This window comes from Prionailurus bengalensis, chromosome A2 (assembly GCF_016509475.1).
Source record: "Prionailurus bengalensis isolate Pbe53 chromosome A2, Fcat_Pben_1.1_paternal_pri, whole genome shotgun sequence".
Classification (NCBI taxonomy): domain Eukaryota; kingdom Metazoa; phylum Chordata; class Mammalia; order Carnivora; family Felidae; genus Prionailurus; species Prionailurus bengalensis.
The window spans coordinates 9717549-9778496 of NC_057348.1; the positions used below are offsets into that span (position 1 = coordinate 9717549).

Genomic DNA, 60948 nt, shown 5'->3' on the forward strand with positions numbered 1-60948 from the left:
AAGTTTGGCTTTGGGACCCTGTGTTCATCTGCTAGGGCAGCTATAACAAAGTATCACAGACTGGGGGGCTTAAACAGCAGAATCTTTTTCCTCACAGTTTCGGAGGCTGGAAGTCCATGATCAAGGTGCCATCGGGGTGAAAGTCTAGCGAGGGGTCCCGTCTTGGGTTGCGGATGGCTGCCTTCTCACTGGGTGCTCACGTGACCTTTCTTCAGCGCAAACGTGAAGAGAGCGAACTCCCTGGTTTCTCCTTCTCTTCGTGTAAGGACACTAATCGTCCCTGACCAGGGCCCCACCTTTAATACCTCATTTAATCTTAATTGCCTCTTAAAGACCCTGTCTCCAAATATAGTCACGTTGGGGATAGGGCTTCCACAGACGAATTTTGTGGGGACACAGTCCATAACAGACTCCTAAACCCAATAGCATGCGGCCACCCAGGATGGGGGGACGGGGTGAGATAAACTCCCAGGTTCTCTGGCCCTCCATATGAGCAGGCTGGCTCCAGTGGCCATGAGCGACCCCTGAAGGTCACAGGTGTGAGAAGGTAGCAGGTAAGCTTGAAGCAGGAGGTCGAGCACACAGAGCTGGGGTCAAGTACTTCCTGCTGAGAAAGTAGGAATGAGAAACGAAAAACACCTTATCAATCTCTTTTGATGGGGGAAGTACGTTTTAATTGGGTGTCGGCAGATGTCTGTCACTCCATGCCAGGCTGCAGAAGTTTTCTGCTAGAGTCGAAAATTTCCAGACTTAGTCTCCCATCTCCTCTCACAGCCCGGGCAATTTGACCAAAAGAGTTCTCGGATTTTTTTTTTTTTTTCTTCACAAAATCCATAATGGTGACCACAGGGCTTTGACTTCCCCCTCGTTGAGATGGTCCCAAAGTACTGCCAAGACCTGGGTGACCTCCCGGGTTGGTCCCCCCGCTTGATCGCCGGGAGCGAGCAAAAATACAAGAAGCTTCTACCCAAAGCCTACTTGAGCATTCAAGTTGCCTTGAAAGCCAGCCAACTTCTTTTTTTTTTTTAATTTTTTTCAACGTTTATTTATTTTTGTGACAGAGACAGAGCATGAACGGGGGAGGGTCAGAGAGAGAGGGAGACACAGGATCCGAAACAGGCTCCAGGCTCTGAGCTGTCAGCCCAGACCCTGACGCGGGGCTCGAACTCACGGACCGCGAGATCGTGACCTGGCTGAAGTTGGACGCTTAACCGACTGCGCCACCCAGGCGCCCCAAAAGCCAGCCAACTTCTGCGCAATAACAAAGAATCCATTTTCTGCTTCTCTTTCTTGACCAACCCCCAGGAAGAAGCAGTGATTCAAGACTTGGGCTCCGTGGACGTCAGGGGCTGGCACCGGGTGATGAGACTCCTGTCGGCAGGCTGGCAGCCTTTGACAACGGTGGGTGCCTACAGAGAGGCTGTGACTCAGGAGGGCAGGCACCAGTCCATCATCCCCCAGAGCAGCCAAGCCAGGTGTGGTGCCAACTACAGCAGGTGCTCCTGAGCTGGGAAAAAAAAAAAAACAAAAAACAAAAAACAAAAAAAAAAAAAACCTACAGTTTTCTTCCAGTTGAAGTTGTGTTTAGCGAAGAAATTGTTCAGCCTTTTACAGATACCGACAGCCTTGACATTTTCCAAGTGGGGTCAGAAAATGGAAATTCTTGGATGGTGTCAGTGGGTGGGCACATAATGGGTGTGCATTTGGTTCTGCACTCAGAAACGTCTGCGGGTGCCTCCAGTGGCATGCTGGGGGGATGTGGGGGGCTGCCAACCCCTCCTCGACCCACTTCAAAATATAAAAGGAACGGTTTAGCGATTCCGAGCTGAGAGCAAAGGTAGTTCTTTAGTTTTCTCTCCCCGCTTCGAGTCACAAATCAACTCAACCATTTCTAGGACACAGAGTTCTACCGGGGGTTCTAGTCTCCGTGCTACGGGAGACATCAAGACAACGTCTTGTGTTGGGGTGATGCCAACTCTTTGTAGAGTTTTTGCCTTTCCAAATTGTGCTTTCTTCATATACGCGCGCACACACACACTCACACGACTAAGTTCAGGCTGGATAGACTTAACATACTCAGTCTACTTTGAGAGTATCTTAATCGGAATTCCCCCAGAAGTCAACCCTGAGACAAGGATTTGAGGATAAGTCGGTGTTCAGGAAGTAGCCCCCAGGAAGCATCAGTAGGGAACAGGGAGGTCAGGTGAAGAGAGAAAGTACCCAGTAAAGCACCCAGTAAGGATGCATTGGTGAGCAAGGTATCGTGTGACCAGTTACCCACGTGGGTAACTGGAGATTAATCCCCCTGGGGAAGTCTGGGAGCCAGTGGAGAACTTGCCCCCGAGAGTACGCCCATCTGTGGGGTGAGGGATGCTGGGGTATTGATCCTTTGCCTTCTGTCGGTGATTACTTCAAAGGCTGCTCCCAGGGGACTTTGATGCCCCAGCATTGCCGGCTGCCACAGGGCCAAAACGGACCCTGGCTGCAAGAGAAAGCCCCTGGGCAGAGACATTCTGGTCATTGTTCACTAGGATGTTGAAGAAGAGGGAAGCATGTGACCTTGAGCTTCTGGGGATGAGAATCTTGCCATAGAAGCCACAGTAAGCTTTTGTGGCCCATCAATCGTGTGATGCGTGTAAAACTGACAGGTTCCATGAACCAGGCAGGGTAAGTTACAGGAGAAAAGCACCCCCCCCCCTTTTTAAACTGTGGTACAGGGGCGCCTGGGTGGCCCAGTCAGTTAAGCGTCCGACTTTGGCTGCAGTCATGATCTCGCGGTCTGTGAGTTCGAGCCCCGCGTCAGGCTCTGTGCGGACAGCTCAGAGCCTGGAGCCTGCTTTGCATTCTGTGTCTCCCTCTCTCTCTCTCTCTCTCTGCCCCTCCCCTGCTCACACTGTGTGTGTGTGCGTGTGCGTGTGTGTGCGTCAAAAACAAACAAACATTAAATAAGTAAATAAATAAACAAGTAAGTAAATAAATAAATAAAAATAAAACTGCGGCCCAAATGCATAAGATTTGCCATCGTAACCATTTTTAAGTGTACATTTCAGGGCATTAAGTGCATTCACACTGTGGCGCAACCATCCGCGTCTCCAGAACTCTTTTCATCTTGCAAAACCGAAACTCTGTCCCCATTGAACACCGACTCCCTAGCCCCTCCCCCAGCCCCTGGCTCCCCCCCAGCCTACTTCCTGTCTCCGTGAATGTGACTCCTCCGGGGACCTCATAGAAGTGGGTTCGTGCAGTCCTTTTGTGACCGTCTTATTTCACTCGGCGCGGTGTTTCCACGGTTCGGCCCTCTTGTAGCAGCTTTCGGGACTTCGGTTCTCTTTAGGCTGATTAAAATTCTGCCGTATGTGCAGACCCCGTTTTGTGTAGACCCCGTTTTGTGTAGACCCCGTTTTGTGTATCCGCTCCTCGGCTGACGCTGACACTTGGGCTGTTTCCATTTCTTAGCAGTTACGATCAACCCTGCTGTGAAGATTTTTTGGAGGCGAAAAAGACCCCCCCACTGTTGGATTCTGAAGTCCATCACTGCCAAGGCCATGCCTCCCATGAGCTGCTTCCTGCCAGTTACTGAGTAGAACAGGGACATTAAGGCAGGCCAGGTCCTGGGAGACGCAGGACTCCTCTGGGACAAGAAAATGAGCTTGATGGCCCGGCCAGATCCCTCAGAGCTGCCCTGCCACCTAATCTGCTCCCCTCCCCCTCCCCTCCCTCCCTTACTCTCCCTGGGGTACATCGCTAATGGCCCTCCATCACCATCCCCAACAATCTGTCACATGGCTAAGCGCATCTTGACCTCCGCGCCTTGGATGTCCCAGATCCGCCAGGGAAACCATTTGCCGAACGCTCCACTGACTTCCCGTGAGCAAAACAATCCTCCTTCGGATGCCATGAAACCACAATTCCCAGGTCATGATTCAGAAACCAGGAAGCTGGACCAAAACTTCTCTTGACACGCACAAAGCTAGGCCCCGGGCATTGGAATATTCTGCTGGGGAATAAAAATGAGAAACCAAGGTCTCGCCAGCCATCCTTGCTAGTGCTAACCCCTAGAAGCAGCAAAGAGCTGGCCTCCAACTCACCGCACCTTCCGAACCTACTGAGCTTCCAGCTGGTCGGACCGAATTCATCTCCAGCATTCTAGCTGCAAAAGGGACGCTTTGAAGGGCCACGTTTTGCGGCCCAGGCTCTGCGTCACAAGAAACTGCGTCAGAAGGACAGTGGGACGGAGGCCGGGTACACATCCGTCTACACTGAACGCCAGACAAAACCTTTTAGGACACTTGTTCTTTGACATTTTCCAACTTGCGTGGATTTTCCTATAAACAAAAGTAGCTGTCCCACCGTCCTAACGACGGGGGCGTCTTCGTCCGGATGGCCTCAAGGGCAACCCTGCGGATTAAGCATCTCAGCGGATTAAGCATCTGAGCGCACGTGTGGTTTACGGCGGAGGGGAGCCCAGGAAGCGGGGTGAAGGAGCGGAGAAGCCAGATACAGAAGGGAAGCCAGTTAAAGGTGGGACAGTGAGCACTGTATTGGTTAGCTACTGCTGTGTAACAAGTGATCCAAAACCTAGCAATTTAGAACAGCACACGTTAGGGGCAGCTGGGTGGCTCGGTCGGTTAAGCATCTGATTTTGGCCCAGGTCATGATCTCGCGGTTTGTGAATTTGAGCCCCGTGTCAGGCTCTGTGCTGGCAGTGTAATGTAGCAGGATTCTCGCGTAGAAAGCCAGTGACACTGAGGCTTTCCTTTCCAGGAAGCAACTTTATTCCTGCTGGCGCCGCTCAGGTGGGTTCCGACCAAAGAACTGAGCCCCGAGCCCCGAACACCACGTGGTGTGGTTTTTTATTTATGTTTCACTTGTTTGTCTCCCATATATGGGAACACACAAAGGCGTAGTCTGATTAAGTGGTCTCGTGTTACAAGGTCGTTGAGGGCTGAGGTCGCATAAGCTTATAGCCAGGTTGCCTTGAGGGTTTTTGTTTTTGTTTTTCCTTAGGGAGGGGACCCTGCCACAACAGCTCAGGGCCTGGAGCCTGTTTCTGATCTTGTGTCTCCCTCTGTCTCTGCCCCTCCCCCACTTGCACTCTGTGTCTTTCTCTGTCAAAAATAAACATTTAAAAATTTTTAAAAAAAGAGAGAGCTCTGTGGGATTTCTTTTGTAAGGTTACTAATCCCATTGAGGTGGGCTCTACCCTCCAGACCTGATTACACCCCCAAAGTCTCACCTCCAAATGCCATCCCATCGGGGGTTAGGATCTCCACGTATGAACTCTGGAGGGATGCAAACATTCAGACCGTAACACCCACACGGGCTGAGAACAACGGCCTTAATCAGCGTAGTGGGTTGAATGACAGTCTTCCAAAGGAGATGTCCGTGCCCTAAACCCCAGAACCGGCAAATGTGACCTCTTCTGGAAAAAAAGAGTCTTTCGGGATGTAATCAAGGATCTCGAGATGAGACCATCCTGGATTGCAGGTGCACCCTGGTTCCAGTGATTGCCGTCCTCAGAGGAGGTAACACACAGAGACCTGCGCAGAGAAGGAGGCTGTGGGATGGCAGAGGCGGAGATTGGAGTGATACGGCCCCACGCCAAGAAACGCCCAGGGTCTTTGGAAACCACCGGAAGCCAGGACAGAGAGGCACGGGGTGAATTCTCCCTCGGAGCGTCCAGAGGGAACCAAACTTGCCAACACCTTGATTTTGGACTCCTGACCCCCAGAACGTACACGTTTCTGTTTGTGAAGCCACTGTCTGTGATCAGCTGTCACAAAAGCCTTAGGAAACCAACACAGGCTGCAGGCAGTGGTTGCTGTAAACGGGGAGTGCTTACCCGTGACCTCTGAGGCGGTCCAAGGTCACAGGATCGCCAGTAATGCCTGCTACAGCAGGTTGCAACTTTTTTTTTTCCTATCTCTGTAAACCTGTTATAAATGCTACCAAGAAATCACCAAGGCGACGGGGCTTCATTCCCTGCGGAGAGCTGACATTGGCTGTATTTCTGACTGTACAGCATCTAACCTTCTACCTTCCCATTAGCACCCCTTTTTCCCTTGGCGGGGCGCGAGGGTGAAATCCCCCGCGGGGAGGAGTCTTCCCACAAGGGCTGTTTCCAACACCAATGTCCTGGGGCAGGCATGGGATCCACCCCGGCCCCGGCTCATTGCTTTGACTCCAGGATCACTTGGGAATGCCTGACGGACAGGGGCAGGGTAGCACGTGGCCAGCACTGTGTTCCATGCGACCTTGGCTCTGACGCCTCTTGCTGGCCCCCAAGGAGGCAGGCTCATCCAACACAGACGTGCCGAGGATAAGCTTCCTACAAACCCTTTAATCCAGCCTGAATGTGCACAGGCATCCCGTGACAATACACAAGTGACCGGGAGAAGGGGGGCACCGAGCCCTGCTGGGAGCTTCCCACCGTGCTCCCAGAGCTGGGGACACCCGCTGTGCCCGGCTTCTGTTTCAGGGGCTGCCGTCTCCAGGTAACTGGGAAACTTGGAGGAAACTTCTAGATGCTGATAGCAACACCGCTTCTCAGCCCTTCTCTCTCAGTGGGGATTCTCGATTCCTGGGTCTGGAGGCTTCTGCCAAGGGATGCAATTGTCTTCTCTCGGGGTCCCCCCCAGAAGTAGACGCTGGCCCGAGGACTCACGCGCAAATCGCTCATTTGGGAGATGACCCCAGGAGATTCCGGAAGGGGACGGGGGACGTGAGACAGAAAGGGAAGGGCAGCCCAGAATGGGTGCAGTGATAAACAGGCTTCCCGCATGGGCAGCTGGGGCTCAGCTCTGCTGGGGAACGCCGAGGTCCACACCGGCTCACAGCCATTGCACCTGTCGCAGAGGGAGCTGGGGTCCCGGCACCCGCTGCTATCGGTCACTGGCTGAGCGCTGCTGGTGGTGGCACGGGTGGGACGTGGCTGTTCCTCCACGGGCACTTCCGGCCTGTGACAACTTTAGAGAAGGCCCCTGGGCGGGAAGATGCAGACACTGTCAGCCCAGAGCCCGACGCGGGGCTCGAACCCACTGACTGCGAGATCACGACCTGAGCCCAAGTCGGGCGCTTAGCGGACTGAGCCACCCAGGCGCCCCGCTTCTGGTCGATTTCTGAGCACCTCTGGTGTTATTTCTGTACAACCCACCCTTTGCATTTAAGACCCACCGAATCCACCTCTGCTGAACGCAGACGAAAACGCGGGCTGCTTGCTCCCCCTTGCCGCCCCACGTGTCCATGTTCACAGTCCCTGTTTAAGTGCCGCCACCCTGGCCCAGCCCCCACCATCTCCCTTTCGGTCCAGTACAAATCACCTCTTCTCTGGTCTCTGGGCTTCCAACACCACCCTCCCCCCCCCCCAACAGCGCCCCCACCCCCCCCCCGGCCCCGCCTCTTCCTGCCACAGCAGCCAGAGGGACACTCCATGGCTCCCACCTCCTCAAAGCAAAAGCTAAAGGCCTCCCCACCACCTACAAAGCCCTGCACACTCGGCCCCTTCACATCCCTGCCATCATCTCCCACTGCTCCCCTCGTCCACTCTGATCCAGCCTCAGGGTCTTTGCACATACTGCTCCTCTACCTGGAACGTCCTTTCCTAGCTATTCACGGGGCTGGCTTCCTTACTTCCTTCAAATCTTTCCTTGTCACTGAGGCCACACCAAGCCATCCCACCTAAAATCACACGAACCCTGTTTTTAAACGTAGGTTTTCTGGTGAGGCCAACAGATCAGGAGATGGGACCACCACAGAAGAAGGTGGTTTGTTATTCTCGGTTCCCATGAGGAGGGGGTACGCCATGCCGTGCAAGGGCACAGGGGAAGCACCAGGGTCAGGCAGGAGGCGGGGAGAGTAAAGGGACACACGGGCAGGTGTTCCTGCAGAAAGGAACAGTTGAGGCAGGATGGGTAGGCTCAGAATTGACTAGTCTGAATAATTGCAGTGGGTTCTGGAGCATAAGAACCGTCCCGAGGGGCGCCTGGGTGGCTCAGTCGGTTGAGCGACTGACTTCGGCTCAGGTCATGATCTCGCGGTCCGTGAGTTCGAGCCCCGCGTCAGGCTCTGCGCTGACAGCTCGGAGCCTGGAGCCTGCTTCGGATTCTGTGTCTCCCTCTCTCTCTGCCCCTCCCCTGCTCACTCTCTGTCTGTCTGTCTCTCTCTCTCAAAGAATAAATAAATATTAAAAATTAAAAAAAGGGGCGCCTGGGTGGCTCAGTCGGTTGAGCGTCCGACTTCAGCTCGGGTCACAATCTCGCGGTCCGTGAGTTCGAGCCCCGCGTCGGGCTCTGGGCTGATGGCTCAGAGCCTGGAGCCTGCTTCCATTCTGTGTCTCCCCCTCTCTCTGCCCCTCCCCCATTCATGCTCTGTCTCTCTCTGTCTCAAAAATAAATAAAACGTTAAAAAAAAAAAAAATTTTTTTTTTAAATTAAAAAAAAAAAAAAAGCACTGCCCCTCCTTGTCTGATATCTGGCCTCGGGGTTAATAAGGCAGGTGGAGGGGCGCCCGGGGGGCTCAGTGGGGTGGCACCCAACTCTTGATTTTGGCTCAGGTCATGATCTTGCAGGTCGTGAGTTCAAGCTCCACGTCGGGCTCCACACGACAGCACAGAGCCCGCTTGGGAGTCTCTCTCGCTTCCTCTCTCTCTGCCCCTCCCCCACTGGTGCGCGCACGCTCGCTCGCTCTCAAAATGAATCAATAAACGTTAAGTTTATTTTAGTGGCCTCTCTGATTGGACCCTGGAGCACTGAATTTTCTTGCAAGCCCCGTAGAGCAGGAAATCTGCCTGGCGTTCAGAATCCAGGATGGAGGGAAACCATATCATGTGACCATCAACTTCTCAGACTTGAGCCATTCACAGGAGTGGGCATCTCTGGGCAGTGGGTGAGTCCCCTCGTCCTGAGCTAGTGGAAGGGGATACTTCTCCCTGGAGGTGACTCTTGGTCACATTTTTCCTTCACCCCCTCTTCTGTCCTAAAAATAGCCAGAATGCTGGGAGCTGTTGAGGCTGCACGGAGCTATTTTTAACAGATCCAGGAGTTGTGGCCAGGCTGGGCTTAGCTACAGCAAAGGGATATCAGTGGGTGGTCTCACCTCGGAGAGGTTTTTGAGCATCCCTATAATGCGCAAGTTCCGATTTCTGACTTAGCAGATGATGAAAATTGAAAGTTATTCGGGAAGAAGCAGAGGAGTGAGTGAAGTGCAATCATTCATTCATTCATTCGTTCAGCGTCAGGCTCTGTTCTGGGCAACTGGGAAAACAGGAGACAACAAAGACAAAAAGAAACCTGTTCCCGGGAAATAAACAGGAAGAGCTTAGAATATCTGCTTGTGTCAGAAAGCAAGGAAGGGACTTTCAAAAACTAAAGAATTTTGTCAAAAGAACACACAAACTAGGGGCGCCTGGGTGGCGCAGTCGGTTAAGCGTCCGACTTCAGCCAGGTCACGATCTCGCGGTCCGGGAGTTCGAGCCCCGTGTCAGGCTCTGGGCTGATGGCTCAGAGCCTGGAGCCTGTTTCCGATTCTGTGTCTCCCTCTCTCTCTGCCCCTCCCCCGTTCATGCTCTGTCTCTCTCTGTCCCAAAAATAAATAAACATTGAAAAAAAATTAAAAAAAAAAAAAAGAACACACGAACTAGATTGAAGGGATTCTCGCTTGTCAAAATTCCGATAACATTCTGCTGTTAGCCAAAAGTCAGTGTCCTACAAACCTGGCTTGGAGATGTGAAATGCAATTTCTTCCCGTTCCAATTAAGGCAGTTAAATAAACAGACTGGTTCACATAACAAAAAAATAGCCAAATACCAGGGATTTTTTTTCAAGTTTATTTATTTATTTTGAGGAAGAGCGAGGGAGCAGGGGAGGGGCCGAGAGAGAGGGAGAGAGAGCATCCCAAGCAGGCTCCGTGCTGTCAGCGCAGAGCCCGACGTGGGGCTCAAACCCACAGACCATGAGATCATGACCTGAGCCGAAATCAAGAGTCGGATGCTTAACTGACGGAGCCACCTAGGTGCCCGCCACCCTGTTCTATATGCCTCAGGATCGCACTTGATCCTAGCCACAAACACAGCAAGGTGGACGCCAACTACTCAGTGTCTCACAGAAGAAGAAACGGAGCTTTCGGACTCTTTAAAGCACATTGTAGCAAAGGAGGGAGGAGAAAGTATTTTAGTCGTAGTCGTTTCCTCTTTCCGAACGTGAATAAGCCTATCAATTAGAATTCAGCTCTGTTGCATTGATGGGAAAGCTCAAGTAACAAGAGAGGCGTGCTTTTCTCGCATGTAGGTTTACGGTGGTAGGCAGTTCACAGCTGGAAGGGCACCTTTCTGTTTTCTCCTCCTTGGCTTTCATCCTCAAGGATGTGTCTCGTAGCCACAAGATGCATGCCACAGCCCCAGCCATCGTATCCATGTTCTGGCACTATTAAGAGGGAAAGGGCTAGGGGCACATCTCCCAACTGAGTCCTCCCTGTTAAAGAGTTACTAGAAACTCCCCTCGGTAACTTCCACGTATATTTCATTGGGCCACGGCTATCTGCATTAAAGGTTAGGAAGTGTACGTTTTGGGTTTTTGGTTTTGGGGTTTTTGTTTTTGTTTTTTTTAGCTGAGCACCTTGTCATCCCCAGCAAATACCGGTATGGGGGTGAGGGGGTTTCTGTTGGAACAAAGAATAGAAAAGACGGGGACTGAGGATGTAGTAAGCAGTGTCTGTACATTTAAGCCTGCTGCCTTTTCCTTCCGGTTTTTATTTCTTGCACAGGGATTCTAGCACCAGCCTGTCTTCCAGCTGCCCAAACTGGGGGCTTTTGCTTGCCACCAAACCCCACTTTGCCACACAGAAGCCACGGAATGAATGCCCTGGCCAGCAGCTCTCAACCAGTAACTGACCGAGTCGGTGGGTGAATGCCCAGCTCTCTGAGGCCGTGCCCTATGCTGGTTACCAGGCGTCCCCAGCAGGATTAAGCCTCAGCTGCTCCACAGAAAATTACTTGAAACACACCCTTCGTTGTTTTCCTTTCCTTCACACCCGCCTCCCCCTCACCAGAGTGGGGAGGGGGTGTCACCTCCAAAATAACCTACTTCACATCCTTGTCTTGGCATCTCCTTTAGGAGAAACTCAGGCTGGGGCGCCTGGGTGGCTCAGTCAATTAAGCGTCCGATTCTCGATCCTCAATGTCGGCTCAGGTTGTGATCTCATGGTTCATGAGTTGGAGCCCCACATTGGGCTCTGTGCTGACAGCGGGGAGCCTGCTTGGGATTCTCTGTCTCCCTTTCTCTCCGCTCCTCCCCAACTCACGCTCTAAATTTCCCTCTCTCTCTCTCTCTCTCTCTCTCAAAATAAGCATTTAAAATAAAAAAAGGAGGAACTCAAGCTGAAAAAAAAAAAAAAAGAAAGGCGTGTAAAAAGAAGAACATCCACAATCCCATTACACTAATATTTCAACTTGTTTTTCAGACAAACTTTCTTTCAGTCACTGCATTCAGTCTGCTACATTCCTCAGTGTGCTCTGGCAGTTTCTGTGATGCTGGGGGTGAAGAGTGGCTCTGGTGATTAAGTCATTGCCGAAAAGGACCAGCTCTAGAACCCCCACCTGCCTACGCTTTTAACCTTTTGATTTTGAAATAATCACAGATGCCCAGGGAATTGCAAAGAAAGGTACAGGAAGGTTCTGTGCACCCTTCACCAAGCCTCTCCCAAAGGTAACATCATGCATGACTGTCATTCAGCCTCAAACCAGAAATTGACATGAGTGCAATTCTCCAATTTGCGGAACTCATTCAGATCTCGTCAGTTACAGATGCATTGGTGAATGTGTGTGTGTCCCCACGTGTGTGTGTCTTGCGTGTGTCTGGGGGGTGTGCTTAGCGCTCTGCAATTTTGTCACGCAGAGCTTTATGTAACCACCACCACAAGTGAGGAATTTAACTGGAACGTCACAAGACTCTGTCTTGCTTCTCTCAAGCCGCTAATCTGCTGTCCGTCTCTGTAATTGTATCACAAATGTTATATAAATGGAGTCATGCAATCTGTATCCCTCTGCGATTGGCTTTTTTTCACTCCACTTAATGTCCTTGCCTGGCTTCAGCCTGGTCAACCACAGCATCGTGAGAAATAACAATGGTGATCGCTCTAAGCCACTACGTTTGGGGACATTTTGTTACTCAGCTGTAGATAAATGGGTAGTGTGGGAGAGAAACAAACCTTATTGTTTTTCAAGTCCCTAAAATTTAGCCCATCCTACCCTCGCTGGGTTCACCCTCCGCTAAAGCTGGGGTTTCAAATATCTGAGCAGAACATCGGCCTTAAATAAATGTGATTTACTTGGTCCTGTGAGAGATTCAGGGTCTGCCTGCTATGGACGGTCAAGAGCACTGGCGTCTCTAAATGTCTGCTTTTCAAAAAGGGGACGTGTTCTGACCCCTTTTATCACCCTGGAGATACCCAAACACAATTCTCTTGCCATATTCAAGGTACTAAGAGGCAAGTGCGTGTTTAGTGGAAAGAACAAGCCTTGTTCAAAGCTCACCCCTACGTTCTCCTACATTTCCCAGACTCCCTTGCAGTAGGGACAGCCCACGTGACTCATTCTAGCCAATAGATGATCACGACTGGGGCGGAGGCAGTAGAGAGCAGGTGCATCCCTCCAGAGATGGCAGGGTGAGCCTTGGGAGAGGTGGTGCTGCTGAGCAGTGGAGGAAGGTTGGCTGGCTGAGTCCCTGCTCCGCGGCTAGCCCTGCTGACCAGCTTTACAGAAAGGAGAAGCAATCTTGTCCTGGGGGCAGCCGCTAAAGTTTCCAATTTGCTTGTTATCGCCGCCGAATGGAGCCTGACGCTGACTCGCGAGCCTACTTTCTGGGCAAAGGAAGACTTCTCGAGGACATTTTACAGACATTACCTTTCATTTTCCCCACAGCTACAATGTGTGTAATTCCTTTTGCAAGAGAAACTCACAGAACTTAGTGAAGAACCAAGATCAATGGGCAGCGGTTTGCTGATCCCATTGTTTTCATGAGAGAGGAAAAAATCATTTATTACACAGGGACTCTCAAGGAGTCTCTTCATTTTTTTTTAAGTTTTTTTTTAACCTTTTATTTATTTTTGAGAGAGAGAGAGAGCACGCACAAGTGGGGGAAGCGCAGAGGGAGGGAGACACAGAATCCAAAGCAGGCTCCAGGCCCCTAGCTGTCAGCACAGAGCCTGACGCGGGGCTCGAACCCACGAACCGTGAGATCATGACCTAAGCTGAAGTTGGACGCTTAACCACCCAGGCGCCCCAAGAAGTCTCTTGAAAGGGACTCTCTAGGAGTCCTCTCCCAGGAGTGATGCACATAAGTCATTTCACCATTCTGGGCCTCAGTTTCCCCATTTGGGAGGCCGAATGGAAAAGTCTCTGCAAACCACTGTCTCATCAAAAAAAAAAAAAAATCTCTTGATTGTAATTTCTGTCTGGATAATTTGAGAAAGGAGAGCAGAAAGGAAGTTTGGAAATAATAATAACAGTTTGGAAATCATTTCCCCTCATATGGCAATCCCTAAAGATCACAGAAAGGTTATAGTGTGAATGGAGCGAGGATTCTAAAACTTCTCCACTCCTAAGGAACCTGATGTCCTAAATTTAAACTTGGCAGAGTTTTTGGCAACCCCCTCCTGCCTCTTTCTGCCAACAAACTCTCTGAAATTAACAAATGGCCTGTTTGCTTTTATGTTTGGTCTGTCCTCAGTACCGGAAAGGTTCTGCGTGCACAAAACTGATTATATCCAAATTTACTTGGAGTTTTTCTTCTCCTGTCTGCTGTTGTGTCCTCAGTTTGAAAGGTCACATTCATCAAATTAGAATAAGAGAGGTTCATCATGCAAACATTTCTTGTAAATGCCTAAGTGCCTGGGGCAGGATAAGGAGGAAAAAAAAAAAAAAACTTTGCCAACAGAAAACTAATTATAATAACAGCTCAGGCACAGTCCTTGAGTTGTACATATATTAAATTCAGCAGCATTGGAGTTTAACTGCCTGATCGTCTCTGTGTACATGATTTCATTTGCCCAAACCATTCCAATAAATGTGTGGTGTATAAAAATGCAGCTATTACTCTAAACTGTAAAATGTTGGGGTGCCCGGCTGGCTCAGTCAGTAGAGTATGCGACTCTTGATCCGGGGGTTGTAGGGTCAAGCCCCATGTTGGGTGTAAAACCTACTAAACATTTTTTTTTTTTAAATGTGAAAGGTGGCGTTCTAGAATCATCCAAACAGGGGTGCCTGGTTGGTTCAGTCAGTTACGTGTCTGACTTCGGCTCAGGTCATGACCTCGTGGTTGTTGAGTTGGAGCTTTGCGTTGGGCTCTGTGCTGACAGCTTAGAGCCTGGAGCCGGCTTCAGCTTCTTTGTCGCTCTCTCTCTCTGCTCCTCCCCTGTTTGCACTCTGTAAAAATAAAATAATCCAGGGGCGCCTGGGTGGCTCAGTCGGTGAAGCATCCGACTTCGGCTCAGGTCACGATCTCACGGTCCGTGAGTTTGAGCCCCGCGTCGGGCTCTGGGCTGACGGCTCGGAGCCTGGAGCCTGCTTCGGATTCTGTGTCTCCCTCTCTCTCTGCCCCTCCCCTAATCCCACTTTGTCTCTCTCTCTCAAAAATAAATAGACGTTAAAGGGGCGCCTGGGTGGCTCAGTCGGTTAAGCGTCCGACTTTGGCTCAGGTCATGATCTCGAGGTTCGTGGGTTCGAGCCCCGCATCGGGCTCTGGGCTGATGGCTCAGAGCCTGGAGCCTGCTTCTGGTTCTGTGTCTCCCTCTCTCTCTGCCCCTCCGCCATTCATGCTCTGTTTCTCTTTGTCTCAAAAATAAATAAAAGTTTAAAAAAATTTTTTTTAAATAATAAAATAAAATAATCCAAACAGAGGCACCTGGGTGCCAAGCGTCCGACTCTCGGTTTTGGCTCAGGTCATGATCTCATGGTCTGTGAGATCAAGCCCCCTATCAAGCTCTGCCCTGACAGTGCAGAGCCTGCTTGGGACTCTCTCTCTCTCTCTCTCTCTCTCTCTCTGTCCCTCTCTCTCAAAATAAATAAACATTAAAAAATGAAGAAGAAGAAAAGTTCTGGCTCGCTCCCAGGTTTCGGCACCAAAAAAACAAATAAATAAAACTAAATTAAAAAATAAAAAATAGGAAAAAAAGAAATGTTAACTGGGGAGTCAAGGCGAAGGATTTGTGGATGTTTATTGTACTGTTCTTGTCATTTTCCTATAGGTCTACACATTTTCAAAGTAAAATGTTGACAAAAGAAGTCACGCAGTCTACTTACCCCCCAAATTTTTATTATTTCAGGTGTGGCACCTGGCGATCAAAATACCCCCTTGTGAGAACCTAATACAGGAAACAGCAGGGAGCACCTGGGTGGCTCAGTCGGCTGAGTGGTTGAGCATCCAACTTCAGCTCCGGTCATGATCTCACGGCTCAGGAGTTCGAGCCCCGCGTCGGGCTCTGTGCTGACAGCTCAGAGCCTGGAGCCTGCTTCGGATTCTCTGTCTCCCCGTCTCTGCCCCTCCCCCCCCTTGAAAATAAATCAACAGTAAAACTTAAAGAAGGAAAAAACAGAGGAAAATCTGAGACTCTTAAAAGCGATTTGGTTTTACCACGACACATTAGCCACAGTCGATCTGCATTTTCCACCTCTCCTTGCGAGCATCTATTCAACAACATTGCGTCCGCCAGAACGGAGAGCTGGTTTCCTCCTCCGAAAGCAAGAACTCCTTCAAGAATTGCATCAGCCACTTTGGAGCCAGGGAACCTTAGCCTAATTGTGATTCTTGGAATGTGGGTTGTTCAAATAGTTTGGAGCTGGCGAGAAATTAAATCGAGGTAAAACAGGATGTCCGCGCGAAGGCATCTGCCAGAAAACTAGGGCCCCCCCCCACCGCCACCCCGACAAGACACGAGACCCGTAGAAAGGTCTCTGCCCCCGTGAGAACAGACTGAGTGGAGGGAGTGGCTGGGTGGGGAGGCGATGTTGCCAAAATCCCAAAATAGAGCTGTTCAAGATGCCCTTTCACAGCACGTCAGACAAATGCCGGGAGGGGACGGTGACATCGTGGAGGGATTGAATGTCAAGCGGAGACTGAGAAAATGGGAGAGCGCAGAAGCTGTGCATGAAAACATGCCCTTTCATCACTTGCCGTATCTGGGTCAAAACACCCAGCTGGCGAACCAAGGCATTTTCTCAGCTGTCTGGGAAGCTACGCGAACTTCTCCGAGCCTTTCGGGTTACCGAGAGAGTCGGGCTTCCTATTATCAATTGCTTTGTTTGGTATACATTCGTAGGGTGCTGATGTTCCGGGTGCTACGCTAGGCTTTGGAAAACACAGTGGATTCTCCCGGTTCCTGCCCCTGGAGGCTTACAGCCGCCCAGCGAGGGAGAGACAACTAGTGACCCGTGCGGCGGATTGAATTCTGTGTCCTGCTTCACCCCTTACTCCCCCCACCCTGCCCACACCCTGCATCATGGACTTTGTTGTTACTCACTAGAGGCAGAAGCCCCTGCCCCTTGTGTTTTAAAATGTGGCAGGTTTTTAAAAAATCGTTTTAATGTTTATTTTTGAGAGAGAGAGAGACAGAGTGTGAGTCGGGGAGGGACAGAGAGAGAGGGAGACACAGCACCCCAAGCAGACCCCAGGCTCTGAGCTGTCAGCACAGAGCCCCACACGGGTGTCAAACCCACGAACCATGAGATCATGACCTGAGCCGAAGGCGGACGCTTGACCGACCGAGCCACCCAGGCGCCCCATATTACATATATTTTTAAAGCTTATTTATTTTGAGAGAGAGGGAGAACATGAGTGCACGTTGCATGGGGGAGGGGCAGAGAGGGAGAGAGAATCCCAAGCAGGTTCCCCTCTGTCAGCACAGAGCCTGACGTGGGGCTCGAACCCACAAACCGTGAGATCGTGACCCAAGCCGAAATCTAGAGTCGGCCACTTAACTGAAGGAGCCACCCAGGTGCCCCTAAAATACAGCATATTAAGAGAAAGCTTACCGTATAGTAAGGCCCATAGACCAGAAGACGATTTCCACTGACAACACAGTTTCTTACTCAAAGTTTCCAAGAACCGAGGTCACACCTGCCATGCAGGGCCACCTGGGGAAGCACCAGGGTCTGCCTGGAGGCAGAGGAAAGGGGAGTGTGGGCCGGAGCTTTTATTGTGGTTTTCCTGGGAAGAAACAGGTAAGGCAAGGTAAGCAGGTTTGGGATGGGCTGGTTTGAATAATTTCAGCAGGCTGTGGGGCACAGGGGCTGCTCCTGCTTCTCTGATCCTGAGCCATGGGATGGTTAGAGTGGGCAGTCAGGGACCCAGCATGCGAGAGCCCAGGAGACGGGGTGGCTGGGGTAGCGAGCTCTGGGCTGGTTGGTTTCATATGAAAGGCACACTTGGGTGCAGATTGCTTACTGTCTCCTGGAACTGGTGAGCCCTGGGGGGGGCAGGCCCTCCAGGGCCATCAAGGCCCCAGATGTCAAAGCATCACCGTCCAGGGGCCCCTGGGTGGATCGACTCAGGTCATGATCTCATGGTTCGTGCGTTCGAGCCCCGCCTCGAGCTCTGTGCTAAGCCTTCAGAGCCTGCTTGGGATTCTCTCTCTCTCCTTCTCTCCCCTCCCCTTCCCGCTTGCTCTCTCTCTCTCTCTCTCAAAATAAATAAATTTTTTAAAAATCACAACACAGAAAACAAAAGACAGGTTTTTTTTTTTAACGTTTATTTATTTTTGAGACAGAGAGAGACAGAGCATGAACGGGGGAGGGTCAGAGACAGGGAGACACAGAATCCAAAGCAGACTCCGGGCTCCGAGCTGTCAGCACAGAGCCTGACGCAGGGCTCGAACTCACTGGCCGCGAGATCGTGACCTGAGCCGAAGTCGGGATGCTTAACCGACTGAGCCACCCAGGTGCCCCACAAAAGACATAGTTGTTTTTTTTTTTTAACGTTTATTTATTTTTGAGACAGAGAGAGACAAGCATGAACGGGGGGAGGGTCAGAGAGAGAGGGAGACACAGAATCAGAAGCAGGCTCCAGGCTCTGAGCTGTCAGCACAGAGCCCGATGCGGGGCTCGAACTCACGGAGCGCGAGATCATGACCTGAGCCGAAGTCGGACGCTTAACCGACTGAGCCACCCAGGTGCCCCAAGACATAGTTAATACACCCTGACCAGCTTTGGTCAATGAAATGTAAAAGAAGTGAGGTGCCTGGGGCTCCGACGGTTGAGCGTCCAGACTTCAGCTCAGGTCATGATCTCCTGGTCCATGAGTTCAAACCCTGCATCGGGCCCTGCACTGGCAGCAAGAAGCCTGCTTGGGATTCTGTCTCCCTCCCTCACTGCCCCTCCCCTGCTTGTTTTCTCTCTCTCTCTCTCTCTCTCTCTCAAAATAAAAAGAAATAAATTAAAAAAAAATCACTGTGCCAATTTCAGCCTAGACCCCTAGAGACCTCATGTGTTTCCACCTGCCCGCGTCTCCATCATCAGAGAGGGAGAGCACCCACCTCCAGGCACGGCTACTCCTTCGGCCGAGACCCCAGAATAAACACACACAGGGTACCGCTGATTCCAACCGACAGAGAGAAGTTCGAGCGTGAATCAAAGCCACCCAGCTGCCCTCCACCTGTAGCAGCCAAGCCCCAGCCCCCCAAAAATGGAGTGGGGCTGGGGGATCCGCTTGTTCTTTGCCTGTCTCTGCCTGACCGTTAGAGCTGGGACACCTGCCCTCAGTGTCCCTGGCTCCCAAGCCTTCGGACCCAGACTGGACCACACATCAGCTCTCCGGCTCTCTGGCCCCCAAACTGCACCACCTGCGAGCTCCTGGGTCTCGGGAGCTTCTCAGCCTCCACAGTCATCAGTTCCGTTTCTCCAGGGAACTGTGACAAATACGAGGGCCCTCCCCATCCAGACTGGCTGCATCTCAGCTAATAGTTAGATCCGCAAAGACCTTGATTCTAGCTAAGGTCCCATCCCGAGGTTCCAGGTGGATGTGACTTTTGAGGGGATGCTGGTCAAGCCGGCACAGAGAGTGAGTTGAGAAGGTGAGGCCGGCACTTTTTGGCACCCGTGTCCCGTCCTCTTGGCCCACCTCCGATTTCAGAGATGGCAGAACATGACCGGGGAAGTTCCGTGCATACACCCCTCCGCCCACCTCACGTCTACCCCGCGGTAACCCATGTTTCGGCCTCAAAGCTTCCTGAAGCCTCAAAAGACTACTCTCCGTGTAGGTGCAGCCAGAAGTACAGAAGGGGCTCAAGTCTCCAGGAGGGAACTCTGAGCCTGGAGAGAAGGAGTCGGGGACTGAAACTCTACCCCATCCCCCAGAGGGCCACCGGGGAGCCTGCCCTCACCAGGTACCCCCCCCCAGGTTCCCTCCCTCCCTGCCTTCCTCTCTCAACTCCTATGCGCCTGCTTCCTGAAACCTACTTGCCAGATAAACTGTCAGAAAACAAAAGAGGCGCCTGGGTGGCTCAGTCTTTTGAGGGTCCGACCTCAACTCAGGTCATGATCTCACGGTTCGTGAGTTCGAGCCCCGCGTCGGGCTCTGTGCTGACAGCTCGGAGCCCGGAGCCTGCTTTGGATTCTCTGTCTTGGCCCCTCCCCTGCTCATATTCTGTCTCTCTCCCTCTCTCAAAAATAAATAAACTTCAAAAAAGTAAAAATAGGGGTGCCTGGGTGGCGCAGTCGGTTAAGCGTCCAACTTCAGCCAGGTCACGATCTCGCGGTCTGTGAGTTCGAGCCCCGCGTCAGGCTCTGGGCTGATGGCCCAGAGCCTGGAGCCTGTTTCCGATTCTGTGTCTCCCTCTCTCTCTGCCCCTTCCCTGTTCATGCTCTGTCTCTCTTTGTCTCAAAAATAAATAAACGTTAAAAAAAAAACTGCCAAAACAAAAATTTTCCATTAAAAAAATACACTTAGGGGCTCCTGGGTGGCTCAGTCTTTTGAGTGTCCGACCTCGACTCAGGTCATGATCTCACGGTTCGTGAGTTCGAGCCCCGCGTCGGGCTCTGTGCTGACAGCTCGGAGCCCGGAGCCTGCTTTGGATTCTGTGTCTCCCTCTCTCTCTCTGCCCCTCCCCCGTTCATGCTCTGTCTCTCTCTCTCTCTCTCTCTCAAAAATAAATAAACATTTAAAAAATTAAAAAAAAAAGTAAGACACAATAGGAGTGAACACTTTAGGTTCGTTTATTTTTTTTATTTTTTACTTTAATACCAGTAGAGTTCACATACGCTGTTCTATTGGTTTCGGGAGTACCATATAGGGATTCAACACTTCCATATAATACTCAGTGCTCATCATGCTAAGTGTGCTCCTAATCCCTTTCACCTATTTCGCCCAGCCCCCACTCACCTGCCCTCTCGCAAACCTCTGTTTGCTCTCTATAGTTGAGTCTACTTTTCGGTTTGTCTCTCTCTCTCTTTTTTTTTTTTTTCCTTTATTCGTTTGTTGTGTTTTTGTTTTTGTTCTTGTTTTTGTTTTTAAGTAGGCTTCACGACCAGCACAGAGTGCAACGCGGGACTTGAACTCACCACCCTGAGAGCAGGACCTGAGCTGAGATCAAGCGTCGGATGGATGCTTAACTGAATGAGCCACCCGGCGCCCCTGTTTTGTTCCTTGAATTCCACATATGACTGAAATCGTATGGTATCTGTCATTTTGCTTAGCATTATACTCTCTAGATCCAGCCATGTGGTTGCAAATGGCAAGATTTCATTCTGGTTTTTTTTTTTCAGCTGAAAAATATTCCGTTATGTATATATAGACCCGGCTTCTTGTCTACCCATTTATCTATCAGTGGACTCTTGGGCTGCTTCCGCAATTTGGCTATTGTGAATAATGTTGCAATAAACACAGGGTGCATGTATCTGTCTGAATTAGTGTTTTTGTATTCTTTGGGTAAGTGCTCAGTAGTGCGATTACTTGATCTCAGGGCAGTTCTATGATTAATTATTTGAGGAACCTCTATACTGTGGAAGAGAACACTTTTAATTTTTTTTTTTTTTGATGTTTATTCGTTTTTGAAAGACAGAGAGAGATAGAGCACAAGCAGGGGGTGGGGCGGTGAGAAAGGGGGACGCAGAATCTAAAGCAGGCTCCGGGCTCTGAGCTGGCAGCACAGAGCCCGACACGGGGCTCGAACTCACGAGCCGCGAGATCGTGACCTGAGCCGAAGTCGGATGCTCAACCGACTGAGCCACCCAGGCGCTCCATGAAGAGAACACTTTTAAAGGCAAAGCGTGATCATAACATCAAAAGTTGCAGACGGATCACAAATAATGGTCACGATGAGACAAGCGAAAAAACTGGGGTGGCGGGGGGGAGGGGCTTGAGGGGAAAGAAAGCCACTTCAAATCCCTAACTCATCCCAGGGAAAAAGGAGAAGTGTTTAGTTCTATTCTAAAAATAGTGCGTTCATTCAAATTTGTAGAGAGAGCAAATAAATGTGCCCCCTTGTATTTCTACCTGTCTTTTCTGTTCCTCTAGCATGTGGGTAGAGGTATTGGAGATAATGAAGAGAACAGAGTTGCTAAGGAGACACGAAAAATCATGAGAAACCTTCATGATATGAATTCATACCTAGAGGCCAGCCTGTCCCACCTGTACTCATTTTAAGACAGAGAATAAAAATACAGTTTCTCTGCTAAAGAAAAAAAAAAAAAAATCCAGGCACATTGTGCTAAGTAAAATAAGCTAGACACAAAAGGACAAATGTTGTATGGTGTCACTTACATGAAGTCCCTGCAGAAGTCAAGTTCATACACACAGAGAGGAGAGTGGCGGGTGCCAGGGGCAGGGGGTGGGGGGAGGGGAGTTAGCGTTTCACAGGGACAGAGCTTTAGCCTGGGAGGATGGAAAATTCTGGATGGGGATGGTGGTGACGGTTGCACGACAAAGCGAGTGTTCTTAATGCCACTGAGCTATATGGTTTAAGTGGCTTATTCTGTGTTATGTATCTTTTACCACAAAGTTTAAAAATCCAGGTAGAAAGGAATCATTCTTTCAGGCAAGGACCATCGGTAGGTGCTAAAGTTAGTGGCCAAAGTTTAATGAGAGATGGGATATTGGCAGAATCTCAAAGTACCTCTCCCTCTCCACGGGCTGTTAATATATTACAAACTTCACAGTTGGAGAACCCTAGCAGGTGCCACCTTAACCGAGATCCTTCAGCCAATACTGGGATTCAACCAGTCTGTCCATTAGATATGAGTATCTCATCAATATTAATTTCCTGATTTTGGCTATCATGCTATAGTTTTTTTTTTTTAATTTTTTTAACGTTTATTTATTTTTGAGACAAAGAGAAACAGAGCATGAACGGGAGAGGGACAGAGAGAGAGGGAGACACAGAATCGGAAGCAGGCTCCAGGCCCCGAGCCATCATCAGCCCAGAGCCCGACGCGGGGCTCGAACTCACGGACCGCGAGATGGTGACCTGAGCTGAAGTCGGACGCTTAACCGACTGAGCCACCCAGGCGCCCCAATCATCTCTAGTTTTATAAGAGGTTACCATCTGGGAAATCGAGGTGAATGATATATAGGAATTCTTTGTGCTATTTTTTTTTTAATCTTATTGAGGGGAAACTCACATAACACTAACCAGTTCAAAGTCCACAATTCAAGGGGCGTCTCTCTCTAGTTCCAGAACGTTTCCATGCACCCATTAAGCAGTCACTCCCCATACCCCCCCACTCCACCCCCCCACACCCCCCCCCCCCCCCCCCGCCCCTGGCAACCACTATCTACATTCTGTCTCTATGGATTTTCCTATTCTGGTTTCGGGTAAATAGAATGCTAGAGTACATGGCCTTCTGTGTCTGACTTCTTTCACCCACCATGATGTTTTCAAGATTTGTTCACATTGTAGCCAGTGTCAGGGCTTAGCTCCTTGTTAGGGTGGAATCCGTGTGATCTCCCACAGTTTGCTCATCCGTTGATGGAAATTTCCACCGTTCAGCTATTGTGAATAATGCTGCTATGAACATTTGTCTGGGGACGCCTGAGTGGCTCAGTCGGTTGAGCGTCCAACTCTTGATTTCGGCTCAGGTCCTTAACTCATGGTTCATGGGATCGAGCCCCATGTGGGGCTCCGCGCTAACAGCACGGAGCTTGGGATTCTCTCTCTCTCCCTCTCTCTGCCCCTCCCCTACTTGTTCTCTCTCTCTCAAAATAAATAAATAAACTTAAAAAAAAAGAGGGGGGTCCTGAAGCAAAGTCTAAAACTCTGGCTGCCATGACAGATCTCCTGTACCCTCCTGTGGGCACCGTGTGCTAAAGCCCCCATCACAGCTCTGAGTCACCCTGGTGAGAACCGCAGGGGCTCCGAGCCTTTTCAGGAGCCAGCAAGCGGTGACATTCCAGGCAGCAGGAAGGCGAGCAAGCTGAGAGGACACAGCAGCCGCCTGAGACTCAATCGTTGCTTGAAGCCCAGGACTTACAGCACAATGCAGTTTCCATGAGTGGTTTGGAGAGCCTCCTGGGGGCTGCAGGGATCCCGTGTTTTGATCCTGTGGTGGTTACATGGGTATATACATATGTAAAAACCCACCGAGATGTAGGAGTTAAGATTTTTGCATTTATGGATCTAAGTTTTAGCACCTGCAAGCTTTCTCTATGCTTGCAATTCTTCCCACCTCCAGCTAACTGCCCCTCCTCAGTCTCCAAGGCTCTCTGTCCACATTTCCAGTTTGCCATAATTATATCCACCCAGAGCCGGCAAGCGTTTTTCCCTAAAGGGCCAGGGAGTAAATATTTTCAGCTTCGGGGGCCAGATGGTCTCGGTCGCAATGATTCAGCTCTGCCCTTGTAGTGTGAAAGTAACCCGATGCTACATAAGCAAATGGGTATGGCTGTGTTCCAATAAAACTTTATCCACAAGCACAGGTGGGGGGGCCAGATTTGGCCCTGGGGTTATAGTTTGCCTGCCTTTGGTATACACCACGTTTTAATTGCTTCACCTGTCTCCTCTATCAACGTAACTACCTTGAAGGCAAGGGCAAGTTTTTCCATCCCTGCGTCTTCACCATCTGCTCCAACGCCTGCACAAAAATAAATGACTGTCCGTAAACAAATCGATGGGTGATTTAATTAATTATTTGCTCAGCTTGCCCCTAAGCGAGAAGTGCCAGAACAGCAATGTTGAGTAGTAGAAGGGCCCCATTAAGACGCAACCCCTCGGTGCGCCTGGGTGGCTCAGTCGGTTGAGCCACCGACTTCAGCTCAGGTCATGATCTCGCGGTCCGTGAGGGCTGTGAGTTCGAGCCCCGCGTCGGGTTCTGTGCTGACAGCTCGGAGCCTGGAGCCTGTTTCGGATTCTGTGTCTCCCTCTCTCTGACCCTCCCCTGTTCATGCTCTGTCTCTCTGTGTCTCAAAAATAAATAAATGTTAAAAAAAAAAAAAAAGACGCAACCCCAACGCCATGCATACCCCCTTCCGGGTCGCCCCGTAACCACAGGCGTTCTGGCTATTACATTCAACACATGTTGACCGAGTACAGGGTTTTCTTTTGGGGTGAGGAAAATGTTCTAGAACTAGAGCGAGGTGATATTTGCACAACGCTGTGAATGTCCTAAGTGCCACTGAATTGTTTATCTGAAACTGGTTAACTTTGTGTTTTGTGTGTTCCGCTTCCATTTAAAAAAAAAAAAAGTGAGCTACAAATTTGAAAACTTTTAACTTTGCTAAAAAGGAAAAACAAAGGCTCCCTCTGGCTGCTGTGTGGAGAATAGACGATCCTACCAGGCCGGAGCAGAGGCTGGAGGCACCCAGGTCCCGGGGCTTCAATCCTTTCACTTCTGTTAGTGCTGTTACAGCTGAATTATTTCCTGAGGGACACGGAATGTTTGGCCTGGGCGTTGCTGCGACTACTTGGGTTCCCTGATCTTGGGGATGGCCAAGAAATAAAGGTGCTGCCAGCGGGCAAGCTGGTGGGGTCCACGGTTTGATGATCTCAGACAGCCCTGGCTGATGTTGGAACGTCATAGCACTGGCCAACCCCCAGGGGGCGCTGGGTATATACCGCCTTCAGCTTGACCATACCATGAGCTGACGGGCTGGTGTATCATTATGTCTGTTGCAGCAGACCCTCCGGTGGCCCGTGTCCCCTCCCCTCAGCCCGCCCCACCCCCGCTTTCACCATAGGGGGACAGTTCCGGCAAGTAACCTCTTGTTGACAATATCACATGTCAAGCCTGTACCACACATACATGCATGCAGTTCCTCCCATGTTTGCCAACGCCCCAGGGCAGCCCAAAAGTGTGGGGCTAACGAATGGGAGTGTAATGGGGCGGCGGGGTGGCTCAGTTGGTCAACCGTCCGACTCTTGGCGTCGGCTCAGGTCATGATCTCACGGTTCGTGAGTTCGAGCCCCGCGTCCGGCTCCGCGCTGACGGTGCGGAGCCTGCTTGAGATCCTCTCTTCCTCTCTCTCCGCCTCTCCCCTGCTCGCTTGCGCTCTCTCAAAACTAAATAAATAAACTTATATTAAAAAAAAAAAGAATGTGAGTATAATGACCACAGACAACATCAACATAACACATGTCCCTTAATAAGACATATTCAAACTAGATGTGTCTCCCCAAATTGTATGTGTTGAAAACTAACCCCCAGTGTGATGACAGTCAGAGGCGAGGCCTCTAGGAAGTGATTAGGTCAGGAGCATGGAGCCCTTGTACATGGGATTTGGGCCCTTATAAAAAAAGATGAAAAAGTAGGTGATGGGTTCCAGAGGCTGGGGAGGGGGCAGGAATGGGGAGTTTGTGTTTAACGGGGACAGAGTTTTAGTCTGGGAAAATGAAAAGAGTCCTGGGGCACCTGGGCGGCTCAGTCAGTTAAGCGTCCGACTTCGGCTCAGGTCATGATCTCATGGTTCGTGGGTTCAAGCCCCGCGTCGGGCTCTGTGCTGACAGCTTGGAGCCTGCTTCGGATTCCGTGTCTCCCTCTCTCTCTGCCCCTCCCCATTTGTGCTCTGTCTCTCTCTGTCTCTCAAAAATAAATGTAAAAAAAAAAAAAATTTTTTTTTTAAAGAGTCCTGGAGGTGGATGGCAGGGATGGTTTGCACGACAGTATGGTTCTATTTAATTCTAGTGAACTGGACCCTTAAACGTTGCTAAAATGGTCAATTTTATGTTAGGTCGATTGTGGTCATATTTCTGCAAGCAGTTGTGTAAAAAAACACAACAACAACAACATCATAACCTCAATATAATTGTGAGAAAACATCAGGAGGGACACTCTCCAAAATACCTGGCCAGAACACGACAGAAATGTTAAGATCCCGGAAGACAAGCGAAGCCTGAGGGAACTTCACAGACCGGCAGAGACAAACAGATGTGACAACTAAGTGAAACGTGGATGGTTTCCCGGATCAGATAAAGGACCCGGTGGGAAACCTGGCGAATCCTTTAGAAGGTCCCTACTTTAGGGGCGCCTGGGTGGCTCAGTCGGTTAAGGGTCCGACTTCAGCTCAGGTCGCAATCTCACGGTCCGTGAGTTCGAGCCACGCGTCGGGCTCTGGGCTGATGACTCAGAGCCTGGAGCCTACTTCTGATTCTGTGTCTCCCTCTCTCTCTGACCCTCCCCCGTTCATGCTCTGTCTCTCTCTGTCTCAAAAATAAATAAACGTTAAAAAAAAAAAAAAGAAGGTCCCTACTTTAGGGGCGCCTGGGTGGCTCGGTTGGCTGAGCATCCAGCTCTTGATTTCAGCTCAGGTCATGATCCCAGGGTTCAGGAGATGGAACCTGCTTGGGATTCTCCACCACCACCACCCCCCCGCCCCCTCCCCTGCTCTCTCTCTAAAATAATAAATAAATAAATAAATACTCCAGGTTTCAACCCTCAGCCAATGGAGACTGTGATCCAGTGGCTAAATATTCATGCCTCCAGCTTTCGAATGGACGCTGTTGGGAGAAATCTTTATCCTGTGACCCCGGTGATACACCTTCTCTTGGCTTTTCCTCCTTCTTGGTCAGTCTCCCAGCTCTCTCCTGCTCCCTGGGGTCACTGCCGACAAGGGCCACTGCCTACCCGAACTATAGTGAGGTTGCTCTGAGCTCTCTTCCCGCCCAGGCCTCATCAGCCTTGGCAGGCTGAGCCCCGTGTAGTAAGAATTCCCCCACCTCTTGAATAAAGTCTTCCTTGAATAGAGCCTGTTTCACACTGCCCCTTGCACCTTTGCTTTGGCACCTCCCAAATAAACAGCCTGAACCCAAGTCCTTGTCTCAAGGGGACCCAAGCTAAGAGAATCCCTATGTAACAGATGAGGAAAACAAGGCACAGAGTAGTTAAGGAGCTCTGCTAAGGTCACACAGCCAGGGAATGGAAGAGATAAAGCGCCAACCGCATGGCCCAGCACAGAAGGTGCCCTCCTGATGATAGCACTATCCCAACCCTGAGCGTTAAAGGATTCTCCTTTTTTTTTTTTTTTAATTTTTTTAATGTTTATTTAGTTTTGAGAGAAAGAGAGACAGAGTGTGAGCGGGGAAGGGCAGAGAGAGAAGGAGACACAGAGTCCAAAGCAGGCTTCAGGCTCTGAGCCATCAGCACAGAGCCCGATGTGGGGCTCGAACCCATAAAACGTGGGATCATGACCTAGGCCGAAGTCGGCTGCCCAACTGACTGAGCCACCCAGGCTCCCCGAGGATTCTCCATTTTAGATTTCACTAACTTAGTCCCAGATTTACATCCCCATAATTCCCTAATACAAACCGAAACAACACTCCCCTGCCAACTTATCTGAATAATGTGGGTAAGGCAGAGAAAGTGACAGCTGGAAACCACTCTAATTTTCCTTACACATAACTGAGGTTGATTCGCGTTGTCTTCTCCAAGACCTTCCCCCCCCAAAAAAAAACCCCCGAGTAATCTGGTTGGTGCTATAGGATGCCAACTTTGTCGCATCTCTCTCTTACAACTTCTGCAATTCTCCCCCGAAAGCAACCCGCAGAAGCTGTCGGTGGCAAAGCTGGAGTAGTAAACGAGGGAGAGGAGAAAGTTCGCTTTCTTTTTTTTTTTTTTTTAATTTTTTTTTCAACGTTTATTTATTTTTGGGACAGAGCATGAACGGGGGAGGGGCAGAGAGAGAGGGAGACACAGAACCGGAAACAGGCTCCAGGCTCCGAGCCATCAGCCCGGAGCCCGACGCGGGGCTCGAACTCACGGACCGCGAGATCGTGACCTGGCTGAAGTCGAATGCTTAACCGACTGCGCCACCCAGGCGCCCCAAAAACAAAGATGTTTTTACTGTAGCTAAAGGTCGGGGGGAAATCACAAGGTCTGAGCAATGTGCTGGAGTTTCACATATGTTTCTCCCCCTGACCCTCATCACACCCTGTGAAAAGTGGGTTATGTAAGCCATTTGGCAGATTGGAACAACTGAGGCTGAGAAAAACTGAGGCTGAGATTAGAAACACTTGGTCAGGATGGCACAGGCAGTAAGTGGCACGGGCAAGATTGGAATCCCTGCTTCTGCACCATGCGATGATGACCCAGTCCTTATCCTCAAGGTGCTTACAATTGCTAACTGTCTCCCAGAACCCATTCTCTGTGGGTTCCTTTTAGTAATAGAACCTCCCAGGGGGCGCCTGGGTGGCGCAGCCGGTTAAGCGCCCGACTTCAGCTCAGGTCACGATCTTGCGGTCTGGGAGTTCGAGCCCCGCGTCAGGCTCTGGGCTGATGGCTCAGAGCCTGGAGCCTGTTTCCGGTTCTGTGTCTCCCTCTCTCTCTGCCCCTCCCGCGTTCATGCTCTGCCTCTCTCTGTCCCAAAAATAAATAAACGTTGAAAAAAAAATTAAAAAAAAAAAAAAGTAATAGAACCTCCTGAATTTTAGGGGGGGGGGGGGAAACGCATGGCTCCCCAGCTGGAAACTACATTTCCCAGGAACCCTTGCTGCCAGGTGTGGCTGTGTGATCACGTTTGAGTCAATGGGATCCAAGCAAACAGGAGAGAAACTTGGAGGTCATCTCCTTAAACACAAGCTACCTGCCCTAGGCTTCCTCCTCCCCCTTTCTGCTGGCCGCAACTTGGAAATGGAGGCAGGCAAGCTCTTACCAGGTGGGTGAGGACAACCCTAGGGGAACAACAAGATGAAAGGAATCTAGGGTTCCAGATGACCCCTTGGAGCCCAGAAAGAGAATTAATGCCCAGCCCTACATGATTTTCTTTGCACCATGTTTCATTTCAATCACACGTTTGGGTCCACATGAAATCTGTGACATGAATTAAAGGGAATTACATTTAAATAATTAAAGCTTGTTATAAGCATCCCATAAAGCCCAAAGCCATTCAACTGGTTACTGTTTAATTATGTGCAGGAAGGCACATAGGAAACTTCGGAACCTGGTGCAAATAGAAAAAGGCACCAAAGTATGGAAAGAGCCCAAATGTCCATCGAGGGATGAATGGATGAAGAAGATGGGGCATAGATATACAATGTTCTCTTAAATATAGAGAACAAACAGAGGGTTGTTGGAGGGGGGATGGGCTAAATGGGTAAGAGGCTTAAGGAACCTACTCCTGAAATCATTGTTGCACCATGAGCTAACTTGGATGTAAATTATACAAAATAAATAAATTATAGGGGGAAAAAAAGGCATCCACTCCGACAGACAAACTAGAAGGTACCCTGTCTCCAGCTTGGGGAACACAGCTAAGCTAGATTTCAGCCCCTGAAATCCTGAGGGATGCCGGTGCCCTCAGCCAGGCATAACAGCACAGCCAACCACACACAGCGGTTTATGTCTAAATGCAAAAAGGGGGGAGGGTCTTGTAGCTAAATAATTTTTTTTAATTTTTTAACATTTATTTATTTTTGAGAGAGAGAGAGACAGGATGCGAGCAGAGGAAGGGCAGAGAGAGACGGAGACACAGAATGTGAAGCAGACTCCAGGCTCCCGGCTGTCAGCACAGAGTCCTATGTGGGGCTGGAACCCACAAACCAGGAGATCATGATCTGAGCCAAAGTCTGAGGCCCAACTGACTGAGCCACCCAGGCGCCCCTAAATAAATTTTACATAAAGTGAATAGTTGTCAGTGCACTGAGGACGTTTTCTATTTAAAGAAATCCTGCTCTGAAGTCCTTTGGAGAGACTGCTGTCCTAATGGAATTAGTCACCACTGAGTCATTTCTGCAAAATTCAGATTCGTGATTCGGTCTAAGCCAAGATCTGGCCGGAGAAGTCAGATAAATTATAGATGCCATTAATAAATTATAGAGTACTTAAAGGCAAAAGAGGAAAGAAAAAATGACACGTGAAGGTAAGCGGGATTGACACCGGGAGTGTGGTCTCCACCCGCACCCAATCGTGGCCAGGATCCGCCCGCCGTTGGTTGTCATTTAATTAACTGTTAAGTGCTCCTGGGGATAGGAAATCAGCTTTTGTCCAGTTGGAAGGGAATGAACGAAGGGACGAGGAACAACCCGCAGAAGCTTCACCGAGTTTAGGCAAAAGACCAAACGTTAAAGAACAAGCAACGGGGACTCCGCGCGTTCTCGCCCGGTCCGGGTTGCCCGGACAACCGCACCGGCGTCCGGGCTGAGCCCCTGGCGCGCGCGCCTGCGCCTGCGCAGACCCCTAGTTCTTCGCCTGGCTGCTCTGTTCCGCCGCCGAGGTCCTCGCGGAGCCGGGAAGCGGGGTCGCAGGAGCCCTGGAGGCAGAAGCACGTCTGAGCGCCCCCTTGGTGCCGAGAGCCCTTCGGGGAGCCCTGGAGAGGACCCCCGCCTTTCCAGGCCAGCCCCTTCCTTCAAAGCTTGAGACCGTGGTCCAGTTCTGTGCTCCCAGCCTCGGTTTCCCCGTTTGTAGTATGTGGGTTCACAGCCCCTGTCTCAGCACCCGAAGAAGATCTAGAAAACTGGGAACAAGGTGGGCTCCGTGGGGAGTGCTTTGCGAGCCCTTTGTGGCGGGAGTGGTGGGGGGAGGGACCCTCTTCAACCAGCCCGAGGAGGTGGGTGTTAACATTTTCTCCATTTTACAGGGAAGGAAACTGAGGCCCAGAAAAGGGAAGTGACCCGCCCAAGGGGTTCAGCTAGTGCCTGGGCAGGACCAGGAGGGGAAGATGCCCACCTTGGGGTAACCCTCACTGGAGAATCTGGGGGTGGGGTGAGACCTCTCTCTCTCTCTCTCTCTCTCTCAAAGTGTTAAAAAATTAAATTCTTTTACCATTGTTCTGTGCCCCAAAGTATATGCTATACCAATTTTCTAATGATATGGAAATTCTTAACAATAGCCAGATTTTCTGGAAACTAGCTGCCCAATTGGAGTTTATGAAACCATAGATGATTGTCATGGACAGTTCAACTGAGTGGACCAAGCATTGGGCAAGAATCAGGAAACCTGGGGTCTGTCCCCATTTCTGTCATTACAGGCTCTATGGCTTTGTCTCTCAACCTCCCTGGACTCACTTTCCCCCTCTGCCAGGTGAAGATACTGAGATGATTTTTTTTTTAATGTTTATTTTTGAGAGACAGATAGCATAAGCCGGGGGGGGGGGGGGCGGGGGACGGCAGAAACAGAGAGGGAGACACAGAATGCAAAGCAGGCTGCAGGCTTTGAGCTCAACGCGGGGCTTGAACCCACGAACTGGGAGATCGTGACCTGAGCCGAAGTCAGACACTTAACCAACTGAGCCACCCAGGTGCCCCTGAGATGATTTCTAAGGGCCTGGAAACGCTCATATTCTGACAAGACCCCTCTCCCCACCTCGCCCTGCCCCTTGGAGTTATTGAAGCCTCCCGCCTCCCTCCGAGGGGTTCTCTTCACCTCCAAACGTCTTTTGTTAACATCTCTCAGCCCCCCCCCCCCGTCCCCCCCCCCCCCCCCCCCCCCCCCCGGCCTGGTCCCTCAGACACATCTTTCAGAGTCCGTTTTTCCAGGCTGTTGTTACCACTCAGACAAATGCATTATTATCCCTGATTCTAACAAGTAAATTATGGTGATGTTTAACAAAGCAGTGTCAGGGGCTTGTTTGTGGCAAATTACAGTGTTTAAGCACAAGATGCCCCGATGTTTCCGTGAGGAAAAATAAAATGAAGCTTAAAACTGGCCTTTTAAAATGCTCCCTGATGCGGTGCTGAACTGTAGAAATGTCCCAAGCATCTTCAGAAATTATTCTGACCTCGCTGGTGTTCAGACAAAAAGCCATAGATCATCCCTTTAATTCATTCTCCTCAGCACCCACCTGCCTTTCTGTGTATGTTGCAGTTGCCGGGTTGGGGTAACGGGTCAGAAGACTGTCTATCCTCTCCTCAAAGAACAGGAACTGGAAATAAGGAATTGAGATCCTGTTCAAAGGGAGTAAGTAGTCCGCCCAGAACAATCCAACCTGAACCCATTAGAATGTAAGCTCGAGAGGGAAAAAAAAAAAAAAAAAAAAGACGGTTTTGCGTATGGCTGCATCCCCAGTGCTTAGAGCAAGGTTAGACACCTAGTAACACTCAGTAACTACGTGTCCAACTAATGAATGAACAAGGAGTCCCTGACATATTTGGGTAAGTAACGACTAAAGGCGATCTAAACATTTTAAAAAAGTTTTTTAATATGTATTTTTTTTTTAATTTTTTTTTCAACGTTTATTTTATTTTTGGGACAGAGAGATACAGAGCATGAACAGGGGAGGGGCAGAGAGAGAGGGAGACTCAGAATCGGAAACAGGCTCCAGGCTCCGAGCCATCAGCCCAGAGCCCGACGCGGGGCTCGAACTCACGGACCGCGAGATCGTGACCTGGCCGAAGTCGGATGCTTAACCAACTGCGCCACCCAGGCGCCCCTATATGTATTTATTTTTGAGAGAGAGAGACAGGGAGACAGAGTGCGAGTGGAGGTGAGCAGAGATAGAGAGGGAGACACAGAATCCGAAACAGGCTCCAGGCTCCAAGCTGGCAGCACAGAGCCCGACGCGGGGCTCAAACCCACGAACGGCGAGATCATGACCTGAGCCAAAGTCGGACGCTGAACCCACCGAGCCACTCAGGCGCCCCAAGGCGATCTAAACATTTTGCTTGAAGTTTGAGATTATGTTCTAGAAAGTATCAGTGTACTTGACATCTCCCTCTCTTTTCGCCCCTTCCCCTCATTTCACACCTTTTTCTGTGTCTTGCCCCCCCTCCCTCCCCCCCCCCCCCCCCAGGACTCTCATTTGACAAAGCATCTCCTTCCTCACTGGGTCTGTGCACAGCAGCTTTCTGGAGGGTGACATTTACATGTGCTGCTGGGGGCAGGACAAGGGATTTATTACATGGGGTGGGGGCAGTCCTGTGGTGCCTAAACCTGATTCCTGCACCACCACCACCCCCACCCCCCCCCACCCCGCCATGTTGCACTTGTTTGGAAGCATCACCTTAAGGCAGATGATTCAGAGCAGGTGGACACAATGAAGAAACATCATTTGGAAATGGAGCTTCACAAGCAAACTTTGTGCTGAGGCTTGCTGTCCCAAAGGTCTGAGTTCGGTTTCCTACTTAGCCTCTTCATGTTTTTATTGGAATCCATCACAGAAGCAACAAAGGAACAGACTTCCTCTTAAGAAGTTTTCAATAGTTGGGCGGCGCCTGGGTGGCTCAGTCGATTAAGCGATTAAGCATCTGACTCGATTTTGGCTCAGGTCACGATCGATCTCCCAGTTCGTGAGACTGAGCCCCCCCATCGGGCTCTGCACTGGCATCGCAGAGCCTGCATGGGATTCCCTCTCTGTCTCTGTCTCTCTCTCTCTGCCCCTCCCCTGCTCACACTCTCTCTCAAAATAAATAAATAAGCAACAAAAAAATTGTCAATTGTGTTCATGGCTTTTGGACAACTACTTCTTTTTATTTTTATTTATTTTTTTTTCAATTTTTTTTTCAACGTTTATTTATTTTTGGGGGGACAGAGAGAGACAGAGCATGAACGGGGGAGGGGCAGAGACAGAGGGAGACACAGAATCGGAAACAGGCTCCAGGCTCTGAGCCATCAGCCCAGAGCCCGACGCGGGGCTCGAACTCCCGGACCGCGAGATCGTGACCTGGCTGAAGTCGGATGCTTAACCGACTGCGCCACCCAGGCACCCTTGGACAACTACTTCTTAAGGAGAAGAGCCGTCTGTAGTAAAAATCTACTTGGCCCAGGAGGTGATACAAGTGGGGGGACTCCACTCAATTCCTTTCATATGTCATTTGTCTACACACAACGGTTATATCAAGCCTAAGTCCCCAATATTTTCAAAAGATTTTAGTGAGGCGCCTGGGTCAGCTAAGTCCGACTCTTGATTTCCGCTCGGATCGTGATCTCCAGGTTGATGGGATCGAGCCCTGCATATGACAACTCAGAGCCTGCTTGGGATTTTCTCTCTCCCCCTCTGCCCCTCCCCCTCTCAAAATAAATAAACTTAAAAAAAAGTTTAAAAATTAAAAGATTTTAGTTTGTCCTAATCATGGTCTTAAAGATGATATTCTGGATACAATTCTTTTCTTTGAGGCCATTTCTCCTACAGACCATATTTACTAGCATAAACTGATAGACTCAACCTTGAGGTGCCCTCAGATCCAGAAGTCCAAAAGTTAAAAGTACTGATCTTATTTCAGCTTTGATAAACCTCAATTAATTTATTATTGTTTTTAATGTTTGTTTATTTTTGAGAGAGAGAGGCAGAGCGTGAGCAGGGGAGGGGCAGAGAGAGAGGGAGACACAGAATCCAAAGCAGGCTCCAGGCTCCTAGCTGTCAGCACAGAGCCCCACGCAGGGCTTGAACCCACAAACCGTGAGATCATGACCTCGCTGAGGTTGGATGCTTAACTGAGCCAGCCAGGCGCCCCAATATCAGTTAATTTATACAGTGGGATGAAGGGAGGGGGGAGCCTATTTGTTAAGCCAAAGACTTCCAGTTCAACATCCTCAGAATCTAGACAAAGGACCAGGCATCATACTAACTGCCTTCTTGATGTTATCCCACGAAACCTCTCCAACCAAGTAGGGATCATTATCTCTATCTTTGGATAGTGAGACTGAGCCACACAGTAGTTAACAACTTGCCCCAGGTCCCCAAACTAAGAGGTCCTCTGTGGCCCTTGAGGGTAAGGCCAATTGCAGGGAAACAGGTCTCAGCTTTTTATGTCAAGAACTTCCTGATGCTTAGAGCCTGCCCCTTGCACCCAAAGCTGCACTATGATGCCAGAATGCCCTTCCCAGCCCACAGCATTCTCTTTTCTTATTCAGAATGCTTTACAAGTACATCTGTGGGCATTTATTGCATTATTTCCCCTGGGTGGAGCCAAGATATCCCACTTTACACAAACAGAGATGAGATGATTCACTGAGGGTCCCCAGAGCTAGAATTCAGGTCCCTCCCTGCCACCCTGCCCAGACTGGCTAATTACCCTCCTCTCCCTAAGTCGGTTCCCTTGGCCCCACAGGCACTGGCCTGCATTTGACATCTTTATAGAACTGGCCTGCATTTGACATCTCAGGCTGATGTCTGGATTCCATCACCTGCCTTATGTGTGAGTGATGAGAGGCTCTATATGTCCCTTGAAAGCCAAGGATCCTCATACGTCCCCTCCTCTAAATATTACAAGTGGCATTTTGTGGTTTTTCCATCACTCTCTTCAGTCAGGGACAGGACTAGGATTCAAGCAAAATCTAGACGTGATAAGCAAGACTGGGGTTGGGCACAGTTCCACAGCTCCATCTTGTCCATCAGGATCTGTGACCATTACTCTGCCCTGTCCCCCCTTCTTCTGCCTCGTTCCTTTTCATCCAGCTTGGGAGTCACCCCTCCTAGCGATCTTGCCTCACTCCTGCCCCCTCCCAAACCACCACTCTTGTCAAAGATTCCTCTGAGTTCCTGTAGCCCTTAGGCTTAACGTGTACAATCCGAAACAGCATAGCTCAGGAATCAGAGGAACAAGTTGTAGCATCAGCAGAATGCTGATCCAATTTTTGCAGCAGAATGAGATCCAATCTTCCACCCCCCACTAGCTGTGTGACTTTAGGCCAGTTACTTAACCCCTCTGGGCCTGTCCCCTCATCTGCAAACTGGGAATGATGGAGTATCCATTTCCTAGGGGCAGCATTCCCTGAGATGACACATGTAAGTGAGCAGTGAGCCCTGGTGAATGGTGCCTGGCAAGTTATGAGCACTCAATATGCAGCACCATGATCACGTGAGAACTGACTTGTGTGGGCTTTAGAACAGGGCTTGGCATTGAACAATGTAGTATTAGTATTGTCGTCATTTCTCACACTGTCCTGAATAAATTGCCAGTGGAAGTGGCTGCCTCATCAGAGGAAAGGGTGTGTCGTTTGCTTCTGAATCGCATACAGCAGGCACCTAATAAATGGCTGTTGAATGACAAAGAAACAGATTCTGTTGGGCCCTACAGGGCATAAAAGTAAACTCAAAAGCCACTCTCCGAGACAAGGGCTGGTCCACTTCTGCAAAGGTAGTAAACTGTTTTAGACTGTGTGGGTCACACACTCTGTTGCAACCATTCAACTCTGCTCTTGGAGTGGGAAAACAGCCATGGACACGTGGGTAAATGAATGGGCACGGCTGTCTCCCAATAATATTTTATTTACGGGCACTTCATATTATTTTGAACTTCATATTATTTTCGCAATTCATAAAAGGTAAATTTTTTTTTTTCCACAACCATTTAAAAATGAATAAAGATTTCTTAGATCGCTAGCCTTTCAAATGCAGAGAGCAGGTTCGATTTGACCCGCGGGCTGCAGTCGGCCAACCCTCGCCCTACCTCTTCCCCTAACAAGACAGAGCTCCCAGGAAAGCGGGCCTCGGATTGGGCCAGGCAGAGTGGGTGGGGCCTGGGGGGGGGCTTCGTGTCGTCGCGCATTGGGAAGGGAAAACCCGGATTGGTCCACTCCGTTTGGCAGCCGGCCAATCAAATCAGGGCGGCCCTGCCGCTTTGCCCCGCCTCGCGCTAGCGTCTGCGTTACGCGGGGAGTGCGCCACGCCCCCTTGCGCGCTCGGGACTCACTTCCGGGCACTGGCACGGCGTGACGTCAGGAGGAGGGCAGGTAAGTACAAGCGGGCGGTGGGGGTGGTGGGGGTGGTGGGGGCGGTGAGGGCCGGGGGTCTGGTCGTTGCTTCACCCGACCTCGGAGCCGCTCGACGGGGTGAGCGCGCGGGGGGTCGTTGGGCACTGCGGTTGTGGACACGATGTCCGGAGCCGGCTCCGGTCCCAGCCGCGACCTTAGTCCCAACCCCAGGCAGTTTTATGTCTGAAGGGCCTTTGGGTTTTCTTATCTGAAAGATGGGACCAGTGAGCCCCTGCCTCGCTGGGTTATGGTGAAGATTTAGATGCTCGTAAAATGGTTTGGCATGAGAAGTAATCGAAAGTGCCAACATTTAACTCTGCATCAGGCGCTGTGCTAAGTCCTTCAACTCACTGAGCCTTGACAGCAACCTTATCAGGTTGATACTTTTATAAACCTTCCTTTACAGATGAGAAAACTCGGGCTCAGAGAGAAAGGCTTTGCCAAAAGTCAAAACCGCTAGCACGCAGCCGAATCGGGGTCCAAGCCCACGCACTATGCCCTAAGCCAGTGGGGTTTATAATAACTCCTGGCACCAACGACTAGAAATTTCTATACATCCATCCTATAACACCCGCTCCCTGGGGTGGCAAAACCACTGTAAGAGCCCCAGCTCCTGTAAATGAGGTCCCCTGCGAACACTTCCAGCATCTTATTTCATTCACAGCAACCCCAGAAAGTCAGTCCGGTCACCCTCATGTACTTGTTACAGATGAGGAAGTCGAAGTTCAGGGAAGCTCAGACACTGGCTGAGGTCACCCAGTTAGTGAGGACAGGAGCTGGGATGCAGCCCCAGGGAACTGTATCCCAAGCCGGGGTGGGCACTTAGCGTTGTTAGGTTGGAAGCGACCTTGGGAAAATCCAGTCCAAGGGCACACTTTACAGATGAAGGATCTGAGGCGAAGAGATGTTCAGGGTCATGGCAGAACAGTTTAAATTTTTTTTCAATGTTTATTTATTTTTGAGAGACAGAGCGCAAGCAGGGGAGGGGCAGAGTGAGAGGGAGACCCAGAATCCGAAGCAGGCTCCAGGCTCTGAGCCGTCAGTACAGAGCCCGACGCCGGGCTCGAACTCATGAACCGTGAGATCATGACCTGAGCTGAAGTCAGACGCTTAACCGACTGAACCACCCAGGTGTCCCTGTTACCAGACACTTTTGGATGATGGCACTGTGAGCCCTCATAGTTAGCAATTTTCCTTTCCAGGGAGTCCCAAGAGACTTCTGGGACTTGAGGCAGGGAGTCGACACCGCGCAATCTGCGATCCGTGTCTCATCACCTCTTCAGATCAGCCGATCAGTCGAGGGCGAGGACCAGTAGGCAGCTCGCAAGATGGTGAGTAGACAGCCTCGCGCTCACTGGGTTTTTCTTCTGGTCTTTGTCAGGCCCCGGAAGTAGCCCTTTCCCTCCCCCACCCCAGGCTGTAAGGAGGTATTTCCAAACTCCCGATCATGATCTTTTTGGTGCATTGGTTCTCAAAGTTGGCATTGCACTAAAATCACCCAGGGAGCTTTTTCCTTTCCTTTCTTTCTTTCTTTCTTTCTTTCTTTCTTTCTTTCTTTCTTTCTTCCTTTTTTTAAGGAGGTGAAATTCAAACAACATGAAATTCACCATTTTAGAGTGTACGATTTAGTGGCATTTAGTATTTTCATATTGTTGGACAACCACCACCTCTATCTATTTCCAAAGCATTCCCATCTCCCCAAAAAGGAAATCCTATCCCCACGAGCAGTGCCTCCCCAGCCCCCAGCAACCACCCGTCTGCTTCCTGTCCACATGGACTTTCCCGTTTGGGACATTTCATGTAAGTGGAATCATACGCTATGTGGCCTTTTGCGTTTGGCTTCTTTCACCAAACACAATGTGTTTGAGGTTCATCCACGTCGTAGCGGGAGTCAGGACGTCATTCCTCTTTGTGGCCGAATAATATTCCACCGTCCAGATCTGCCGCATGGTGGGTCCCCATCCATCCGTTGAAGAACGTTTCAGTTGTTTCTGCCATTTGGCTGTCATCACTACGGCTGCTAGGAGCGTGCGTGCACAACGATTTGTCCAAACACCTGTTTCCAGGTTGCTTTTTAAAAGCCCGGGGGTCCGGGTGCCAGGCCCCGGAGGAGCCCTCGTCAGGAGGGGCGGGGCCCAGGCGTCGGGATTTTAGAAACTCGTCAGGTGCACGCAACGTTCGGCCAAGGTGGAGACCCACTCCTACCTGGGTCATCAGGTCAATTTATGGGGCGGCTGCCAGCATTTAGAAAGTGAGACCCTGGCAGCTGGATAGGCGTTCTTTCCCGAAGCCCGTGCTGTGCTTTGGCTGTACGACGCGCGTGTTTACGCAGCGGCTGTGTTAACGTGTCCTGCTGTCAGTCATGGTCCCCAAAACACGGGAAGCCCTTGCTTTAGCAGAGTCGGATTCTCTTGTAATTTTCCACTGTGACGACAGCGGCTCGCCAGTCCCCAAGTCACGGTCCCCAGTCCGACCCAGAGCCCAGGGCTTCTCTGGGATGTCCCTCAACCTCCCCCCCACGGCCCCCCATCCGGGCCCTGCCCCTGCAGGCCTCCTGGAGGGCCCTCTCTGAGTCACATGTCTCTTCTGCTTTCCAGGGTGAAAGGAAAGGTGTAAACAAGTATTACCCTCCGGATTTCAATCCCGAAAAGGTAAGGCCGGGTTCCCTTCCCTGTGTCCACGATAGCAAAGAGACTCCACAGAGCAGGGGCCACGTAGCACGGCATCCCCCCCTGACGTCAGGGCCACGGCTGCAGGAGCGCGGGTGGCCTCTGAAGTGTCACTGCCTCGCTGGTTTGCACTTGTCACAGGAGTCTCGGGACGGTCTTTTTTTTTTTTTTTTTTTTTTTTAGCATTTATTCATTTTTGAGAGACAGAGTGAGGGGAGAGTAGGGGAGGGGCGGGGGGGGTGGGACACAGAATCTGAAGCAGGCTCCAGGCTCTGCACTGACAGCCTGACAGCAGTGAGCCCAACATGGGCCTCGAACCCACGAACCGTGAGATCGTGACCTGAGCCGAAGTCAGACGCTTAACCGACTGAGCCACCCAGGCGCCCCACAGGACGGTCTTTATTCCCCGTGGAAAATAGGGCTGTGTGGTCAGTGACCTTTTACCCTGGGCCCAGCATGGCCCGTTTCCTGCGAAGGTCAGGGTGAAGTCCAGCACATGGGCTGCATCAGACCCCCTTTGCACTCTCAGCTCTGACTCCTCTGCGTTCCTCTTTGTTCCCTGTGCTGTTCCCTCCGCCTGGAATCTCTTCTACTTTTGACCACAGGCCCCAGCCCCCAGCAACCACCCGTCTCTCCCCTTCTCTCCTTCAGGTCTCTCCCCACAGGGGGCTTCCCTGACCCCCGTCTCGTTCTCTGTGGCGTCACCTAGGGCTTTATTTCTCATCGTAGCCCTTACAACTCCGGGATGCGCTATCCCTTCATATGGATGTTGTTCCCTGTCCCCCTCTAGAATGTCCACCTGAGGGCAGAGACATTCATCCGTCCTGTTCACAACTGTGGTCCCACGCTGTAGGTGCTCAGTAAGGGCCCGGTGAGTGAATTGGCGCATCCCAGCTTCGTGGTCCTGGGCACATGACTGGCCTTTCTGTGCCACAGTTTCCCCATAGGTCAAAAGGGGAAAATAAAAAACGGCCCTATGTCACAGGATCCTTGAGGGGTTGAAACAAGATGACACAGGGCGCCCGTCTGGCTCAGTCGGTAGAGGTGCAACTCTTGATCTTGGGGTTGTAAGTTCGAGCCCCAGGGTGGGTATAGAGATTACTGAAAAAAAATTGGGGCGCCTGGGCGGCTCAGTCAGTTAAGCGACTGACTTCGGCTCAGGTCATGATATCTCATGGTTTGTGGGTTCGAGCCCCGCGTCGGGCTCTGTGCTGACGGCTCGGAGCCTGGAGCCTGCTCTGGATTCTGTGTCTCCATCTCTCTCTGCCCCTCCCCACCCCCCTTTCAAAAATAAAGACTAAAAAAGGTAATTAGAAAAAAATAAATAAATCGTAAAGTCACCTTTACAGAAAAAGAGAAGATACACACGTAGTACCCAGTAAACACTAACCAGTACTGACATCTCACCTGGTCTGCCCCACAGCACCAGAGGTGATGACAGTCATTGTCCCCAGTCGACAGATAGAGGAAACAGAGGCTGGAAAACAAAAAGTGAGGTCACTCCCCGGGGTCATGCAGCTCGTTCAGCTCCTCAACGGAAGAACAAAGATTCAGACTCACATATTCCTGATTCCAACCCCACTTGCCCCACCAAGGCCTTAGTGCCTCACAGTCTGCTGTTAACACCGCCCACAGGACCTGAGAAAGAGGCCTCTCTCAGCCTGCGAGAGACAGCCTTGCTGTGCTAACCTGCTCCTGTGTCCTTTCCGTGCAGCATGGCTCTCTCAACCGATACCACAACAGCCACCCACTACGGGAGCGGGCTCGGAAGCTGTCCCAAGGCATCCTCATTATCAGGTAAGACCCTGGCATCACCTGAGGATCCCTGCATTTGTGCCACCTGGCATCGGTCTCTGGGAGAATTCAGCACCCCTGATTTTGCCCCATTGGCAGGGCCTTAATTCCATAAAGCAGAAAGTCGCTGTTATCAGTCAGCTGTTGCCGGGTAACAAAATGATGAACGTGTATTATGTGTTGCTCCCGATTCTGCAGCTCAGCTGGAGGTCTCTGCTGGCCTTACCTGGGCTTGGCTGACCTGGGCTGGGCTCTCTCATGCGTCGGGGGTCACCTGCCTGGGGGACTGCCTGGTCCGGCATGGCCTGGGCCAGCACGACCGGGCTCTGCTCCACATGTCTCTCATCCCCCAGTTGGCTAGCCTGGCCGTGTTCACATGGCAGCGCCCAGCTTCCAGAAGAGACTGGGCGGAGGCAGGCAAGGACTCTTGAGGCCACAACCCAGAGCTGGCACACCGTCACTTCTGTCTCACTGATGGCCCAGTCGTGTTGCAGGGGGAGGGGCGGTGAGTTCATTCCACCTCTCGACAGGACGTGCTGCAGACACACATTGCCAAGGGCACGGATATGGGGAGGAGAAAGAATCACAGCCATACTGCCACTGAGCCAGGACAGTGGCCCTTCCCGCAGGGCTCTCCTTTTATTTCTGGCCCGTGCCCCCGCGGGCCACCCAGGACAAGTAGCAGAAGCCAGCCTGTCTGCCTCGGGAGGACGAGCCCTTCTCTGCTTCGTGGACTCTGACCTCAGTCTCCATGGCCCATCGTGGGCCTGAGCAGATCCACTGACAGAATCACGAGAGGTCAGAATGTCTTTGGAAAAAGAATCAAGATCGGAGGCCCAGCAGTGGCCTCAGGAAGCCGAGAGCTGAAGGTCCCTTCAAAACACAAACCCCCCCCCCCGCACCTCCATGCTCCAGCCGCTCTGTTCGCTGAGCCCTCAGCTCATCTGTACGGTGTCTTCCCTTCACCCCATTATTCCTTACATAACGGTGTCCCAAACTGGAGGCCCTGTCGCTCCCGTACACGGACGGCCAGGTCACGCGTCACAAATAGAAGCACGGAGAAGAAATCCAGTGACGGTGCAGCAAGTTCCCTAAACTCTGGCTGGGCCGCTGCTCCTCCCCTCGGCTCCCCCCACCCGCCGTGGCCTTGGCTGGCACGGGTGCGCGGACCCAGGGAGAGCCCGAGCGCACCGGGCGCCAACGAGCTCTTTTCTCTTCGCGTAGGTTTGAGATGCCCTACAACATCTGGTGCGATGGCTGCAAGAACCACATCGGCATGGGTGAGCCCCGCCCACCCTTCCGTTCCTCGCCCCGCCCCCGACCACTCAGCCCCGCAGATGGCCAGCCCCTTGGCCGCTGGGCCCAGGAGAGACCGTCTCCACCAGGGGCCCCCGATCAGGCTTCGGAGAGGAAACGGGCACCCGAGTGACTGGTGGGTTGTGGACACCTTGTCGCAGAGCAGTCGGGAGGCCTGGGCTTGCCACTTCCTAGCTAGCCGGACCTCAGCAAGTGACTTAGTCTCTGTGTGCCTCAGTTTACCTACCCATAAGACTCACGTGGTAGGAGAGCTGCGTGGCAGGCCAAGTGCATGACCCACGGCACAGAGTACGCACGAGGGCTCAGGACTTAAACCGCTGCTGCCTGTGCTGTGACCTTTAATATTGGACCCCTGTCCGTGCCACAGATGGGCAGACAGACAGACGTGGGGCCACGGCCCCACTGGGCCGCTCTGAGATCTCAGGCAGGTGACATGACCCACCTGGCTTCCACGTCCTCCTCGGATACAGGGACCCTCAGCTCTTCACGCAGCGCCTGGCCCGGTGCAGCAGCTCATTCTGTAAACGGGAGCGGTGGCCCTTGGCAGTAGGGGCTGGCCACTGTCACAGGGGCCACAGAAGAGCAGGAAGGAGGGGCTGGGCCGCCCCACTGCTACGGAGGATGAGTGAATCCTCCCCACCCAGTAGGTCCCCCTGATCAGACCCAGCCAGGGGCACCTGCCCCAAAGCCCCCCGGGTGCTCAGGGGACAGAAAGCAGGACGCAGCCTAACACCCAAGGTGGGTCACCCTCAGGGCTGTGAACCGAAGCAGCCACCAGGAAAGGGAAACTCAGGCCATGCCACCCGCCAGCCCAAGCTCTGTTTTTGTGGTTTAAAGCTTTTTTTCCACCCCATAAGCGAGACTAAAGCGATCAAGAATACGAACTATCTAATCAGTGAAAAACCAGAAAACGCAGGTGTTATTAGTGAAGGCCAACCCTCCTTGAACACCTGCCAAGTCCCAGCCCCCGTGCTAAGTGATGTGTGTGTATCGTCAGCCCCTGTAGTTGGCACCGCAGCGCTGTGTGGTGAACAGGATAGTCGTCCCTGTTGAATGGGTGGGGAAACCGAGCAGCTGGCCTACGGCCGCGTAGCTGGTATGCGGTGAAGTCGGTATTTGAACCCGGACCCTCCTGCCGCCACCCACACTCCTCTGTGGCTCGAGCCCCCGTTGTGTGGCCTGGACACAGCTCTTTCCCACCTTGAACTTCAGGGCTCTCCAGAGGTGTCTCCCCTGCGGGTACACGGAATAGCACCCCTGTCTGCCCCCCGTCAGCAGAGACGCTGGGGGTGGCCTGAACCTGAGCCTCCGTTCTTTCCCTTTCCTCCCAGGTGTTCGTTACAATGCAGAAAAGAAGAAGGTTGGCAATTATTACACAACGCCCATCTACAGGTAGGGGCAGCCTGGCGGGTGTCCCCAGAGGGACACATTGGTTAGCTACAGGGTGAGGGGGCTGCAAAGGAGTCGCAGTAGGAGGGCAGCCATTCCCTGATGGCCATTTGCAACGGTCCTTTCCCGGAAACTGTCCTGGTCTGTCAGTCCGGGCACGTCCCTCTGGTTAGAACCCTCCATGGCTCCCACCTTCCTCAGACTAAAAAAAGCCTGAGTCCTCCCCACTGCCCCCAAGGCCTTGCACATTCTGCCCGGTCCCGTCTGTGTCCTCACCTCCTTCCGCTCTCCCCCTGAGTTCCCTCACACACACCCCCCCCTCCCCAGGAAGACCCCCCCCCACCTCGATGCTCTCAGCCTGGAATGCTCTTCCCCAGACATCCGCAAGGCTCCCTCTCCTTCCTTGGGTTTCTGCTCCAACACCACCTCTCAGAGAGGCCTCTTCCAGAGCAGCACTCACCCCCCAACACTGGTTGCTTGTGCATTTGCTGCGAGCGTGGCCCCTGCTGGGACGTCAGCCCCTCTAAGAGCAGGTTGACGTCCTTCACCGCCGTGTCCTCAGCAGCCGCTGCCAAGCCTGCCGCAGGGCAGCCTCGCTCGGGAGGGTTTGTTGAATGCACGAAGGAGCAAACTCCAGACAGGTCAGCTCTGGGGCGATGGGACGGTGTGTGTCTCACCCACAGCCATGACCCCAGACGCAGAGCTTGGTGGGTAGCAGGTGCTCAGTGAACGCTTCCCGAATGATGCTCACCAGCGGAAGGAAGCAGGCGAGGGGTGACGGGTGGCCTGGGGCCGCCGCGGTGTCCTGACGTGCGCCCTCTGCCCACCCAGGTTCCGGATGAAGTGCCACCTGTGTGTCAACTACATCGAGATGCAGACGGACCCCGCCAACTGCGACTACGTGATTGTGAGTGGCGCCCAGCGCAGGGAGGAGCGCTGGGACATGGAGGACAACGAGCAGGTGCTGACGACAGGTGAGCGCGGGGGAGGGGTGGGCCCGGAGGCCAGCCCCGAGCCCCAGCACGAGCCCGAGCCCGAAGGCCCTGCCGCATTCCCGCCGTGGCAGAGCATGAGAAGAAGCAGAAGCTGGAGACGGACGCCATGTTTCGCCTGGAGCACGGCGAGGCCGACCGGAGCACGCTCCAGAAGGCCCTCCCCACCCTGAGCCACATCCAGGAGGCCCAGAGCGCCTGGAAGGATGACTTCGCTCTCAACAGCATGCTGCGGAAAAAGTTCCGGGTGAGTGGGGCTCCCGCGTGGCGTCGGGACCACGAGGGGGCAGGGGCCACCGACGTCGGAGGGGGGAGAACGCAGATGCGGCCCTGGCCCCACCACGTGCCAGCTCCAGCTGGGCCATTTAGCCCTCGGAGCCTCAGTGTCCCCATCGGACCACGTCCCTACCTCGGGGCCCCCCCGGGAAGCCCCTGGCCCAGCAGCTGTTATTAAGCAGGTAGCCCCTACCGGGGAGCCCCAGCTCTGCCTTCAGCAGACTCTCCGAGGGAAAGAAAGCGTCGAGCTAGAGCACAGGTGAGGCCCAGCCCCGCCAAGGGGGACAGCCGAGGCCCAGCAGGGCCCTGACCTACTACTCAGCTCCTAACACGTATTTCACGGGTCCACGCAGCCATCCCAGAACGGAGCCCCGAGATCATCAACCCACGCCCGCACGATTGCCAAAATATCTCTGCCGTACCCTGTGGTAAAAAATGTCTGAAAGGGGAGAGTCGCTTACGACGAAGCGTGGCCATGCGTGTTTCAGTGTACAAGTGCCTGAGTGCAGAGTCGCTGAGGGCACACGTGCAGACCCCGACTCGCACCCCCGGGGGCACGGTCCTCCCCCGATGTCTGCTCGCGTCGCCCACTTGCTGGGTGGCTTCCACGTCCCGGGCACCGCGTGAGGCCCTTGCCTCGGATGAGCTTGAAGAGGAGGAAACCGAGGGGCGCCACGCACCCCGGGTCAGCGGGCAGGGGAGAGGCGGGTCTTCGACAGCCACCGTACCTTTCCCCCACCCTGTCCCCCACCACACAGGAGAAGAAAAAAGCCATGCAGGAGGAGGAGGAGAGGGACCAGGCGTTGCAGGCTAAGGCGAGCCTGGCCATCCCGCTGGTGCCCGAGACGGAGGACGACCGCAAGCTGGCCGCCCTGCTCAAGTTCCACACCCTGGACTGTGCGTTGGGGGGCCAGTGGGCAAGGGGGACTGGGTGGGCAGACACGGAGGTCCCCGGCCGTGAGCGGGCCACGGCAGGCCAAGGCAGAGGGCGGCTGTGGACCTCCTTCCCTCTCTTGCCTCCCCGTCCCCAGCCTACGAGGACAAGCAGAAACTCAAGCGGACGGAGATCATCAGCCGCTCCTGGTTCTCCTCCACCCCGGGACCCCGCACCGGCAGCAGCAAAGCCAGCAGCAGCAAAGTCGGCAGCGTCCTGAAGAAGCTGGCCCAGAACCGCAGATGCGCACCCGTCGGCTCCCCCATCACCGTAGAGGACCTGGGCATCGTGCGGCGGCGGTCCCGAGAGGCCTTGGAGAACCTCCGGCTCGCCGCGGAGACCCCCAAGCCTGGGGAGCCATGGGTGCCAGAGGGGAACACCCAGGACAGGCCCGCATGCCCCCCAGACTGCTCTCCGGAGACAGCCCAGACCCCCAGGAGCAGGGGACCTCCGGGGCAGGCGGGGAAACGTCAGGACAGACCCCGGTCCCCACCAGGCCCCTCTCAGGAGGCAGCCGCCTCCCAGGACACACCACACCCGGGCACCCTCAGCTCCTCCCTGGTGGCCGATTACTCCGACTCAGAGAGTGAGTGAGCAGTTCTGGGCACTGGACCTGCTCCAGAGGCTGCGACCCAGCCAGGAGGCCCCTCCCGGACTGCAGCCTTGCTTGCCCCCCCAGCCCTCCGAGCGCTCAGACGCTGCCCCTCCCGAGACCTCGCCTTCCTGCAGCAGTGGAGTTATTTATTTGGTCCTGGAGAGGGTGTTTGTGCCTTGTGGGACAACATCCCAACATTAAAGCCCTGCTTCTTTGCCCCTGCCTCAGGTTGCTGGATGGGCCTGGGGGCTGACTCCCCCCGCACCCCACCACCCAGCTAAGCTTCGCAGGACCCTCACCAGCCAGCGTGATGCTACGGCCACAGCCATGATCCCCGCCCAGCATGAGGGTTTCAGTGTGGTAGCTCAGGTTGGCCTGCAATCAGAGCGGACTTCCCAGGGGAGGCAGTACAGTCTCAGTGCGAAAGGTGGAGGGGGGACCAGGCAGCAGGAACCGCACAGTTAGGACTGGGAACATAGGAGGTGCCTGAAGCAGTCAAACCCGGAGCATGCAAGTGTGGGGTTTTTGTTCTCCCCAGCCTGTAGGGGTGCCTTGGAAAGGTGGCGAAAAGGCCCTCTCCCCTACCCCCTTCCCTGCCATGGTGCATCTTTTGGAGGGAACCGGTAAACTGAACAGGAAATAGCTCAGAAACAGCAGGGCATCGGCCCAGAAACCCAAACGGCCACCTCCCCTTAAACCGGGGAAAAGGAAGAGCATTTAACAAATGTGGGGGTTTGTAGCCCCAGGGGATACGGCAGTGACCCAGCCACACAGTGCGCTTGGTGCTGAGGTTCTGGCCAGATTCATATTTCGCCTGATGGGGCATGGTGGCCCCAGGGGGCTGTCCCCAGCCCACCAGCCTTTGCTCCCTGCAGAGAAGGGAACGTTTCAGGGCAACAGTAAGAGCCCCTTAGTCTCTGAAATACCCAGTGCGGGCCTTTATTTGAGACCACCTTCAGCATTCTCTGTGGCTGAAGAAATCAGGCACCTAAGGGTGCCCACCCGGGATTTGGGGGACCTTGCTGCGAGCCCTTAACTCCGGTCAGCCGAACCGTAAACAACGTGGCCCCAGAAACGGTGCGCTCTGGTTTCCAGAAGGCGGCTAACTGCCCAAACTCGGCCCTGGGGGTAGGGCGGGCTCGGCTTCCTGGACTGCGGGTCTTGCGGGGTTGCTGTGCGCACGCGCCTCCTTCCGAAAGGGCGGGGCGGGTCCTGCCCACTCCTTGCGTCCCATCCCCGCGCGTGCGCAGGGAGCCCCCCCCCCCCCCCGCCCCGTCCTTCCAGAGCGGCGTGAGCGAGGCGGCGGTACCATGGCCTTGGAGGCGATCCGCTACTCCCGGGGCTCGCTGGAGATCCTCGACCAGCTGCTGCTGCCCCAGCACAGCCGCTACGAGGCAGTGGGCTCGGTGCGCCAGGCCTGGGAGGCTATCCGCGCCATGAAGGTGGGACCGCGCGGCGCAGCGACGGGGCAGGGATGAGAGGGGGGCGGCCCCTTCTGACGCCCCGATCCCTCCCCTCCAGGTGCGCGGCGCCCCGGCCATCGCGCTCGTGGGCTGTCTCAGCCTCGCCGTGGAGCTGCAGGCGGGTGCGGGGGGACCGGGCCTCGCCGCACTGGTGGCTTTCGTGCGCGACGCGCTGAGCTTCCTGGTCACCGCTCGGCCCACCGCGGTCAACCTGGCCCGCGCGGCCAGCCAGCTGGCCGACGCCGCAGCCTTGGAGGCCGAGCGCGAGGGCGCCACGGAAGAGACGGTCCGGGAGAGGTAGGGAGGCCTTGGGCCAAACACTGCTCCGCGTGGAAGCTGTTGACTCATCTTTTCGCACAGCGACCCGTTTTACATACAGGAAAACTGAGGCACGGCATGTCAGTCCAAGGCCACGCAAGCGGGACTAAGAGCCCTTACCGGACAGCTGGGTCCCAAGGTCCTTGCACTCAAGTTCAAGTCTCTTGAGTCTGCCTCCCCAGCACATGCCCAGCCCCATCTGCCTCGTCCCTTTTGGAGCCACTGCATTCTCCTAGTTTTTCTTTTGAGGAATTTTGCTTCCTGCCTTGATCCCTTCCCTGCCCTTTTGTTTTTCTACTCTTCTGTGTTGCAGCTACGTGGTCACTTGGCATGTTTCTTGACCTTACCAAGCTTACTCCTGTCTCAGGGCCTTTGCACACGCCATCTCTTGCAGGCCGGGTATCCACAGAGTTTACTCTCTGTCAGGTTTCAGGTTTCTGTCTTCCCCACACCTCCTGTAACACAGCTCATCCCCCCCATCTCTGTCCCCTGACTCGGCTGCCTTCTCCTTCATTACCACCTGCCTCCCCCACCCTAGCGGGAGCTCCACAGGGACAGAGATTTTTGTGCTGTGCTCTCCAGCGCCCATGAGGTACTCGGTAACCATACGTTAAGTGAGCAAGTGGTGTGACAGGTGACGGTCCAGAAGAGTGCGGGTCCCACAGCCTGGAGAGGCTGTGAGCAGGAGGGATCCTACTGAGCGGTGTTGGGCAGGGAGGAGGGGCTAGCCTGGGCCCCAAGGCCTGGTGGCTGGTGCTGAGAGCCCCTTGTCGGCCCCAGAGTGATCTGCTGTGCCGAGGACATGTTGGAGAAAGACCTCAGAGACAATCGGAGCATCGGGGACCTAGGAGCCCGCCACCTCCTGGAGCAGGTGGCTCCTGGGGGCGGCAAGGTGACCGTGTTGACCCACTGCAACACTGGTGCCCTGGCCACTGCTGGCTATGGCACAGCCCTGGGTGAGTGGGCATCATGGGAAGGGGGAAGGGCCCCTTTTGGATGCTAGAGAAAGAAACCCTAGTCACTTTACCCACCAAAAAGATGTGAAGTTGTTCCTTTTTTTGTTTTAATAAGTTTAAGTACTTTTAAACATTTATTTATTTTTGAGAGAGAGTGAGCGAGTGGGGGAGGGGCAGAGAGAGAAGGACAGAGGATCTGAAGCAGGCTCCGTGCTGACAACAGAGAGCCCGATGTGGGGCCATGAGATCATGACCTGAGCCAAAATCGGATGCTTACCCGACTGAGCCAGCCACGTGCCCTGGTCAAGTTATTCTTGTACAGAAGTGCTTAGGTGGTTGGCTTCAGGTGTGGCTGGATCCAGGTGTTAGATAGTGGCATCAGGATCCATCTATCCCTGTCCCCTAAATCCTGCCCTCCACGATGGCATCATTCTCATGCTCCACGGGTCAGCAGGGAGGCTGCTAGGATTCAGATCATGAGGAAAAGAGCCAAGGGTCTCTGTGCTGACAGTGCTGGAAAAGTCTCCTTATATCTCAGGGGCTCTGATAGGGCCACTCGCCCATCCAGGATCAATCGGTCAACGGGCCCAGACTGAGCCTTATGCTCAGAATGGGCACGATGTGAACTCCAAGAGGACTGAGAAGGGAGTGGCCCCCCAAAAGAAAGATTGGGGTAGCTGTGACCAGGACAGTGGGGAACAGGTCCTGGGGGTGAAAATAGTAGATGCCACTTGACCCTAGGAGATTTGCCTACCTGCCTGGGTCCTGCCCTTGTGCTTGGGGACTGAGGCCTTGATGGCAAGATACTCGTTTATTCACTCAATAAACATCAGTTAAGAAGCCGAGTACCCCCACCATTCCTGCATACATGCATTCCTCAATTCACTCAATGCTTACTGAGCACCTGCTGTGTACCAGGCACAGTTCTAGGCACTGGGGACCCAGCAGTGAAAACAGTAGACAAAACCTCTGCCCCAAGGAACAGGAAAGTAGGAAGAAGTAACACAAGCAAGTTGGTAAATACGCACGCTGCGTTCGAGGGTGATGAGTACGAAAGAGCAGGGAAGGGGTCGGAGGAGTGGGGGTGGGGGGGTGGCTGTGCGAGATCAAGGAATCAGGGAGGGCCTCCCGGAGAAGGTGTTCTCTAAGCCCACACGTACCGGGCAGAGGAAATCATCACTGCAGGGGCCCGGGGATGAGACTGTGCCTGGCGAGGCTTTGGTGAGCTGTGCTTCTAAACCGCGAGCCACTCGGCCCAAGTGTCGCTGTCTGTTTCATCCTGACCTTCTGGTGGGCCGAGCCCTACAGGGGTGATTCGCTCGCTGCACACCCTGGGCCGTCTGGACCACGCCTTCTGCACGGAGACCCGGCCCTACAACCAGGGAGCCCGGCTGACTGCCTTCGAGCTGGTCTACGAGCAGATCCCCGCCACGCTCATCGCCGACAGCGCGGCAGCAGCCGCCATGGCCCACAGAGGGGTGTCAGGTCAGCGGGCGCCATGCCGGTGGGCGGGGCTTCCAGGCGTCCGGGGCCAGGTGAGGACCCCAGCATCTTGCTCCCCAGCCGTCATCGTAGGAGCCGACCGCGTGGTTGCCAACGGTGACACAGCCAACAAGGTGGGCACCTACCAGCTGGCCATCGCTGCCAAGCACCACGGCATCCCCTTCTACGTGGCTGCCCCCAGCTCCTCGTGTGACCTCCATCTGGAGACAGGCAGGGACATCGTCATCGAGGAGCGCCCAGGGCGGGAGCTGACCGACGTCAACGGGGTCAGGATTGCAGCCCCCGGTAAGCCGGCCCCTTAGAGGTGGGCACCACGGCACCTGGGCACGTCCCTTTAGGCACCTTGGCCCCTTCCTGGGGGCAGGTGGATTTAGGGCATCACGGGCCTTCTGGGGCATAAGCGGCTCCTTCCACCCATTTCTTGGAACAGAAGCATCTTGAAGGTCAGATTCAAGGTCGGAATGTACAACTAATGAGTTAGGAGACTTCAGGCAAGCTGTCCTGCTCTTCTCCATTTCGTTTTCCTCCCTTGAAGAAGAAATAAGAATACTGCCTAGCCCAGTGCCTGTGAAGAGACACTGATGCTCTCAGCTTCCCCACCCCACCTGGAGCAGGCTGCCTGAGTTCTCCCATCCCCAAGAGCCCCAGTGTTCACGTCTGTGAGATGCACTCTTACTATGACCTGCCTCACAAACCCCTGGGTGGTCAGCGAATCAGCCCAGGTGACATGAGGAACCGTGCCTGACCCTTACTTAGTGCTCATTGGATAGTAACAATTACATGGGGCATCTGGGTGGCTCATTCGGTTAAGCGTCGGACTTGAGCTCAGGTCATGATCTCACAGTTCGTGAATTCGAGCCCCGCATCAGGGCTGGCCAGCTCAGAACCCACTTCAGATCCTCTGTCCCCCTCTGTCTCTGCCCCTCCCCCATGTGCACACACGTGCTCTCTCGCTCTCTCTCAAAAACAAACATTAAAAAAAGCAAGAACTGTGAGCCAGAGAAAATCGTCACGGGCCCCCAGTTTGCAGCCTCTTGTGTAAATGGTGGTTATTGACTCAGCAAATATTTTAGGGTACCTGACCGATGCTAGGTGCTGTGCTAAACGCAAGGGATACAGGTATGAAAAAGTCATAAAATCCCTGCTTTGTGGAGCTGACAATCCAAGATAAATAACAAAATCACAGTGCGTGTTAGAGGCGGGCAAGGGCTGAGGAGAAAAAGCAAGGAAAAGAATGGGAAGTGTTGGTGCAGGGAGATTTAGACAGAATGATTAGAGAAGGCATCGCTGAGAAGGTGACATCTGAGCAAAGACCTGAAGGAAACGAAACAGTGAGTGAGTCGTGTGTATGTTGGAGGCAGAGGGGACTGCCCGTGCAAAGGCTCTCGGGTGGGTTCTCTGAGGTTCTTAATGCGATCCTTGGAGCAGGCGGAAGAGGGATAGATGTGTGTAAGACTTCTAAACCTTCTGAGACGAAGCCAACAGGGTTGTTACTGAGTGCTAAAACCCACGCCCTCATGCACTTGCAGAGTGACTATCCCCGGATTCTCAAGGATTCTCGAAGTCCCAGAACCCCCATGGGGGAGACAGGACACAACAGCTTGAGAGCTGTCACAGAGCCAAATACTGCCTTCTTGCCTCCTCCTTCTCTCCTGTAGGGATTGGGGTTTGGAATCCTGCCTTCGATGTCACCCCCCACAACCTCATCACCGGCGGCATCATCACAGAACTGGGGGTCTTTGCTCCTGAGGAGCTCCGGGCAGCCCTAAGCACCACCGTCTCCTGAGGGCGGGTACCCCAGCTGGACCCCAGAAGTAACCAAGCTGACTCTCCATATCCTGCCCCCATTCCCTTAGGTTTTGTAATAAACTTATTCATCGAATGGCTTGCCCCAAAACTGACTTTCTTCCCCGCAGCTACACTTCTTCCTAGAGCAGGGAGAGCACGCAGGGCCTTTGGATGGCTTTAGGAGCCCTGTAACTGGAGCCAGCCTGCCCAAGTTCAAAACCCAGCTCAGCCATTTCTCTGCTGTGTGACCTTGGTCGAGTCACTTCACCTCCTCGTGCCGTGGTGTTCTCATGTATAAAATGTTCTCAGGTTGCTTCGGGGCCAGAACTAGGATGGTACCTGGGGTGCAGAATTTTAAACGGCACCCCAAAAAGCTCAGTAATCAAGTACAGCTTCTTGCACAACTTGACCTTACCTCACCCCTGACACTGGCCCTCATTCCAAGAAAATCTTACTTGCGATCTCAGGCACCTGCGCTGCAGGCTGTGGTTTGACGATTTTACGTTTATGATACTAAAATTTTATGTTTCGGGGTGCCTGGGTGGCTCAGTTGGTGAAGAATCCTAGACCAGCTTTTATGTACAAAGAGCATAAAACTAAGTTCTACAAAAGAGCGCTCAGGAAGCGTTAGCTGATCATCCTAACCTTTCTTTGGAAGGTTTTGCGAAGCCCTCCGTATCGTCTACGTCTGTGGGCGTCTGTCTCTTTAATGCCTTGCCCCGTTGTGTCCCGTGAGTCTTTGCGCGCGCCCCGCCGGCCCCACTGTATCCCATCGTGCTCTGCGTCTTCCGGCTGTATTTTCTCGCAGCCCCGCCTCTTCCGGTGCGTGCCGCATCATGGCGCAGGGGCAGCGCAAGTTCCAGGCGCGGAAGCCGGGGAAGAGCAAGGCGGCGGCGGCGGCCTCCGAGCGGAACCGAGGCCCGAGGAAGGGTGGTGAGGAGCTGTTGAGGGCTATGGGGGGCGAGGGGGACCCGGGGCTCCCCGGCCTCACACGAGTGCGTCTCTTCCCAGGTCGTGTCATCGCCCCCAAGAAGGCACGCATCGTGCAGCAGCGAAAGCTCAAGAAGGTGAGTGGGGGCGTGCGAGGGGCCTGAAATCGGTGATGGGCGGAGGATGGAGACTGGAGCCGGTGGGGGAGCCTGAAGTGGAGGCTGGCGAAGGGCGGAGGGGGGAGCCTGGAGAACTCCGCTCTCTGAGCCTCAGTTCCGCGCTCCTGTGCCGTGGGTACCGGAACCTCCCACATCGTTCACCGAACCCCGTAGAAGCAAGGCCCGACCGACGTGCAGGAAGTGTTAAACGCACGCCAGTTGCTCTCGCTGTTACCGTTCGTTAGTGGAACTTGGGAGGGGAGGTGACATGGGAAGTAGAAACCCCAGTTTCGAAGGAAGGCCGCGCGGGTGCGATCGCAGCCGTCAACGGCTATTTCTTCACCCGAGGTCTCTTACCTGTCACATGGCCATAGTGACTGCACCTTTCTTTCTAGAGTCGTAAGGATTTAATGCCATAGGGCACTGGTAAAGCGCTGAGAACAGCACAGGACCCAAGTAAACGTTAGCTGCGTTGGTTGTCATTTTTGTGGTTGTGTTTAAATGCAACTTCTTTATGTAGGCGGCTAGGGTGGAGCTTATAAAGAAGTTTACAGAGATTTAAAACTAGTTTTACTGGAGTCAGATTTGAGTTCAAATTGTACTCCACTCGAACTAATGCGTGATCTTGAGCAGGTTGTTTCGTTTGCTCAGAGCATAGGTTTTCTGAGACCCCAGGGCCTGCTTACCTCCATGTGGCAGCGGGAGGCGGGCTGTCACATGGGCGTCTCAGTCTCAGCACATCCAAAACCAAACTCCTGATGCTTCCCTCTCCCTCCCCGACATGACCCTGCCACCGTTTTTGATTCAGGAAGATTCTGTCCTTCCAGATACTTGGGATCATCGTTTCCCCCCTTCTCTCACATTTGGGTCTGATCCGTCTTTTTTGCCCCCAGTATTAGTTTAGAATCCACCCATTTCCCACCTCCCTGACCCCCTTCCCGTTCCCACCCCATCAACTACCACCCGGACCAGGGCAGGTGCACCCTCCCTGATCTCCTACCCCCCACCACAGCAGCCAGAGGGCGCCAGTGAGCACCCAAGTCTGGCCGAGCCCCTCTGCTCCCGGCCCTTCAGTGTCTCCCACGTGACCCCAAGAAAAGCTCAGATCCTCCCCGTGGCCCACAGGGCCCTGCGTGATCTGCCCTTGTCACCTCCCTGCCCTAATCTCCCACTCTCCCCCTTGCTCACTGGCCCCTTGACTACTCCTTATCCCACCTCAGCACTTTTGCACTGGCTGTTTCCTGTGGGATTCTTCTCCCAGAAATCCACACGGCTTCCTTCCTCTGAGTCTAGTCTGACTGCAGGCATTACTTCCGAGCGGCTGTCCTTGGTAACAGCCCCCACCCCTGGCTTGTTATCCCTTGTTTTTTTTCTTCCACAGCCGCACTTACCATCACTTTCACCTAGTGGGTTATGGGTATTTATGTTGTCTGCATATACATGCTGAGTGTCAGCTCCCTGAGAGCAGAGACTTTTCTGTGTCTTGTTTGCTGTTCTGTTCCCTGCATCTAGGTATGTGACAGTCGCGGTGGTCATGGTCATTGGAACTCATGGGCAGGATGGGGCAGTTTGGGAAATATGATTAAACTACCAGTTTTGGACCCAAACCCATGTGCCTTTGCCTTCTGACATTTCTGTCTCAGAGCCCCAGGCCACCATCTGCCAAGTGGAGATAACACGTGACAAGAGGGGACTGGTGCCTGGAAACTGAGACCAAAGGCTCTGGGCACGCTGGGTTCCAGTCCCCCTTCACTCACCTGTCTTGGGAACCCTGGGCAGGTGCCTCCACATTGCTAGAACGTGTTTCCCCATCTGTAAAATGGGGAAGCTGAGGTTCAGAGATGAGAACAGGACTTGTGTTTCAACCCCAGACCCCAGGTACCGTTCGTGGGAAGTTGCTCATCCAGTCTCCTGTGAGCTCTTGGCAGAAAGAGGGTGACGGGTCAGCCCCCCACCCCCCCCACCTCAGGACCCAGTTTCACCGCCCTGTGGTTGCCCCCTCAGGACCTGGAGGTCGGGATCCGGAAGAAGATCGAACATGACGTGGTCATGAAAGCCAGCACCAGCCTGCCCAAGAAGCTGGCGCTGTTGAAGGCCCCCGCCAAGAAGAAGGAGGCAGCCTCTTCCTCCTCCACCAAGACGCCTTCCTAAGGACACCAGCCCAGTGGAGGCCATCGGCACAGCCTCCGTGCTCAGATCCATGCCGGGGACCCCGCAGGTGGCACCGCAAGGAGGAGCTGAGCTCTCCCGAGCCTTGGGTTCGCGCACCTCGAGTTTCCTTGGGGAAAGAGTAGGTGAGCCCAAGAGTAGGTGAGCCGCGGACCTGAAACGCCCCGGTCAGACTCCCGGGGCCCGAAGAACGCCGGAAGCGGAGGAAATGTCCGCCGGTTTCTTGTGTCCCTGTCCCCCTCCTCGGTTCTTCCCTCCACTGGTTTAACCCAGAGCAATAAACCTGACCGCCGTTCCTCCCGCATGCCATTCACGTGCTCCTGTGAGTGGGCCGTTTCTGGAGCTGGCGCCTCGGTGCCCCGACCCAGGCCGGTCCCGGCGGCTTCCACCGGAGACCGGCCGTGTGCCCGGGGAGGGACGGAGAGGCTTCTGCACCTTCAGCCCAGGAGCCGAAGAAGAGGCTTTTCGTCCCTCACCCCCTGGGCCGTTCCCACCAGCTTCCTCGCTTACCTGACACCCCCTGCAGGCATGCCCAGGTCACTGCCTCTGCCAGAGGCCAGCCAGGCGTCCCGGGGAGCTCCTTTCCCGCCCGTGTGACAGGCTGACGCCACCCGGTAGGGTCTCCGTGCCGGGTAAGCCCGGACGCGCGCGCCAGCTGCTCGAGGCCACCTCGATGTTTAGTCCTGACGGCTCGTACGTGTGCGGCGCTGCGAGTGGCCCAGGCGCCGTGCCAGCGCTTTCCGTGCCAGCCCAGCCCTCGTGATGCCCAGGCTAGGTGGTGTAAACGCTACCGAGCAGGGATTTGCACGGCCGCTAACGGGGTCCCCGATCCCCGCTGCCTGTCCGCTGCCTCCCCTGCTCCCTCCTGGGTCCCTCCTCCTTCGGTCATTGTTTGCGGTCCTGCTGGACCACACGGTGCCTGCGAATCAGCCAAGAGCTTGTCGGCCTTCTTCCCGCACCCCCAGCACCCCCACCATGCCCCAGGGGTGTGGGGAGCAGGTCACAGCTGACGGACTCGGCTGCGGTCTGGGTGACACTGAGCTGCTGTCCAGGGGAGGTGGTGGCACCTGTGGGTGCGGTCGGCCGCACGTGTGGGTGACCGATCCCCCGGTGGCCTGTCCTTTCCCGGCCAGCCTGACCCACCGCTGGCAGCTTTTCTCGATCCCGTGGAGTGGTGGTCAAAATTTTTTGAACGACTAAAATTTTTCTGCACAGTAGGGGACGACCGCCGTGGAGAACGGTCTGGTGGCCCCTCGCTCAGTAAGTTCAGCGTAGAATTACCCACGACCCGGCCGTTCCACTCCCGGGCGCACGCCCAAAGGGATTGAGGACGGGGGCCTGACCAACGGCTCGGACGTGAGCGTTCACAGCACTGCCAGTTTCAGTCACCAGAAGACAGAAACGGCCCAGATACCCCTGAGCAGACGGAGGATAAAGGGCGTGTTTGCGCGACGGAGTCACATTCTGCCGCGAAGGTACAAAGCGCCAGCTCGCTGCCTCGTTGAACCTCGAGTCCACGCTCCGGGAGAGGAGGCCGCTGTGAAAGGCCACGTGCTGTATGCTCTCGTTTATGGGAGACGTGCCGAACGGGCCAGCCCACAAAGAACCAGAAAGCAGATGGGTGGTTCTTGGGGGACCCGGGGGGGGTGTGGGGTCCACCATTGGACGCTGGGGTCACGTCCTGCAGGAAGAAAAGGTTTGCAGGGGCGGCTGCTTAACGTGGTGAACGTGCTGAATGCCGCTGAGCTGTGTGCTTTTTTTTTTTTTCTAAGTTTGTTTTGAGAGAGGGGGAGAGAATCCCAAGCAGGCTACACACTGTCCGTGCAGAGCCCTATGCGGGCCTCGATCTCAGGAACTTGAGATCATGACCCGAGCCAAAACCAAGAGTCTGAATGCTTAACTGACCCAGCCACCCAGGCTCCCTGAACTACTCTTTTAATTGACAGATTTTGTTTGTGAGCAGTTTCACATACACAAAAATTGTAAGTTACGACTTGAACGATCAGGGCTGGGGCACCTGGGTGGCTCTTTTTTTCTTTCTTTTTTTTTTTTTAAGTTTATTTTGAGAGAAACAGAAATAGCACAGGTGGGGGAGGGGCAGAGAGAGGGAGAGAATCCCAAGCAGGCTCCACTCCGTCAGCCTGGAGCCCTACGCAGGCTCCCCGATCAATCGAGAGATCGTGACCTGGGCGGAAACCAAGAGCCACTCAGGTGCCCCACGCGTCCAACTCTTGATCTCAGCTCAGGTCTCGATCTGAGGGTTATGAGTTCAAGCCCCACGCTGGGCCTGAAGCCTACTATTCAAAAAAAAAGAAAAGAAGAAAAGAAAAATTGGGACTTGTGGCAACAAGACCCAAATTTGATGCAAAGACTAGTTTGGGGTTTCCCTGGATCCAGCGCTCAGGTTTCTGGGGGGGGGGGGGAGGAGGCTGGAGGGCAGGCCTGGGGTTGGGAGTCTGATCCTCGGGACACGCCCCACCTTGAGCCCCATTTGGTCAACCTGGGCGCCCCTGCCATCTGGTCACAGCACGGCGGTTTATCCCCTAAGCAGACAGCGAGCGGCTTCTGCCTTTTGAGAGGAAGCCACATTGCCCGCCGGGCATTTGTTGTCTACCTACTGTGTGCCAAGCACGGCTAGGTAGAGCTGAGAACTGGCATTCTAGTGGGGAGAACAGAAAACAAACCTCAGGCTGGCCACCGCCCCCTTGTCTCCCGTCCTGCCTCCTGCTGTGGTTCCCTCCACCTCCCGGATGCCGCCTCCGGGAGCCCCTCTCAGCCCTCCCGCACCTCCACCCCCAGGAGTGGTCACTGTGCTCCGCTCCAGACTTTTCTCCTTTGCTCCTTTGTTCACTGCTGAGTCTCCCAACACCTAGGACGGTGCACAGTAGGTGTTCATTGAAGGAAGGAAGTAATGTATTGTTTCTTTTTTTTTTTTTCCTTTTGCAAGGAAAATTTTGCATTTCAATGAATCAGTTCTGGTTATTCAGTGCATCATCTCTATACAACACACCCTTCCGGGTTAATCTGATTCATAGCATTGTCTTTGAACTCTCGGCTCTGTAAATTGTAAGCAATTGATAGCAATATAAAACCACCCTTATCTGTAGACGTGCAAATCCCATCCGGTCCGGGAGAGGTTTCTTTGACAACCCTCCTCCCCTGTGGAAAAAAACAATTTGCCCCCGTCTGCACGTGGATTTGGGTAAATAGTCTGATATGTAAAAGTGCCTGGTCTCCAGACTCTCTTTCGAACCGCGTAGAACATCTGCCTGCTTCCCACGTGAGCTCAATAAACGTTTTAACACGTGTCCGTCTTTATATGTCCGTGAGGCTCAGGATTTCTTCCTCTTTTGGAAATTCTCGTTTAACCTTTATCTGGAATCTTGGAAGGGCAAGGACTGGGGGAAAGTGGGCTCCAAGGGCCCTCTGGTGCCTCCCTCGGCCACCAGGAGGCACCTCGAATCCAGGCCAGCGCCACTGAGGCTGGCGGCGCCCCGGCGGGCCAGGGACTCCCGTAAACCTGCTCCCTTTGTCCCTCTGACGCCAGCCCTTGTGAGGAGGACCCCAGGGGCGAGGAAAAGGCATTCAGGCGCAACAGGTATGAGGTCTGGAATGTCAACCCACGTGTTCCCCTTTCCCCCAACCCCGCAGCCTCCCCAAACCGCCTCTGCCAGCGGCCTGCCTTTTCCTTCTCTGCTAACCCTGACCTGCCCACGAAGCCCCCCATTGGTGCTGAAGCCAAGAGCCCCAGACTCTGGGAAATACCTCCACCTTGAGTTCAGGGTCAGTTTCTGCCACTTCGTGGCTGTGTGACCTTGAGCAAGTCCTGTCACTTCACTGAGCCTCAGTTTCCCCATCTGCTAAATGGGGATCTTAACACCCCTGCCTCAGGAGAATTCTGGAGCCTGAGGGCTGTGAGAGTTGCCTTTGTCCAAAGATTGGAGCCCGAGACTAGCCACTCAGCCGGTCCTCTCTTGCCCGCCACCCTGGCCCTCTCCCCAGGGCCAGAGCAGTCACTAAAGTGTGGCTTTTCAGATACAATTATTCCTTCCCAAGCCTCTCCTGTCTTGCTTCCATCATCCCCCTCCGCCTGAGTGCCCGTTTTTCCTGGCGGGGCCCTGACATTCAGCCCATGAACCTGTGTTCCAAAAGGGAAGAAAAGAAATGTAAGAAGTAAATCTTGCCAGTTGGACAGGCCAGAGGGGCTGCATCAGAACCAGGAAATGAAACTGCTCCGCCTGGTTTCCTGCCTGAGTCAACAAGGGCATGGGTTTGTGCAGGGGGCTGGCAGAAGGGAGGGACCCTGGAAAAATTGGGGTGGGGTGGCCACAGAGCTGGGGGCCCTTATCCCCCTTCGTCTGAGCCGCCGGGGCCACCCTATTTCCCACGGGTCTCAAATACATGTGGGTTTGGGGTCAGGAGCTGTGGATGCCTAGACAATGAGCTCACAGCGGCCTGGCGGGATAAACGTGGCTTCCATTTCTCTGAAGCCCAAGTTCGCCGGCTGCATGGAGAAGGGAGGACATGTGAATGTCTGGAACCTGGCTCCCAACCTCTCCTAAAAGCATTGCTGGGAGGAGAGCAGGCCAAGAGATTCCCAGGGGCCTTTCGGACCTCATATATTCTCCTGGGATCACTGCGTGGCCTGGGGTAACTTTCTGACC

At 53.3% G+C, this 60948-nt stretch overlaps 3 protein-coding genes across 12 annotated transcripts; all 3 read left to right on the forward strand.

The window, feature by feature from the left end:
• The first annotated feature begins 36930 nt into the window (after nucleotides 1-36930).
• Nucleotides 36931-48154, forward strand: YJU2B (YJU2 splicing factor homolog B). Of its 8 annotated transcripts, none has more exons than XM_043586754.1 (12): nucleotides 36931-37012; nucleotides 38236-38364; nucleotides 39631-39684; nucleotides 41417-41499; nucleotides 42721-42776; nucleotides 44145-44205; nucleotides 44580-44909; nucleotides 45034-45176; nucleotides 45269-45441; nucleotides 46229-46367; nucleotides 46502-46990; nucleotides 47228-48154. In XM_043586754.1, exons 2-12 carry the CDS (start codon nucleotides 38362-38364, stop codon nucleotides 47278-47280), a joined length of 1584 nt encoding a protein of 527 aa, XP_043442689.1. In that variant the 5' UTR covers nucleotides 36931-37012; nucleotides 38236-38361; the 3' UTR covers nucleotides 47281-48154. The 8 variants fall into 8 exon arrangements, with proteins under 8 accessions (XP_043442689.1, XP_043442693.1, XP_043442695.1 ...); XM_043586755.1 differs by lacking the exon at nucleotides 36931-37012 and adding an exon at nucleotides 37035-37111; XM_043586753.1 differs by lacking the exon at nucleotides 36931-37012 and adding an exon at nucleotides 37126-37409.
• A 94-nt stretch (nucleotides 48155-48248) lies between these two features.
• MRI1 (methylthioribose-1-phosphate isomerase 1) lies at nucleotides 48249-53797 on the forward strand. 3 transcript variants are annotated; one of them, XM_043586762.1, is made up of 7 exons: nucleotides 48249-48441; nucleotides 48521-48759; nucleotides 49561-49736; nucleotides 51045-51221; nucleotides 51300-51524; nucleotides 52898-53053; nucleotides 53686-53796. In XM_043586762.1, the coding sequence occupies exons 1-6, from the start codon at nucleotides 48310-48312 to the stop codon at nucleotides 53023-53025; spliced, it is 1077 nt and encodes a 358-aa protein (XP_043442697.1). In that variant the 5' UTR covers nucleotides 48249-48309; the 3' UTR covers nucleotides 53026-53053; nucleotides 53686-53796. The 3 variants fall into 3 exon arrangements, 2 of the variants coding, with proteins under 2 accessions (XP_043442697.1, XP_043442696.1); XR_006298285.1 differs by having other exon boundaries at nucleotides 48251-48441; nucleotides 52898-53095; nucleotides 53686-53797; XM_043586761.1 differs by lacking the exon at nucleotides 53686-53796 and having other exon boundaries at nucleotides 48251-48441; nucleotides 52898-53121.
• A 50-nt stretch (nucleotides 53798-53847) lies between these two features.
• CA2H19orf53 (chromosome A2 C19orf53 homolog) lies at nucleotides 53848-59602 on the forward strand. Its single transcript, XM_043586763.1, has 3 exons — nucleotides 53848-53960; nucleotides 54039-54094; nucleotides 56120-59602. Exons 1-3 carry the CDS (start codon nucleotides 53864-53866, stop codon nucleotides 56264-56266), a joined length of 300 nt encoding a protein of 99 aa, XP_043442698.1. The 5' UTR covers nucleotides 53848-53863; the 3' UTR covers nucleotides 56267-59602.
• Nucleotides 59603-60948: the final 1346 nt, after the last annotated feature.

Bases quoted from the DNA above. Each gene is read 5' to 3' on its own strand.
- CA2H19orf53 (XM_043586763.1), top strand. From the start codon at position 53,864: ATGGCGCAGGGGCAGCGCAAGTTCCAGGCGCGGAAGCCGGGGAAGAGC. The intron at 53,961-54,038 runs GTGAGGAGCTGT...GTCTCTTCCCAG, and splicing joins CCGAGGCCCGAGGAAGGGTG to GTCGTGTCATCGCCCCCAAG. The intron at 54,095-56,119 runs GTGAGTGGGGGC...TTGCCCCCTCAG, and splicing joins AGCAGCGAAAGCTCAAGAAG to GACCTGGAGGTCGGGATCCG.
- YJU2B (XM_043586754.1), top strand. The intron at 41,500-42,720 runs GTAAGACCCTGG...CTCTTCGCGTAG, and splicing joins CAAGGCATCCTCATTATCAG to GTTTGAGATGCCCTACAACA. The intron at 44,206-44,579 runs GTAGGGGCAGCC...GCTCTTCCCCAG, and splicing joins TACACAACGCCCATCTACAG to ACATCCGCAAGGCTCCCTCT.
- MRI1 (XM_043586762.1), top strand. From the start codon at position 48,310: ATGGCCTTGGAGGCGATCCGCTACTCCCGGGGCTCGCTGGAGATCCTC. The intron at 49,737-51,044 runs GTGAGTGGGCAT...CGAGCCCTACAG, and splicing joins TGGCTATGGCACAGCCCTGG to GGGTGATTCGCTCGCTGCAC. The intron at 51,525-52,897 runs GTAAGCCGGCCC...TCTCTCCTGTAG, and splicing joins GGTCAGGATTGCAGCCCCCG to GGATTGGGGTTTGGAATCCT.